Here is a 69,906-nt window from a genome sequence, read left to right as displayed (position 1 = left end):
GGGATAGTGAGAACTGAATGTCACAAATCCCTCTTAGAAATATCAGGATCAAAAGAACAACACATACAATCCACATACTTGTTTCAGATTAACGCCTCCCAATAATTGTGATGATGTGCTGGCTGACAGCAGTCTTGTGCATCATGTCACAGTGGAAACAGACAGATAGATGGATATTTCTGCCTGTGTGAAGCCATCACAGTCGTCCTACTCACAGACAACAGAGGACTGGAAGATGTGTGACAACGTCAGAAGATTTTTATTTTATCTTAGTTTGGCCTCATTAAAAGTCTCTGCCGCAGGCTAGCTCAGATGGCGAGTTCATTTTCACTTTGCTTTATACGAGGTTAAATGCCACAGAGGTTCAAATCTGAAACACCCTCCAGCACTGCAACAGACGACAATGTGTGAATAGATGATCTGAGGGAACGAGATAATGCCGAGAGAAATATACCTCTATTTTTCTTGTCTACGAATTTTGCAACAAGACACGACACATTATACTTTTCGCTTTCACTCGAGTCTCATTTCTGCTGCCTCTACGAAATGGTAACATCTTTACTCTTGAAAAAATGTCTCAAGATGTTAAACATGCTGTTTTCTGAATTCATTTGACCACGAGCTGAGCGTTGGTGGATGAGGGGCTTCAGTGGGGGAAGTGAGCTCATATTTTCATATCTAGAGGTGCGAAATGTTTTACTCACGTTTATTTCTGAGGTGTCATTTCAGTTCAGACCTCTCCACAGTGCTTTAAATTACTTTAGAGAATTCAAATCATTGGACTCTGGGCTTTTTTTACTATACAAACATGTTCAAATGCATTTCGTTCCTTTTACCCTTATTTGTATGTAAACCACTTTGGAGTAAACGCTGTGTATGATCACCTAAACTCTTAAGTAGCAGTTGTTTTGCGGTGATTTTCTCCATGTGCTGAATATTATTCTCTGTGGTGGGTTGTTAAAATAATGCAGTTTCTTCAGTGTTTCGTGGGTTTGTTTTGTTGATTTGTGAGGTGACAGGTTGTCATGTTGACTTGTAATATGAGGAGCCGCAGAGATGGTCTGTTGTTTCAATATGATGTTGTGCCGTCATATAGTGGTGTACTAGTGGTAGCTGATGGCCTCTGACAGTCTTCAATATGCAGTGCCGATACTCTGAGCGCATTTCGGCTTCTGACTCATAATCTCCATAAAAAAATCAATCAAAATCCACATTATTTCACTGCGTAATCGCTAATCTAGACTGATAAGTCTTGGTTTTAGCTCTGAGCAGAAAATACAATTTTAGGTTGTTTTTCCGCATCTGAAATATTGCCACGAAGGATTGTTTCACACTGAGGTAGATGAGCAGAGACACACGGTCGGCCCAGGGGAACTCACAATGTCCCATGAGATTACACTGCACTCATCCACACAGCGAAAGCTGTTTTACCCTCTAGCATACTGTTGTCGACCACACACTGATTCAACCTCTGTTGTTACACTTTGAAAAACAGGTAACTGTTATCCATGTTTATTCTGTGGAGAACTATGGGGACAGTCGAATTGATGTTGTATGAGCACTGTAGGCATGAACCTGTGTGAATTTGGACAACATTTATTCATAACTAGGCTATTGATGGCTGTTGATTGAAGCTTTATATAAAACTGCTAATATTTGAAACAAATCTCATTTACCTGGCTTAGTGGGATAGTTCACCCAAAAATTTAAATTTTCACCCTCACGTCATTCTAAACCTGGATGGCTTACTTTAATCTGTGGAACACAGAAGACGGCATTTTGAAAAAAAAAAAAAAAAAAAAAAATGTTTTACAACTGTCATACCAGGGGTGTCCAACCTGTTCCTAGTGGGCCAATGTCATGCACAGTTTTGCTCCAACCAGCTCAAACAGGAAGTTTCTAGTGAGTCTGAAGACCTTGGTTAGCTGGTACAGGTGTGTTTAATTGGGGTTGGAGCTAAACTCTGTAGGACAGTGGCCCTCCAGGAACAGGTTTGGACACCCCTGGTCTATACAATGAAAGTCAATGGGGTCCAAAACTTAAATTGTTTGAAAGCTCAAAAGTGAGTTGTTGTTTTTTCAAAATATCTTCATTTCGTGTTCCACAGAAGAAAGTTCCACAGATTTGAAACGACATAAGGCTTAGTAAATTATGACAGAATTTAAATTCTTTGGGTGAACTATTTCGTTAAAGGTGCTGTACTGTAATTGCTAGTGTTCCGGTATTTTGCTATTTTAAGCCACACAATCTCTGTTGAAACTTCTCAACCATGCGAAGCCACAAATGTGCAAAATGATTGACAGAGGCTAATTGGCTCAAATAGAGCAGGACACCCCCTGATTTTTATTTTTATTTTCTTTTTTTTGTGATTGTGATTTCTCAGGACACCTAGGCCTATTTCAGTGTATATCCGTCAGATTATAGTTACATTTTCAAATGTGGTATTCCCAGGTGCTTACAGCACCTTTAATGTTGTCATCAGAATGAAGAATAGTTTGAAAGCAATATATAAAATGCACACAGATTATCAGTGAAATCTCTTGACACCGGTTAAAGCCCCCATGGTATGTTAGCAGACATTTGAGCTGCATATCACACAGAGAACTTCACTTGAAACTTAATAGATGGGTTGACATGGTTTGGATTTAAATCTGAATTGTGTTGAACCGTGTTTACACACAATTGCGAGTCCAGTTCAGTAGTTCAGTGCCTATATATGTGAGGTAGTGCCTCTACTGCGATTTCTGTAATAAACTCTTTGAACATATGTGATCCTGTGTGGTTCAATGTTTCTTCCTTGACATTAAGGTGTCGTTCACATACAACGGATTCTTGCATTTAAAGGGCTGGGCATTTTGCCCCTTATTACAATATGTAAAATAAGTCTCTGATGTCCCCAGAGTGTGTGTTTGAAGTTTTAGCACAAAAGTCCCCACAGATAATTTTTTATAGCATGTTAAAATTGCCACTTTTTGAGGATGAGCAAAAACCCTTTCAAGAAGAGGGCGGAGCTTCAAGAGCTCATGCAACAAACAAACAGGACAGTCTCATGCACTGAAATGTCAGTGGTGTTCAGTTCATACCAGAGTTGGACAATGATGCCTACAGAGCCAGAGAATATATGCTGTATGGTTATAACTTATATCGTCACCTTGCTTCTATCCACTACAAGCCTGTTGTAGCGGACCCCGTCTGAATGATGGCCAAAACTTAACTAATGAGTTTTATGAAGTTTAATGTACATCACACAAAAGATTAAGCATTAATGTCTTATCCATAAACTCTCTCTCTCCCTTTCATTATCATCAACATACAACAAAAAACACCTTTCAGCTGTGCTGCCATTCTGGATTGCAGAAGAAAAGGATGCAGGACAAGAAAGTTCTTACTTCAGCATTAAAAAAAAAAAAAAAAAAATAACGTGATGTTTATCTAAAGTAATTTTTGCATATTATGGTTGTATTGGATCATCGAAGGTCTGCAGCAAATACATTGGTTAATAAAGCAAGATTAAATACATAATGTAAATTTGTGTAATGTAACATTTAATTATTGCAGGTTTGTATACTATTTTGAGCTTTCATTTCACTGTTCTTATTCATTTTGAGGAATACCAAGTCTGTTTTTGTGCAAGATGAGTAAATGCCTGCTCACATTTAGTCTAGAACTATAATATTCATCATGTTTAACTTCTACGTAATATCATCATTTTTATGGACAGAATTTCTAGGCGCAGCCAGGGGCCGGAGGGTGTCCGGTTTGGGGACCATACGATTTCGTCTCTGCTTTTTGCGGATGATGTTGTCATGTTGGCCCTATCAGACCAGGACCTTCAGCATGCACTGAGACGGTTTGCAGCCGAGTGTGAAGCGGCTGGGATGAGAGTCAGCACCTCCAAGTCAGAGGCCATGGTTCTCAGTTGGAAAAGGGTGGCTTGCCCACTTCAGGTTGGTGGAGAGTTCCTGCCTCAAGTGGAGGAGTTCAAGTATCTTGGGGTCTTGTTCACGAGTGAGGGAAGGATGGAATGGGAGATTGACAGACGGATTTACCGGTCAATCTACGTTCCTACTCTCACCTATGGTCAAGAGCTCTGGGTCATGACCGAAAGACAAGATCCCGGAAACAGGCGGCCGAAATGAGCTTTCTCCGCAGGGTGGCTGGGCGCTCCCTTAGAGATAGGGTGAGAAGCTCGGTCACTCGGGAGGAGCTCAGAGTAGAGTCGCTGCTCCTCCACATCGAGAGGGGTCAGCTGAGGTGGCTCGGGCATCTGTTCCGGATGCCTTCCTGGATGCCTTCCTGGGGAGGTGTTCCAGGCACGTCCCACCAAGAGGAGACCCCGGGGAAGACCTAGGACACGCTTGAGGGATTATGTCTCGGTATCCCCCCGGAAGAGCTGGAGGAAGTGTCTAGGGAGAGGGAAGTCTGGGCGTCTCTGCTTAAACTGCTGCCCCCATGACCCGGCCCCGGATAAGCGGAAGAAGATGGTATGGTATAGTTTAACATCTATAACATCCATACACAGCGCACACAACGCCTCTGCACTTACTCCTGATTTCCCTCAACATGGGGACAGGACAACTTGCGTTACTTATTTGAAAAAAAGTAACTCCGATATTTTGTTGTAAATTTAAAAGTAATATTACTTTACTAGTTACTTGTAATGCATTACCCCAACACTGGTCGCTAATGTGTGATGTGGCGCAAAGTCAAAAGTTTGCATAAAAAATGATTAAAAACAGGCTCAGTGTAATAAAACAAATGTGTTCTGTGTGATCTGGACCAAATGAATTGTGATTTATATTTTCTTTATTGACTGGTTTCCAAAACAAAGATAAACGAATTGCCCCAAAAAGTCACTTCCATTAATTTTTGGATGGACACAACCAGAACATCTTTAAATGTCACTATAACCTCATGGCAAGACAGAGATTAAAGATGTCTCGTTTCTCGCCTCGCCTGTTGGGGTTGATTTACGAATTTGTGGTCTGGCAGCTGTCTAAAAGACACTGATCTTTTGTTTTTCCCCACCTCATATCTTTCTTTAACATTTCAAATAATAATAATTAATTATTTTATTTTAAACAGGCTGCACTAATAATTAGATGAAGGACGTGGCCAAATAATTCATTCATTTGCATCAAAAATTAATTAACAGTAAACAGTAAAGTGTTTTAATAAGCCTTTGAATCTGTTCTCAGGTAACTGCTGATACCCTAATTAAACAGCAGCAGCCAGTACTTATCCTAATTTCTGCTTTTTAATTTCCCCGCAGTCTGTATGTGCTGTGGATCATTATTACTCATTCTGATTAAAGGAGCGAGATGTAACTTCAGAAATATTACTCTCAGTTCCCTGCTGTGTTTTTGGGTGAGGGGCTTGTGGGGGTGGGATGAGAGACAGGGAAAATATTTATTCACTGCCCTGGCAACTGGATCAGGCATTAATCTCAATTCACGGCCATGAATAACTTTCCTCTCCGTGTCTTTTTTGATTGCATAATGTTGACACCCGCGGTCAGTTCGCTGACTAATGCGGAGAGAGATGTATCATTCTGAGTTAGTGCCTGCTTTTACGTTAGTAATCGCATTAAATAAATAGCCTATGTTAAATCCTCACAAGACTATTTTGACTTTGCAGTCTTTAATCCGAGCAATTATAAATAGGCTATATTTTGTGTGTAAATCAATCAACACTAAGTATTCATTGTGTTTAAAGGAAATGGGCTAAAAAGAAAACGATCAACCAACCAATCACCGTCTGAAACTGTAGCCTTTGTAACACTGACACCCAGGGGCATCTGTTAGTATTTGTTTATTTTTGTAAAGTGGAACTATAGAAAGAACTTTGTTTAAATTTGAATTACATTTGTGCTTTCTCCTCTTGTCCATGTTAATGATTGGCAGGCTATATTTGTGTCATGAAAACTGATTTAGTGTCATATCAGATTAGACCAGTGATGAATAATGTTATATACAAATCAGCACAGCTCAGCAGTTTATTAAAACTAAAGATATTAAAATCCACGTATGACTTGTAATTAAGCACATTCATAGTGAACTCAGTGCCAATTTCTCCATCAGTCAGCCCTGATTACTGCTTCATTTGGAGTTATAATCACTTTACAGCCACTAAATCATTTTCAGATCTAAGGCATTGTAATAATACTGACAAACATTTGTCACCTGGTGAAAATATAAGTAATCCATGAGTGTAATTAATAGTAAAAGAGTTTTATAGGCTTAAACATGATTTGCATTTTTAATAACAATAAAAATGTCTCCACAATCTGATTTTGAAGATATATCGTAGTATCTTTCTACTGTGCATTCTATGAGTTGCAGTTCTGGAGCCTCCGTCTTCTTTCTTGAATGCTTCTGTTAAATACACCTTCTGTAGCTGAAAAATGAAGCGCCGTTTATTTCATTTGTATATTATATGTTGTGTAAATGTAATGTGTATCTTTGTCCTTATCTTTTAATAACAAAGAAAATAATGACAAAGATTTTTATCTTCGCCACTTTGGTCTAAATGTCTGCCATTCTTTTTTATTTTATATTTTGTTACCTTGTAAGGTTTTGTTTTTAAAATAGGGACATTAGTTTGGCTGTAATGCTCAGTCACTTGCAAAATAGTAAAACCAACATGAAAAAGAATCGTGAATCGTAATTTTCCTGAAAAAAATAGTGACACGTTTTTTTCGTGTTGGTGTGCCCATGCCGGTGTCCAGTGTCCATGCCGGAGTCCGTGCTGGTGTCCGTGTCGGTGTCCATGTCGGTGTCGTGCTGGTGTCTGTGCCGGTGTCCATGTCGGTGTTCGTGTCAGTGTGCCTATGTCCATGTCGGTGTTCGTGTCTCTGCCCGTGTCGGTGTCCGTGCCGGAGTCCATGCTGGAGTCCATGCCGGTGACCATGCTGGAGTTCGTGCCATTGTCCATGCTAGTGTCTGTGCCGTTGTCCATGCTGCTGTCCGTGCCAGCGTGCGAGTGTGCCTGTGTCCATGTCGGTGTTCGTGTCTCTGCCCATGCCGGAGTTCGTGCCGGTGTCCATGCCATTGTCCATGCTAGTGTCCATGCTGTTGTCCGTGCCAGCATGCCAGTGTGCCCATGTCCATGCCGGAGTCCGTGCCGGTGTCCGTGCTAGTGTCCGTGCCGGTATCCGTGCCATTGTCCATGCTAGTGTCTGTGCCGTTGTCCGCGCCAGGGTCCGTGCCGGTGTCTGTGTCCTTGTCAGTGCCAGTGTCCTTGTCCTTGTCCTTGTCCTTGTCCATGCTAGTGTCCGGGCCGGTGTCCATGCTGGTGTCCGTGCCAGAGTCCGAGCCCAGGTCCTTGTCTGTGCCAGTGTTCGTGCCGTTATAGAAAGCAGTTATTTAGTCCATACTGTGGTCCGTGCCAATGTCCGTGCCCATGCCGGTGTGCCTGTGTCCATGTCACATGCCGGAGTCCTTGCCAGTGACCGTGCAGGAGTCCGTGCCGGTGTCCGTGCCTGTGTCCTTGCATGTGTCCGTGCCGGTGTCCTTGCCAGTGTCCGTGCCGGTGTCCGTTTTCTCGTCCGTGCCCGTGTTCATGCCAGAGTCCAGCGACAAATAATTTGTCTGTCCATAGTAGACGCGACGCAACGCGACTGCGAGATGCGTCAAAATCAATCAAAACCCACAGCAAATCATAACAGCGTATGGGCGGGCTCTCGCGACAAGTGCACAGCACCAGAGTAATCTTGACGGCAAAAGCAAGAAAACGCTAGTTACGTATGTAACTGTGGTTCTGTGAATTCCGGATGACCGCCAGAGGCAGTGCAAAGCACTAGTGGATAATCGCTGCGCCAGCTAGATAGATCGAGAAGAATATAACAACAAAGTCACGTCATGACGCAGACCGAGACGCGAGGATATAACCCACAGCGACTCGGTGCCCAGCCTCAGAATGCTTTCTCGCGCATTCCGAGTGACGAGGTACTCATCCGGAATTCACAGAACCACAGTTACATACGTAACTAGCGTTCTGTTTCATTCCTACTGACCGCCAGAGGCAGTGCAAAGCACTAGTGGATGACGCATATCAACACAGTCATGAGGAATGCCACCCACCTGCCAATATCAGGGTTGCTCCAGAAGGACTGCAGAGCTCACATCATGGGAAGCAGCCACGTTAACCTTGTAGAACCGCGCGAAGGTACATGGAGAAGACCAGGTAGCAGCTTCGCAGACATCCGCCAAGGAAACTCCCCGTAAAGTGGCCCAAGACGAAGACACGGCCCTAGTGGAGTGACAAGTAACACCCACTGGTAAGGGTTGATGAGATCTATCATACGCCAACTTTATCGTCTCGACAATCCAGCGTGATAGTCTCTGTTTGGACAAAGATGCACCCTTGCGTACCTCACCATAACAAACAAATAACTGATCTGTCTGTCTGAAAGAAGCGGTAGACTTAACATAGCACTTTAAAGCTCGTACAGGACACAGAAGATGAGACCTCCCCCCATCTGTATCTGAGTGATTGAAAGGCGGCTGAAAAGCAGCCAGATGAATAGACTGATTCACAAATTGTGGTAACAAAACCTTAGGGAGAAAGGCTGGATTAGGCCGAAGAATGACCCCAGAATCCTCTGGTAACCAGCGTAAACACAACTCACTCACTGACAAGGCATGAAGTTCACCAACACGTCTAGTGGAAGCAACGGCCAACAAAAAAGACACTTTTAAGGACAACCACTTAATATCTGCATCATCTAACGGCTCAAATGGTGGTCTACAAAGGGACTCTAGAACAAGCGGTAAGTCCCACACAGGAAAAGGAGTAGAACGAACGGGCTTTAAACGCCTCGCTCCCTTCAGAAAACTACAAACAAGGTTATGAGACCCAAGGGAAGCACCAGCAACCGGGTCATGATAAGCAGATATGGCAGCAACATAAACTTTTAAAGTGGAGGCCGCCCTGTTGTCATCAAATAGATGCTGCAAGAAACTCAAAACTGTTGGCACAGTACAGTGAACTGGGTCAATTCCTTGATCTCCGCACCAAGAAGAAAATATCCTCCAACGAGCAGCATAAAGCTGTCGTGTCGAAGGAGCCCTAGCGTTGCCGATAGTGTTCACTACTGCCGGTTCACAATCCATTAACTGTGATCTGGACCCAAGGGCCAAATCCAGAGCTGAAGACGAGTTGGATCTGGGTGCCAAACACGGCCGTGCATCTGAGAAAGAAGGTCCCGTCTGGTGGGAAGCTGCCATGGTTCGCCTTGTAACAGACTCAGAAGGAGAGTAAACCATGGCCTGGATGGCCATCGAGGTGCCACTAAAAGCACCCTGTGCTTGTATAGGAATACACGATGTAATGTTTCCAACAGAAGTGGAAATGGAGGGAACGCATACAACAGGCAACTCGGCCACTCTTGGGCTAATGCATCCTGTCCCAGTGGGCTGGACGTTTCGGCTCTCGCGAACCACCAGCGGCAATGAGTGGTCATTTCCGATGCAAACAGGTCGACCTCTGCCTTGCCAAACCGTTGCCAAATCATCTGTACTACATCCGGGTGAAGTCTCCATTCCCCCGGGAGCAGCAGATCCCTGGACAGAGCATCCGCCACTTGATTGTCCAATCCCGGGAGATGAACTTACCTTATTGAGGCCAGCCGGCCCTGAGACCATGTGAGGATCTTGCGAGTTAGCAGTAAAGAAGCAAGAGACCTGGTGCCGCCCTGATGATTCAAATGAAAGACCGTCGACGTGTTGTCGGACCGGACAAGCACATGACGACCCATCAGGTTTGGTAAGAAGTGTTGTAGAGCTAAGTACACTGCCTTCAACTCCAGGACATTGATATGTTCTAAGGCCTCCCTGGATGACCAGTGACCACCAATTCCCCTCTGGTTCCACGTTGCCCCCCATCCTGTTAGTGAAGCATCGGTCGTGATCACTTCCCGACGGGAGGACACCACCCCTAGAGGCACACCGGCTTTCAGAAATGTTACCTTTTTCCAGGGTTTCAATGCACGGACACAGGCAGGTGAAACGACAATCATGCGATGGCGATGTCTCGCCGAATCTAGCCCTAAGCTGTTGCTCCACCTCTGAAGAGGCCTGAGGTGAAGCAAGCCCAAGGGGATCACGGATGTTGCGGCAGCTAACATCCCCATTAGTTGCAGAAGGACCCCATAAGGAAGTTTTGTCCCCTGACCGAAACGAGTCAGTAGCTGACAAATATTGTCTGTTCGTGCGTGAGACAATGTGGCAGACATTGTGATTGAATTGAGTATTATTCCTATGAAGGTTATGGTCTGTTCTGGGACCAGATGACTCTTTGTGTCGTTTACAGTAAGGCCCAACTTCTGGATATGCTCCAACACAATCCTGGTGTTGTGTAACGCATGTCGTCTTGTTGGGGCACAGAGCAGCCAATCGTCTAAGTAGGGCAGAATCCTCATGCCCTTGGACCAAAGAGGAGTCAGGGCCGCACTCATGAATCTTGTGAAAACACGAGGAGCCAGAGATAGACCGAATGGTAGAACTCTGAACTGATAGGCTTGATTCTGAAAGCTGAATCTTAGAAACTTCCTGTGGTGGGGAGCAACGGGAACATGGAAGTAAGCGTCCTTCAAGTCCACACTCACGAACCAGTCTCCTTTCGTCACAGATCGAAGAACGTCGACTGTGCGTAACATTCGGAAAGGAAGAGACTTTAAGAACACGTTTAGGCGCCTCAGGTCCAGAACTGGACGAAAACTGCCATCTTTCTTTGGAACAAGGAAGTACGTGGAGTAAAACCCGTCCCTCTGATTGATGGGAAGAACTTTTTCTATGGCTCCTTTCAGTAACAGTGAATGAATTTCTAAGGAAAGGGCCATTGAACTGGTTACGTCTTTGACAACTGTCGGAAAGATTCCTGAAAACTTGGGAGGCCGGCGTCGGAATTGCAGAGTGTATCCCCTGCTCAAAGTCGCCAGAACCCAGGGGTCGGACACTGAATTTTCCCAGTAATGTAGATGCTGCACAGTGAAACGACCGACCGCCGGCCCCATAGCTTCAGGGTTTTTGGCCTCTGCCTTTAGGACCTGTGGGGGGGCGCTGACGTGGTCTCCCCTGCTGGTGACGGTAAAAAGGGCGGCGTCCCTGGGCCTCCTCAGCCCCTCTCTGCCGCTGTGGAGCCTGAAGCTGAGAAACATTCTGCTGTCGCACTCGATGCTCCGAGCTCGGATAGCGTGGGTGAGCCGGAGTCAGAGGCATTCTAAAAGGTGGTGTTCGTGGAACCTGAGTCAGTTGTCGTGTGGCTTCTGACAACTTCATTCTCTTTTCCAATACCTCAGAAACATTGGGGCCAAAAAGATGTCCTGGTACAATTGGCAGTTCTCTCAGTGTCTTCTTACAATCTTCAGGTAACCTTGCCTGAGCAAGCCATACCTGACGCCGAGCTGTTAGAAGGGTCGCTGAAAGTGTCCCAAGTTCCCGAGTCACATGACCCATAGTCAACAGAGCAGTCTGTAAGAACTGAGATGCAGAAGCGTCAACGCTCGCTGACTCTAATGTGTTATTGCAGGCAAGAAGCAGCTGGCAGATAGTATTCTCAGCTCGAGTTATATAGGCTACCGACTCATATGCTTTCTTCAAGAGAGTGTCAGTACGTCCACATTGCGCACTCGGGCAGCGTACATTGCCTCTTAGAGCCTCATCTGGTGATACCACCAAAGCTGCAACCGGCTGTTCAATTTCAGGCGCCCGTCCTACCCCAATGGAGTCAGCCTCAGCCATTGCTGCAAGAGTGCGGGCTGTCTTTGACCTCCTCCTAGGCACATTGGGACTGGTAAGTGCACTGGAGAATTCTGTCACAAAATCCTTACACGGTGGCATTGCGAACACATTACTATCAGCAGCTTGTCTGAAGAACACATTGGTTTGAATGGGTTGGACAGGTGATTTGTCAAGACCCAAACGAGCCACCGCCATCTGCAGAACCGATAACACATCGTCTGGAGCAGATGGGCCTGCACCCGATGAATGTACAGACCCACCGCTTGAACCACCTGTAGCATATAGGTTAGAAAAAACATCGTTTGGGAGGGTGGGTTGTATGGCAGGTTCCACTGATTCTTCATCGAGAAAATGAGAATTAGACGCGCTCATGGAGAGTACGTCAAAATCTATATCATGTGGGGGTTGGAAATCACTCTCATCCACTGGTGTGTTCTCAGTATGTGGGGCCGACACTGGGGGTTGTAGAGACTGAAGAAGACGTTTCATCTCAATCATTTCTGAAGAGAGAGAAGCTACAGTCTTCGATAACAAGTGTTCTGAACTGTCTTTGTGTGGTACAGATTTCTTCTTGCTAGGCGGAGCGCCAGCAGCTGCTGACGCGCGACGCTTTTGAGCGCGTCGCGGCTGTTGTGCGAGGGTAACAGGCGAGTTAATGTCTAACTCAGCAAGGCGAAGCTGTCTCTCTGACATCGGTAGCATACTACAATGCAAACACGGATCAGTCAGGGCCTCCTTCAGATGTTGAGCGCCTAAACATGATGGGCATCGATCATGTCCGTCGTCGGGAAGAAGCGTATTCGGACACAATTTGCAACTTGAAACGGAGATGAGAGAGCTATGATCCATGACTCCGTCAATAACACGTCCTCGGTTAGCACCGTAGGCACTTAAAACTGTAATAGCACCCACTGAGCAGTTCGAAAAAAATCTTCGGATAGAACCGAAAATTCTAACATGAAACGTTCTCACCAGAAACGTAAAAGTCAAATCTGCCTTCGGATAGAACCGCGAGGCATTCAATGACTAGCACTACGGCGAGTAACTTATGCGATGAATCTAAGATGATAATATAAATATATATTTATATAAAACACATATAACGTTAGGTTTGCGGTGAACGCAACCTAAGCGCGGTCGAAACCAGCCACCGGATAGTACCGTGAAGCACAGAGTTTCGCCGACGCCACCACAAACGTATGCACTCACCTAATTAAGAAAAATAATCCAAGATATCCGTCCTGATGATAGTGTAGAACGCGCTGTCACAGCTTGGGAGGGCGAATCCTCGCAACTCAGGTAAGCTGCACGGGACAGCGTGAAAACATACGACCTATCAAAAGCGAGAAAGCGAAAGAGGCTGGGCACCGAGTCGCTGTGGGTTATATCCTCGCGTCTCGGTCTGCGTCATTACGTGACTTTGTTGTTATATTCTTCTCGATCTATCTAGCTGGTGCAGCGATTATCCACTAGTGCTTTGCACTGCCTCTGGCGGTCAGTAGGAATGAAACAGAACTACATAATCAAATTCTCAAATATTACACCATTTAAACATTATTAACAATACATAGGCTACTGAGTTACTAAAACAATATTTGTCAAAGAATACTCTTGTTTGTTCACAGTTTGAACGTTCTTGTTTCCATTTGATTAATTTCAAGATCTGAGGTGAATTATCCATTGTTGCTTTTACAGCTACAAAGCTGGGAAGCACTAAATGATATTCAAAGTCACATTGCATGCTTTTAACATTAAACAAAGCACATAAACAGTTCCTTGAGATTATCATTGCCACACTTTGTGTTTGTTGTTCCAACGCGACGTCGCAGAAAAATAGAAACCGATTCAAAAATATAATTGCCGCGTGTCGCCGTCTCGGCTGGTTAGTACAAACACTGTGCGCCATAAACATGGAAAAGATACCTTTTATCGCGCGTCGCGTGTAGTTAGGACATGCAGTTAGGACATGAAGTTAGGACATGAAGTTACATCTCGCATGTAATGCTCAGTCACTTGCAAAATAGTAAAACCAACATGAAAAGAATCGTGATAAAATCATGAATCGTGATTTTTCTGAAAAAAATCGTTATATGATATTTTTCCCATATCGCCCACCCCTAATATGTAGTGTACAAGTTCTCCATATTTGTTATTGTATTCTGAATTAATCCAATAAGATTAGTAATTATTTGTTCAATGAGTGGCCTGGATACCTCTAGGCCAGAGTAGCTTATCCTCGTGAAGTATGCAGTCAGCATTTTGGAAAAGGTCTTTAAAGTTCACCAACTGACAAAACACACACCTTGTAGCCTGTTAAACTAGCACTTGAACACAAATGACTGTCTTTGACGAGTATGTTGACATGCAGGTGCATGTTTAAACAGTAAAATGCATCAAAGCATTGTGAACATAATAAGACAGGCACTTCTCCACTACTGTATATAACGAGAATATTGAAATCATACCATCAATGTTGCATTTATATCCTTTAATATCACATATAATCTTTTTTTTAGGTTATGCACTCATATGACTACCAACATTTATGCGTAGGCTACTGATAACAAGATCAAATCCACCTTCAGGCTATCATCTCGATTCCTTCTGTCTTTTTAGAAACCATACACAGTTTGTTGTTTATGTGAGATAATAATGGGCCCATGTGCAGCATATCGTGTAAAAATAGGTTTGTGATCTATTGGATCTGGATCACCCATACCTGAAAATTAAGCCATTGGACTTCTTGTTATTGATATATTTACTTTTGAAAAGTAAAGTTTCCAAAAGGAGTTTTTTGTAGCAATGTCTAGAGGGTACATTTTTGGTTCCCCAAAGAAATTTAAAAGGAACCACATTTATTCTTAGTGTGAGGAACATTTTAATAATTTGAAGAATCTTTTTTCTCTGCAAAGAACCTTTTGTGCATGGGAAAGGTTCCATGGATGCTAAAGGTTCTTCATGGAACCAGATACCAATGAAAAACCTTTTATTTTTTGGATTTTTAGTTTTCACTGCGGTCTGAGGTGGTACGAGTCCAGACAAACTGCAGCACCCTCATGAACTAGGCCAGACTTCTCTAGATCCTATTTTTGAAAAACTATAAATAGTAAGAGCAGAGGGCAGAAGGGATTATGACTCAGATTGTCTGAATGATTCACAGGTTGGAGTTATCGAGAGATGTATACGATCGGGCAGGGGTTTCATGATCCAGGGACCCTCTCTCCCCATCCAGGTTCTCAGCCAAACAAGGGACCCTAAATGTAAAAATGCATATCATTAATGTACCACATTTATTATTTGAAATATATAGAATATACAGTCAAACCAAAAATTATTCAGACACCAGATATCATTTTTGATATTTTTTACTAGTGGGTGTAGGTTCATTTATGTCAGTGAGGATAGCAAAATAAAGTAAACTGTTACATATTATACCCCAAAATACATACAGTCTTCATACAGTGGATTAACAGTAAAATGTATAACAATTTGGGACCAAAAATTGTTCAGACTCTTTGAGCTGACCATGTTTTGCTTAAGTTTTTTTTCTTTAATTGCAGATGCGACTTTTTTACACCACAGACCATAAATGTTGGTTTGATATGCAAGACTCTATATATGGAACATTCTGTGCACTAAATGTTTATTATAGCAAAGCTCTTGATCTTGTTTCAAGCTAATTGATTCAGACATGGATTGATATGAATAATCTCTTGCCGTCATGTGATTCAAAATAATCCTAGTGCTGAATCCCAAGCCAGTAGAGCACCTTCACTGAAAGGTTGAGGTTTCTTTTACACTTTGGTCAATTTTAACTTAGTTTAACTACGTTTTTTTCTGATATTTCTAAAGGAGATATACGTTTGTGTCCTAAATCAGACATATTCAGTGTTGTATCATCATCTTGTGGGGCTTAAAGGTTTATTGGGATGTCTGAATCAGGGAGAACTCCAGGAAAGTGAAACTGCCCGATGTGATCAGCAGAGAAGCTTGTGTTTTTTATTGTCATCTTTTCGTGATGGGTCAACGACTCAGTGAGGATTCTGACGACAAAGAAATTGATGTTGCTGAACTGCAGGAGTGGTATAAAAAGTTTGTGGTGGAATGTCCGAGTGGAACCCTCTTCATGCACGAGTTCAAGAGCTTCTTCGGTGTAACTGGAAACCAGGAAGCGGCGGATTACATAGAAAACATGTTCCGTGCTTTTGATAAAAATGGGGTAAGTGATACCTTACACAAAGTAGGCATAAACACTGTAGGAGACCGTGTAGACACAAAAATAACTTAACAATTTAATATAATATATATATTATATAATATAGAGGCATATGTACGGAAGCGTATTGCATTCACTTGAGGAAAAAAAATCTACTCTGTTTTTCTGAATTAACGAGTTAATTATCTCAGAATTACCAGATAATTTTTCATGAAAAAAAGTGTTTGCTCTGTTTTTCTGAATTAACGAGTTAATTATCTCAGAATTACGAGATAATTTTTCATGAATAAAAAGTTTTTGCTCTGTTTTTCTGAATTAATGACTTAATTATCTCAAAATTATGAGATAATGTTTTCTTGAAATAAAAATATTTGCTGTTTTTCTGAATTAATGACTTAATTATCTCAGAATTATGATATAATTTTTCATTAAAAAATATTTTGTTCTGTTTTTCTGAATTAATGAATTAAATATCTCAGAATTATGAGCTAATTTTTCATTTAAAAAAAATTTGCTCTGTTTTTCTGAATTAATGACTTAATTATCTCATAATTCTGAGATAATTAACTCAATAATTCAGAAAAACAGAGCAAAAACTTTTTATTCATGAAAAATTATCTCGTAATTCTGAGATAATTAACTTGTTAATTCAGAAAAACTGAATATTTTTTTTATGAAAAATTAGCTCATAATTCTGAGATAATTAAGTAATTAATTCAGAAAAACAGAGCAAAAACTTTTTATTCATGAAAAATTATCTCGGAATTCTGAGATAATTAACTCGTTAATTCAGAAAAACAGAGCAAAAACTTTTTTTCCATGAAAAATTATCTGGTAATTCTGAGATAATTAACTCGTTAATTCAGAAAAACAGTAGATTTTTTTTCCTCAAGTGAATGCAATACGCTTCCGTACATATGTAATATGTACATGAACTTAAAATTCTCAGAGTTTTGGACAGTTCATTCCTATTTTCTCATTCACTTTTTCGTAGGACAACACTATTGATTTTCTGGAATACGTTGCAGCCTTGAATCTCGTGTTGCGAGGAAAGTTGGAGCACAAACTGAAATGGACTTTTAAAATGTATGACAAGGATGGGAGTGGCTGCATCGACAAAACAGAGCTCAAGGAGATTGTGGAGGTAATCATCCCTCGTGTCCTTTTCCCATTGTCAATCACACCGACTTAAACATTAAACAGTTGAGATTACAATTTATTTGATTTAAGAAAAAAAGAATGAAAGCCATAACCATGTATTCTGGTAGCATTTGTACTGAGATTACAATTTCACGACAAGTGAGATGTTTACATGGGATTAATCCAGATGATAGCAGGACATTTGTGTGCAGAGATGATATAACACTGTAAAGAAGACATTTATGCATTTATGATTAAAATAGGCACCTTTTACTTTACTTTTATAGTCAATCTACCGACTAAAGAAAGCCTGCCATGGTGAACTTGATGAGGAGTGTAACCTACTGACCCCAGATCAGGTGGTGGACCGAATATTTGAGCTAGTGGATGAGAACGGAGATGGTAAAACCTACTATGATTCATTATTATTCTAGACAGTCACTAAACGGCTATAGCCAATCTCTAGGCTTTTTCCTTCTTTACATATCTGTGCTTAAAGGCAGCCTTTATAAAGAAACTGATGCTGAGTTTCTGTCCTGCGTCCACAGGGGAGTTGTCTCTGGATGAGTTCATTGACGGGGCGCGACGTGACAAGTGGGTCATGAAGATGCTGCAAATGGACGTGAACCCCGGGGACTGGATCAATGAACAGAGACGCCGCAGCTCCAACTCCAACTCCAACTCCTGAACTCTACATTCACCAAAACAACCCTTAAATTAACCGACATATACATGTGCAGTTTCTCAACTACAGTTTTAGTCATGGTTCATGAAAGTGAATCTTGAGTCATCAGTTCAAATTATATATAGCCTATATCATTTTTTTTTTTTTTACCATATTTTTTGACCAACAGAATTCAGTTTATTTGGATGTACATATTCATGTTTTCTTTATTGTTTCTTTCGTTCTTGTTGCTAGGATCTGTGGATGGCTCACTTTAAATATTGATCTATTATTCTGCAGATAAGGTGCATTTGTTTAACTTTTTGCGGCATATTACTCTGTTTATAAATAACAGCCATCAGTTACAAATGGGCATATCTGATGTTTGTAAATATATGAATATTGTCTCTTGAATATAAGCCTCTTGAAGGTCTACATTGGAAAAGTATTTGCATCTGTACATTTCTCAAAAATAAAACTCATCAATCATATATTAAATATACTATCAATTAATTTGACCTTTTTCTCATTTCTTACAAGCTCACGCTAGAGAATTAGATACAATTTGGTGACATGCATTTTTGTCAGTTGTGTTACATATAATCAGTGGCAAAAAGAAAAAGTAATTCTACAGTAACTGCATTGCCAATCATATTGCAGACAACAGTTTTATTAAAACTGTGTTATAATCTGCTATATTGCTATCCCCTCACTGCAAATAACTTTTAGCCCCAGGATTGTCACTTTTTTAATATCTACAGAAACATAAAATTGTATTTTAAGTAGGCCTATTTTAAGCCTAAAAATGGCTAGACCATAAAGATAAAGCAGAACATTTATTTATTGCTATTTTCCATATTCTTAGGACACAAATAATACAATTTCATGATTTTTTTTTTTAAAAACATGACTTTTTGATTTTAATATTTGTATCCGGACACGTCGCCAGGTATAAAATCATTGAAAAAAGAAAGCTTGTTTGGCAATGCGGGTTACAACATTATAACCAAAACATTTATTCGCTCTTTACTTAAACTAAACATTCTTTGTAAAATTCTGTTGAACAATAAGCATAATGCCTATTTATGAATATATTATAGCCTACTGTATCATATTTAACCCTCTGGGGTCCTTCGTTTAACAGTCACACTCAAGACCTTTGGGTCCAAATGGACCCGGAGGGCGGGATTAATATATATAAAAAAAATCATATTTTTTTTTTTTACTTGTTTTTTATAATATTTTTTCTTTTCTTTTTTGGTGTTTTGAGATAATTTTATGATTTTAATTAATATTTATGCAATAATTATGACCCATTTTTTCCCATTGAATATAATATACATTTTTTATATATATATATATATATTTTTTTTTTTTTTTATAAAAAAAAATGTGTGTGTGTGTGTGGTTTTTTTTGTACTCTTGATGTTTTAGAGATTCACCCCTTCACTGTTGAGTCCTTTTTTTCTGCATCCTGGCTGATTTGTAGATTGTATGCACAAAAAAATTCTGTGTTTTCACATTTTTGCCAATTTCCCATTCATTTCCTATGGTGGGTCGGTTTGGACCCGAAGGTCCTGAGTGTGACAAAAAAATGTACAACCACTTAGACTATTCAAATCCTGTCCCCAATTTTTTTGGGTGTTCATATACCAAGTACCAACAAAGTCACCAAATTTCGGACCATTCCGATGAAGCTATGATTTTTTTACATTTTTTTATTTAAACGCTTCGGGTCCATTTGGACCCGAAGGACCCCAGAGGGTTAATACGCATATTTCAATGAATGTATACCCCCAAACTGGCGACATATGTGAGATACAAACATTTACAGACATATTATGAAAAATGTACAAATTAAAGGTATAGTTCACCCAAAAATGAAAATTCTGTCATCATTTACTCTCCCTCAAGTTGTTCCAAACCTGTATGACTTTCTTTCTTCTGCTGAACACAAAAGAAGATATTTTGAAGAAAGTCGGTAACCAAACGACTGATGGACCCCATTGACTTCCATAGTAGGAAAAAAAAAATACTATGGATGTCAATGGGGACCAGCAACTGATTAATTACCAACCTTCTTTAAAATATCTTCTTTTGTGTTTAGCAGAAGAAAGGAAATCATACAGGTTAGGAACAACTTGAGGGAGAGTAGCCTAACATAATTTTCATTTTTGGGTGAACTATCCCTTTAAATTCATAAAATTTCAACTCAAACATAATAAGCTAACGCTTAACAACAACTTTTTAAACATGTAAATACCCTCCAAATATAGTAAATATGTGAAATATATCAACTTTTATCAAGTATTTCCCACTACAGGTGGTCACGTTGTTTTTAAATGCTGCCCGTGAAATGTAGTTGAACAAAGTCACAAGATCTAAATATTCTCAACAAACACCCTTTCAACATGAAACCAAGAAATGAGACCTGCACTCTCAAATGTTTGTATCCCCCAGGAAACGGCGCCCATTTTAGGGTTTAAAATATGAATTCATGCTCTTGCACTCCCTGACGCTAGACGGCACTCAAGCCTTTCAAAACAACCAATTTAAACCTGAACTAGAAGCCAAAGTGAAACCAGTGTTTTCGTTGTTTGAAAGGACACAGAACACACATTCAGCTTTATGTTGAGGTAAGTTATCAAACCACCAGCTCTAACCAACACACAACGTATCTAACCAGGGAATCTCTAAGTACTTGAACATGTTATGTTTGTGCACCTTAGTTCTTCGTAAATGTTAGGTTGTTACTGTGGTTGTAACTTTAAACAATGATTAATAGCATTTTCTGTTGACCAAAAAAAAAAAAAAAAAAAAGATTTTTACGGTTTCATGATGTATTGATTGACTATGAGCCTGTGATACATTTTAGATATACATAGTTAGTGGAAAAATACCCACAGTGAAGTCCCTGCTCAAACGTCATAGATGGACAAGATCGTGCGGATGAAGGTATGGCAGATGTTTTCATAGTTTTTTTTACTTGCTGAGTCTTATTGTTTTACATTTCAAATCTGTGTAAAGATTGCCCCTGCAAAAGCATTTGGAAATGACCCTCAAAATGAAAATGAAAGCAAATTGCACTGACCTTAAAATATGTCAGTGCCATTGTTTTGTCTCAAGATGCACATCAGTAATGTGGTTTTTCTATGGCACTTTTATAAAAGCTACTTAAATGTCCTAATTAAACTAAGGTCTAATCCTGGCTTAATCTAAGCCCTGTCTGTGAAATCAGGCTTTTATGTTCTTCCTCATGTGTTGCAGCTCCCGTGCAGCTCAGGGTGGCGGCTGCTCTACATGAGAGGAGATTTGTTCACCTGTCCGTCCACCGATGCCCTGGCGCACTGCATCAGTGAAGACTGCCGCATGGGAGCAGGGATCGCCGTGCTCTTCAAGAGACGTTTTCATGGAGTTAAGGAGCTTCTGGCTCAGAGTGAGTGTGAATAATCATTATTGACAAGTGCACTTCAGATAACACTCAAATCACACACATTTGATTCTCAGTTTTCTTTGCTGCCTTCTGTTTTGCCTAGATAAGCAACCTGGGGAATGTGCAGTCCTTAAAAGATCTGATCGTTTTGTGTATTACCTGGTAAGATGGCTTTTAGCGTTTATTTCACTTTAATTCACATCTGTTCAATGTTTTTCTAAATAAATTAGGATGAGAGTAGAGTTTTCTGGACTTACAGCTTTCTTTGTTCATCAAAAATTACCTTTCCCACCTTTTTCCTGCATTAGGTCACAAAGAAAAAGTACAACCAAAAACCCACTTATGATACTCTCAGAAAGAGCCTTGTGTCTATGAGGGAACACTGCTTGGCCAATGCCGTTAACAGCATATCCATGCCTCGGTAAACTGACACGTTTAATAATAGCGCTATTTTGAATTTAAACGCAGATATTGATTTTAAATGTAATTATTTTGAATTTGAATCTACCTAAATGACTATGAAAAATAATTTCGCTCAATACTCATATATAGCATGATAATTGCATTTTTCAATATTAATTTTACGTAACTTTTCTTTTAAATGACTTTTTATTGTTCTGCTGAATAGACTGCAATAACTGAAGTCATTTTCTCTTGCTAGGATTGGCTGTGGTCTGGATAAACTGGAATGGGAAAATGTGTCTTCCATTATTACAGAAGTTTTCCAGGACACAAAAATCTCCATCACTGTGTACTCAATCTAGACCACAGCAGGTCTGAAACATTATTTCTAAACCCTTCTTAAAGAATGGTCTACGTTTTGCTTTTTGTTCCAATGGAATTTCACGACATGCTGTGAGGTGGGTGTTTATTAGTCTTGTTCTGGTTTGCATAACGCTAAAGAATGTAAAAAGACTGTTATATTTATATGTCACCACTAGAGGGTGCATGTCTGACTATTTTACTTTTCAAATCTGTCAATATTGTCCCAGATTACCTCTGCAAAAGCATTTAGAAATGATCCTCAAAGTGGGTAAAAATTATTGTTTTATTGGATTGCTTGAATCTTGAAATTGTTTAATTTTGTAAATAAAGTTCAGTGTGTCTTCAAGTTCATATTTTTCCAGTAAAATATTACTAATTAAGTGTACCACAATATAAATGCACTAGAAATGACCCATAAATAATGATTTCACCATTATTTCCAATTGATTCTTTAGTATAGCAGTTCCTGGAGACGTTCAAAAGTTGTTGCTTAATTCGAACCGCTTACTAGCATTCTACTTTTACCATGTCTTTCTATGGCAGAAATGGTAGGAGTAGTATGCAGTTCTGCAGTCATTTCAAAGGCTATGCTGTCCAAAGGTCGCATTAGTCGGCCACATGCATCATCGGAGGCTCTATCGTTTCAGTGAAGCAACCATTAGAAAAACTACAGTTATTCCTCGAGAGGCATAATTACTGTAATTTCTTTCTTACTTTGGAAACAAATGCAACCTGTGCGTGTAGCCTTTGAAATGAGACGCTACTAAAATGTGCAGTTTTGATCCACTGATTTAGTATATTATAAGCAGCATTGAAAAGCATCATACCTTTATACCGCTGTCTTTAGATTGTGCTCATGATTTCAAAATATTAGACAAAATTAGAGTATTTAACCATGATGCTTAGAGCAAAGCAAACTATATTTTGTTTTGCAAAAGAATATACTTGGAATTAACTGGAAAATAATCAATTTCATGCTTGGAATTTACATTACACCCAGATGTTTGGCATCTAAAGATTTTCCTAAAATTTGACTCTATAAATTAGGAATATTAACAACAGCTTGTTCCACTTTGTACCTCATCTACCCCTAAAAGGTGATTTTTAATACCTTAGAGTAGTAATACATACCCTTAAGGTATTACTATCAACTTTTATTGGTAAATAAGCTGCAGAGTTAAAAGACATTAAGAGACAAGCACATTTTTTGCACATTTTTTCTAAGAATGTATGATATCCTTTATATTTGAGATACCTCACTAAATACTACATGTGAGTGTGGTTTGAATTCATTAATTGGATTATAAACTTATGTAAAGTCAGCCATGTGATGTTACAAGAGAAATAGTGTTGACAGAAGAAGCAAGACTGCTAAAATGACAGGTTGATTGTAATAATTTGCTTTGAAGTACCAATTTCCTTAAAGGCAGTTCATTTGCTGTATTAAACAATCTTAATCATAGGCCAGCAGCGGCTCTTTATCCTACTTTAAAATATCACGCAACTTCTCATCATAATAATCATAGCTATCTTGACAGTCTTCCCATGGTGCAAAGTTATCTTCCTCGTTCTCAACGAAAGTAGACCAAACATATAAAAAATCCAAAGGCCTCATCATGCGTAGTTTACATCCCGCCCTAGCTAGCGCCTGAAGTCCGGCCTGTATCTCTGGTTCCTCCCACTGGAAAAGGCGGGAGCAGTGGATATTAAGGCGCAGTGACTTGCGTGCTTGCAAGATCTCGATAAGCTTAGCGGCGCAGGCTGCGCAAGGGCTCGAGGACGTGTACCAGGTCACTGTGTACTGGAGTGACTTGTCGTAATAGGCCAGCACCTGTTGAAAGAAGGCCTCTTCAGCGTGTGAACCCGTATGCTCATCCTCCAGGTAACCACGAAGGCCGTCTGCCTCTGTAGCGCCCCCTTGAATGTCTACCTGGTAGCACAGGAAGGTCTTATTGCGCCCGGAAGAATATTCCACGTTTTTAAACTGGAACTTGAAGAAGGTGGGGTTGATTCTGTCTCTGTGGGAAGAAGGAGGACATTTAGAGTCTTAAGTAATGCCTGACTTTTATAACCTTCCCTGTTTTCTGATTTCAGCAGAATTCCAGCAATTAGTGCAAACAATGCCTAAGACATAAACTCACACGTTCCATTGTGAGAAAACTGGAATACACCACACAAACCAATTTTAAAACACTAGGCATCATATACGTTTGTAAATGGTTACAGAGAAAAACTGGGCTGAGATTCACACATAGACTAGTTCTTCCGAACGCAACATACTCATGTAGAGACATGCACCTCGCTGCTAGGAGACACATGACAGATGAAAATAATTTGTGTTATAAAACATCAAACGTGTTCTCAAACACACATTCTCCGACTGATGAAATCAAGTCTGTGCCATTCATTAACTATGCAATTTTCTGTGAAATCTGTCATTTCCGACTGGCCAAAATCTGTAGACTGGCTCTTATTTTCAGCAAAATCAGGCGAATTTTTTTTTAAAAAGATGTGTGTTTAAAAAAAAGATCCATTAACTTTTGGGTGGCCACTAATAGGCCTACAGTGACTCAAAGGGAGTTAATAGGCTTGTATAGAGCTCTTTGTTTAAATATATTCTTATAAAATCTAGTTTAATTGTGATATTTGGAAGAAGAACCGATTGTCTGATAAGACAAAAACAGAACTTTTAGCCTCATGACACTACAAGACAAAGTCAATGGCCACTTAAACACCACACCTATGTGCTTGCTGAACACTGAACTTCAAAACCAGACATTAACAAACAGGTCCTAACAGCTTCTACTCTTCAGAGAAGGATTTGCACTAAGTTGGATCATGGTTGTGGAGATTTGAAGTTTTTTCACATTAGGCTCAGTAAACCTTATAGACCTCTCTTAGTGAAGTCACTGTAAATCTTTTAGGATATTGCAGATTGTCTGAATGCTTGATTTATGCTACTGTTGTTACTGTGGGTGTAGCTGAAATAGTGAAACTGGTTAATTAGGCGGTGTCCACATACTTCAGTCATTAAGTGCCAAAAGCATCATGGTTTAGGGATATGCCTACTAGTCTGTGGCAAGGACAGGAAAAATCATAAAGACAAAAAAGAGAAACTGATTGCGCTGAATAGCACACATATGAATCCTAAAGAAAAAAAAAATCACTGGGGTTTAAAGCAATGCCCTGGATTGGTCTAATTCACATTGTTGCCCAGCAGGATGGAATTTGAGATGTATCTGTTGTCAGAGGCGATCCCACCAAGTATTATTTCTAGAGTGATAAATACTCATGCATTAAGTTCTAGTCTATCATAAAGTTTTAATTTGTTAAAATGTATTTTAAGTGAAGTAATCTTAAAATCGATTGTGGTGTCATTCATGCTGTATAATAAAATGTGAAACAGTTTATCTACAATGTTGTATAGAGAAAATTCTTCTACCTTGATATTAGATGAAATGCAATTTTTTTCACACAACATTTATACCATGCTGTTGTGAATTTTGAAAAGATACTCTACCCCATAAAGGTGCATTTTAGTACCTTAAAGTAGTAAAAAAGTTCCCATTAAATCGAAATTGATGTTTTTTGGCTTTTAGTATGAAATTTAGCCTTAAGGTTATCTATAAGCTAGTGTGCTCCAAAACAACGCCAAAATTCGTGTTTAGAAGATATAACTATTCAAAACTTACAGTCACTTACTACCGCCAATATGGATCAATGATTTAAAATCGGTCACTTGTTCACACATTTACTATTTTCTACATGGTGAATGGCACATAGTGCAATATAGGGGACAGGGAGCGATTTAGACAATGTAAATATGCTTTTCATTGGGGTGAATGAAGTCTGGTTTGGCATTAGTGGCACGTAAACCGCCGCAACGTGCACACAGTCTGCTCCGGTCCAGAGAGACACGGATCATATGCGCAAACCTATCGGACACATTTGAACTCTGCACAGAATGCTATATTTTAAAATTATATGGAGGAGATTAGAGAAGAAACGGTTAGGAATCTGTGGCCTTACCGAGCTCAACGGCTCTGGCCAACATGATATAAACGAAACGCTATAGGCTATTTTTAAAAAGTCCTTTAAAAAGGCTCTTCCTGTTTCAGTGGAAATTACTAACACATTGAATAATGCTGCGTGTTTCAAGGAGCTTCCATTTAGGGGTAACTAAGGTACAAAACTGTCCCATTAAAGGAAGGCTACTGACCCAGTGAAAAGCTATTTTTGCAATAAAAAAAAAAAAATCTATGACTGTTCTCACTGAGTGATAGAAATAGGGGTTATTATGGGCTCCAGTAAGTATAAGTGAAAGATGTGTGACGTACCCTACAATGATCTCAAATGGAGGCAGCTCCATAGGCTCCAGCTCAAACTCCTCATCCTTGACGGGGCCTTTGGCTCCTTCTGCTATCTCCCCATTTCCTTGTGGCATCTCCTCATCTTTTTGCTGATTTTCTGGGTTCTTCTCCGGGTTCTTCGTCATCTTTTCATCTTTAACCTTGTTCTTTTCTTTCTCCTTTTGAGGTTTACTCTCTACTTTCTCCACTTTGTCCACTTTCTTCTCTTTCTTTTTCATCACACTGCCTTTACTGGGAGTCTTGCTGTCCTTTTTGTCCGCCATGATTTAGCTGTGCGATTAAATGAGTCTGCTAGATGGGAGCGTGTGAGGGGTGCTGTTGATTCAGTGTGTGTGAGTCAGAGAGATGACAGCCGAAATATGTTCCTAAGTCTGAGAGTTGAAGATGAAGATAAAGATAACTCACTGTCACAAACAGGAGCTGGTCAGAGAACGCACAAGGGAGGGAGACTGAAAGGGCAGCTGCTCTCTTGTTTCAATGCTATTAAAAGGCTAAAGTATAATGAAGAGGGGGTTCATGCATTCATTGTTTAAACACACCACCACCCATTTGTTCAACAAGTGCTTCAACTAGCCTTTTTTCCAGCTCAGTTTCAAATATGTAATGAGCATTGACATATAACCAGGTATATAACCAGGCATTTCCCTTCCCTTCTGATCAGGATATTATTGCTGTTCACACACCAACAACAGGCAGTTTATTAATAACTGTAGTTTGGCAGAGAGTTCAGAATGACTCAGTCTCTTCACATAGTGAATGCCATATTCCCTCACATCAAGGTCGTTTAAAGGTCAGCATTGCACTGATCAGTCCCTGAAAAACTTTTTTTGCATTCACTTATCCATTGGTAAACTGTGTCATTATAGTTTACAGATACTTGAGTTGTGTTGGAGGAACTGAGTCACTTTCTAGAAGATAACCCTTGCGGTGTGAAATACAGTGTATTTTAATGTTATATTCTTTTACAGAGTGCTGATGTCCCCACTCTACCCATTAGAGTCATTACTAGTTCCCTTCCAGCTTTTGTACACATTCTTGAACTTCTTCCAGAGCCGGGAAACCTGGGAAAGTCCAATGGTTTTGGCTATGTTTAGAATACTAGCATACTTACTGAATACTGCGCAGACTACTATTTAAAAAAAAATACTATGTGAAACAGAAGGCATTTTCCATGTTAAAAATGATCATCACGTGTTTAATTCCACAAATCTGCCCAGCATCTTTTGGCTAATATTCTGGTTCATCCATAACAATAGAACAAAGAAGAAATGGAATATCAGTGCATGGGATATGACGATTTAGTAGGCTCTGTTAGGCTACTTCACATTTTTAGCAAATGTAGTATGCCATTTGAGTCCTTAACATAATGTGCATACTTAGTATACACAATACTGCAGCAATAGTAAGAGTATAGCAGTCCCACATCTCTGACTTATAGGCTACATTGGTTATTGACCATAAAAAGCAGGTGCATTACTAGGGTATTTATTTTAAGAGTCATATTAAGTCTATTGCTATAAAGGTTGTATGAATACAGAACACATCCTAAGAGCAGAAATGTTTGATCAGTTATGAATTGTTTAAATATAGACCTGAGTAGCTGGTGTTGGATCATTTATCGTCCATTATAAAAGTGGACGTACACATTGTTTAGTAAAATACCATCTCACCTCCCCTGAGCCACAGTATTTAGCTGAAGAGCTGCTTCTCAAACAGATCTGGTCTGAATTGTACTGTTGATCCCGCTATGGGACGTTTTTCGTTCACATTAATTAATTATATCAGTATACTAGATTTATTTTATCTGCCTTTGACAGATAACGGCAAACTCTTGATAACTGAAGTGCATTATGGGTATAACCATCATTTTGTTGGTATACTGCGGTCTGATGTACTAAAATCGAAAAAGTTTTTCCTTTGGGTTTTTTGGGCACGCTCCTATAGACTCAAGTAACTGAATGTTAACTGAATGGCCAAAACGCATAAAATGTTTCCGTTTTTAGTTGTCATGTTAACGGCCCCTAAAGCAGCATAAATTTGATTTTATAAGCTCTTTGTTATGCATAACAGAGAATAGTTTTAAAATTAATTAAACACTAGCCTACATTTGTCAAATCAAATGTTCCAGTCTACTGGAATGTTATATGCATAGTTTAACTGGAATAACTTAATGAGGTCACAGTATATCTTTATTTAAAATGGATGTTGTATTCAGCCCCTGATGTATAATAACGCCCCATGCCAGTTCTAAATGTTATTTTCATAGCAAATAAAACTGACCGATTTACCACACAAACACACCTGCACATCACATTCGCAGCAAATGACTGACAGGCATCCTTTGTTGGCATAGAGATTGCAATTATAGGCAGGATGGCAATTTCTTTTGAGGTTTGGCAAGAAGGGAGCGTGACAATGAGAAAATGAAATTGCAATCGGAGCCATTGCTTCTGCTATTTCAATATGGCTTTGCCATTCCTGCACGAATGATGGAAATGAAATGTCAAATGGACTTTGCTTTTCCCATTTGAAATTTGGCAGACGTTGTAAATTACGTGTGCACAAATAGAAAATGCAACCGCAAGTACAATTTTGCCCAGAATATTATACTGTAGTATTACTGTGACTGAGTGAGAAACTGATATCAGGATTCACATTCCATATACACACTCACAAATGTTCATTATTTCTGCAGCAGTGCCAACCTGCCTTACACATAAATCTGTTTGAAATTGAGTTTATTGATTGAATGTCTCTTATTTTCTCCTCCACATGATCAGAATACAAGCACACATAAACTCCACTGTTAAGATACAGAACCTAGCATAAGTGTGCTGTACTTATTACTGTTAATGCACACACACTGACATATGTGATTGTGCTACGAAGACAGTGAAATTGCTTGACCTTTGGCATATTATTGCATGGCAAAGTATTTCACAGTTATGACAGGACAAGAAGTCAGGTTTGATAAACCACTTTTTACTGAAATGGAAAAGTCTTTTTCACACAAAATGTCTATAACACACACCAACTCTTCATGATATCCCACAGGCTTGATTTTTCTCCATTCAGCTCTGTAAGATAGGAGAGACTACAGTCCACCATCAGTGTTCTCCAATTTCCCATATTCCTGAAATGTAATTATTTTCAATTACTGAACCTGCCTGCAGCTTTCTAGAGGGTAGGTTTTGTACACAAAGAACCCCCACAAAAAGCTTGTCAGATATACTATACTCTGTTTGACCAATTCTTTCCTTAAATAAATATAAAGCTAACTAATATACATAAAAGGCTTAATAATGTTTTGCTGGAAATGTAACACTTTTTCTTACAGGTGTTCTGAGAAAGCAATTGGCTGCAAGAATTGTTTTCTGGGGTTCTATAACATGCTGATGGAAGGAGAATTATTATATAAATATTTGACAATGAATCAGGTGTGCACTGTACTTATCTGATCCTGTTGCATTTTGGGGGAGTGAAAGTTAGTACACAGAACTGCAATCTGCAGTCTGCAAAAAAGGCAACGAGCATCTGATTAGGATTAAAGATATAATAGGTTAACACTATATAATAACTTTCATTACATATATATGAACGTTTGAAAATTATTATACATTTTTACCCATAATAAGTTAATTTTATATAATTTAAGTGTAGCCTTTTGAACATGATTTAAAAAAAAGGAATTATTTGCTGACAAAAGTATGTTGCTTCCCTTTGGGTAATTCTACAGTATTTATAGTGAGATACATATCAGGCACAATCCCTGTTTTGCATTTTTGAGGTGTTTGGTTTGATATCAGTAAAAAGAAAATTCTGTAAAGCTCTCTTTGCAGTTAGGACCAAAGTATCCTATAGTTAGCCTTCAAGTAAATAAGAGTGTCCAAGTTTTTGGGCAGAAATCTGCTTTGTTCTGGTCTGAGAGTCTTGCTAACCAGGTTAAATATCTGGTCCACTGATGTGGTTGTTGCTGGCACGGTAAAAACTTTCTTGGCTACTTGTGAGAGCAATGGGAAATCGATGGACTTGCGCTTCCAGTATTGTAGTGGATCCTCATCTGTGGGTTCTTCATGGAGATATGTGGACAGCTCCTGCTCCACTGTCTTGGCTTGGGCGGTTGGCCGCTGCTTAATGAAAGAGAACAGCTTACAGCGTTTGGACGGTGACGGCTGGGCCTCTGAGTGATGTTCTAGTGGACTCAAAGGAGTATGCTTTCCAACTTCTTCCAGCAGCACCTGTTTGTGCCAGTCGCTGTCACTGCTCCAGGACAACTTGAACTGTGGGTCCAGGGTGGTGGCGGTTACGTAAAGAGGGTCCTCAAGAATGCCTGCCAGTCTGCGGTCCAGAGCTTGAGACAATCCCATCACGATCGCAGAGCACTGGTGAGTTACGACCTCAGCCAGGTGCTTGCGCAGACCCAAAACACAGGGCAGGCCTAGGCTGATGGACACGTGCTTGTCTCCTTGTACCATGTCTGAGGCTTCTTCGAAAGGCTCCAACACTTCAACCAGCTCCCGCAGCACCGCTTTTTCTAAGTTACCGAGAACTAGGTCATTTCTATCCACAATGTCTTCAAGAAAATCCATTGACTCCACCATTTGGCGCAATATCTTTAACTGATCGTTCCACTTGTCCATGGATGAGGGTCTTTGCCAATTTGTTGAGGTATTGGAGCCAAACACTTGGACAAGTTTTTCAGGAGCCACTGTAGCAATTACGTAGTTATAGAGGTGGGCTGCTTTGCTTAGAGGAAGTGATATCTGAGGGGAAGCGCAAACTCCTTCTTTAACACACTGAGCTAGTAATCGAGCAAAACAGTCTATCCTACTTCGACCAAGACAATGATCTAAAGACTTGCAGTTCTCGTTGTTACTGATGGCTTCTCCTGCTCCAGGCTTTTCATCGCTACAATCTTCCTCCCCTTCCTCATCTTCTTCACCGTTTCCAATGAGATTGAACCCAGGAAGACGAAAAGGAGATCTGTTTTCACAAGGCGAAAGGTCAGCGACGACTCTGAACACTTTTCCAGACACACCATAGGATTCAGAGATCTCATCAAATTCGCTGAGCATTTGCTGAGTGTTGCTGTGGTCTGTTAGTGGTAAGCAAGCAAAAAGAGCGGATCTAATGTGCCAGTCAGCGTTTATGAAGTGGCAAGTCACTCCAAGATACCCAGCACCCACAAAGCTGCTTCTCCACAGGTCAAGGGTCACGCTGCAGGACTCTGCTCCTTTTAGAGCCTGTTTGGCTGCTAGTTGCACTTGGGAGACATAGGCTGGCAGGAGCTGCTGCTGTATGTAATGGCATGGTACCGGTATGTATCGGGGCTCCAGGAGCTGAAGAAGCTCACGGAAGCCCTCATATTCAACTATCTGTGTCGGCTGCAGGTCTCGGATGATCATCTTGGCGATGGCTTCCGAGATGAGGGATTGCCGAGGATCACTGTAGTCAAACTTGTTCATCCCAGGACTGCTTTGAGAGATCACTCGACCACTTGGCGGGCCAGTACAATTCTGCATTGCCTCTCTTTTCACATCTTTCTTCCTCACAAACTCATCGTACATGGCCTGATGTTTGCGCTGTGGATGTGACATGATTATATACAGGTAAAATACATGTAGAACCCAATATATAAAACATTGTAAACACATAAAATATGTAAACACACACACATATATTAAGGGTTCCCACACTTTCTGGGGGACTTTTAAGAATCCTTTTTTCTTTTTCAAATTGCACAAAGCACATTTTATCAAAATACTGTATGCTATTAATTATATTTATTTACTTATTTATGACTTTTTACCAGGAAGTTTCTTCTTTTTTTTTTTTTTTTATTAATCTTTAAATTTCCATGACTGTGGGGACTCTGAATAGTGTATTAAATGTGGTCATGCATAGATGGGTAAATATCTCCTCATTTGTCTCGTTATTAGATACAAAACACTGTTACATACCAAAATTAACCCTTACCTTTAAATGTGTAACAAAGTTAGAAGTAACTGTCCGTTTAGCCTGAATCCTTGTGCCGCAAGCCTTGCAGTTAGATTCAATTTTGCCATTTTCTCCCTCACAGACGATATTGAAATAATCCAGAATGGAGACCCTAGATTTTGACGCCATCAGTGATCTTGTTATCTTCCACGATGTGAACAATACCGTAAGAATAACACCGAATAAAAATGAAAACAATTTAATATGCACTTTTGTTTTCCGAAATATCAGTCTAGCTTTGGGATTCAATAGCCTCGTCTCAGCATTGAGATAAAAGCATAGTAATCTGACCAAGATAGCGCCGTGTTCACCTGATCTGACACTGATCGCATCGTCCTATCGTTGTGAAAATGTCTTCTCGGATACACGTCTCAATAAAAACATTACACGTCCCTCAGATCTGCGGGAGAGAGCAAAATCAAATTATGTATTTTGCCCAGTGTCCGTTCCGACCGTAAACATCGCTATCCGCTAGCAGCTCTTTTGAGATGAACACCAGGAAGTAGACGGCGAATGGACAATTTATTTATTTATTTATCATTCCGCCTCTATTTGTCTGTTTTGATTCTATTCGTGAACAGGCACCCACAACTTGATAAAAGGGTAATGAAGTAACCACAATAAAGGACGGCATTTCTTATATTTTTCGTTTTGAACATAACGTTACGCCAATTGAATGCAGTGATTTAATAGCCTACTGTATAATCTTACTGTAGCTAAAACAGGCACGAAGGCGAGGACGCGCCTGATACTTCTGCTCGTGCACGTTCACAACGTCTTATGTTGTTATTGTTTTTAGGTTTCAGCAGGAATTTTTGATGACAAGAAAATGTTTCTTTGTAGGTGCTGGGTAGAGGAATTACACTTAACATGATTACTAAATGGTTTGCTGCTTGGATTCCTTTCAGGTAAGCGCAGTTTATGGCTTGCATGACACAGAAAACGTTCTCTAATAGAAACATAATGAAACTCTAATGGATTTGCCACCTTTTACAACTGTTTCCCAACTTTAAAAGGAAACAGAGGACATTTACTATGAAATTTAATTATCTGACAGGTATGATTCAGCCACATAGAAACTGCTAGAACAAATTTATTTACTGATGTAGATGTAGACTAAAATAACTGAAATTATCTGATAACAGCATACAATAAAGGCAGTTGTTATAGTTATTGCATTTTGGATGAAATGTTCGAGCAGAGCAGGTTCTAAAAACTGAGAACAAAATCAAATCTGCAGTAAATATATACATTTATAATTTTTCTGGTTTCAAATGCATTACTGCTCAAAAGCTAACATGGTTCATCAAACATTTTTATTAGGTAAACTATTTTATACAATAAGAGTGATTTCAACATTCAACATAGCAAATTGTTCTAAGAACTAAGGGTCTATATATGGTTAATACAAAAATCAATAAATAAAGATTATAGATGAACATAATTAAGGTCACTGTTATTCCTCTTTTATTTCTGGTTGAGTCTTCTCTGTCTTCTCTTGTTTCTCCTTCCCCTGGGCCTGCATCTCTTTCCTTGTAGCAAGTATTTCACTTTGTAGGGATGCAATCTCAGCTGAGAGAGTGATGACTGGGGGAAAGAAAATGTGCTTTAGTTACATAAAGTGTTAACAGTTAAATAAACCCAAAATACAAGAATTAACATTTCCCTAAAAACAACAAAATTGTGCTGAAATAATACTTCAAATTTAAGCCACACAGCAAATGTGCAGCAAAGCACAATATTTTAATATAATGCACAGGGATCAAATCCAATATAGCATAAGCAAGCCATAGTTATAGAAGACATCACAAAAGAGCTCACCCTCTTTAAAAGCAGACTGAGCTTGTTTCAGACTTTGTGGTACAAGGATCCCAAACCATTTCAAAGGTTCTCTGTGCTCTGGTGTGAATGATTCTGCCGTTGTTTTTACTTGAGGGTCTTCCTCCTCTTTAACCCCCTTTTGTTTGGTATTTATTCGCCTCCTAAGACCTGAAATATTCAATGATTTTGTCACAAATCGTACAATTCCTCATTACAGTTGTAGGTCCCTAAATGTATCATATAAATGGTATGGTAAAAAAAATCTGTGGAAAGACTCTAAATAAATAAAAAATTAATATGTTTAAGGGATAGTTCAACCAAACATAAAAATTCTGTCAGTAATTACTCACCCTCATGTTGTTCCAAACCCGCAAGACTTTCGTTCATCTTCGAAACACAAATGGAGATATTTTTTAATGAAATCTGAGCGAAGTCTGTCCCTCCATTAACAGCTAGGCAACTACCACTTTGACACTTAAAAAAGCTCAGAAAAAGGTCGTAAAACTAATCCATATGAATTGAGTGGTTTAGTCCAAATTTTCCTGAAGAGACACAATCATTTTCTATGATGAACAGATTGAATTTAGGCTTTTTTTCGCATATAAACATTGATCAGCGAACGTAAACAGAAGCTCAACCGAACCTGCTTGCCGCCACGAGAACAAACCTCTGCGTGACACACAAGAATGAACCTCATTTGTTCTTGAGGAAGCTCAAACTGTTGTGTAACACACGAGAATGAACCTTGTTGGTTCTTACAGAAGCTCAAACATGCTGCATAACACGAGAATGAACCTCAGTGGTTCTTGTTGAAGCTCAAACGTGCTGCGTAACACGAGAATGAACCTCAGTGGTTCTAGCACGTTAAAGGGTTAGTTCACCCAAAAATGAATATTCTGTCAGTAATTACTCACCCTCATGTTGTTCCAACCCCGTAAGACTTTCGTTTAACTTTCGAAACACAAATTAAGATATTTTTGATTAAATCTGAGAGCTGTCTCACTCCTCCATAGGCTTCTCTGTAATTGAAACTTGTCGGCTCAGAAAGTTAGTAAAGACAATGTGAGTCTCTGAGTGAGTTCACGTAGTGTAACATCGCAGCACTTCTGGATTGTACTTCAGAACGTAGGCTCACTATTGGCCGACGCTGGTCATGTGTGTGATGCTGGCCAATAGTGAGCCTACGTTCTGACATACAACCCAGAAGCGCTGCGCTGTTACACTACGTGAACTCACTCAGAGGCTCACACAGAAGAAAATGAATAGTTGAATAAAGTTGTTATTTTAGTTTTTTTTTGCACACAGAAAGTATTCTCATCGCTTGATAAGCTTAAGGTTGAGCCACTGTAGTCACTTGGACTATTTTAAACATTGTCTTTACTAACTTTCTGGGCCGGCAAGTTTCAATTACAGAGAAGCCTATGGAGGAGTGAGCCAGCTCTCAGATTTAATCAAAAATATCTTAATTTGTTTTCCGAAGATGAACGAAAGTCTTACAGGGTTGGAACAACATGAGGGGTGAGTAATTACTGACAGAATTTTCATTTTTGGGTGAACTAACCCTTTAAGCAATGCTTGAGCTTCCGTTTCCACAACTGACGTGTGAGTTGATGAATGTTTAGCTATATGTGAATAAAAGCCTAAATTCAATCTGTTTAGCGTATAAAGTGATCATGTCTCTTCAGAAAATTTTAAACCACTCAATTCATATGGATTAGTTTAACAATCTTTTTATGAGATTTTTGAAGCATCAAAGTGTCAGTTGCGTCGCGGTCTATGGAGGAACAGAAATTAATCAGATTTCATGAAAAAATATCTTCGTTGTGTTTCAAAGATGAACAAAAGTGTTATGGGGAACAACATGAGGGTGAGTAATTAATTACAGAATTTTCATTTTTGGGTGAGCTAACCCTTTAATTAAAGTCAGCAAGTCATGCCTACCCGTCTCTTTCGCACCAATGTCTTCTACTGTGTCATCTTTCGGTTCTTCTGTTTTTTTTGTTCTTCTCTCACATTTGAACTCAGCTGTTCCACCTTCCAACAAGCTGTTATTAAGGCAAGCACATGGATCTATATAAATAATTAAGACTTATGCACAAGCGAATATTTAAATGCATATGATATGATGACATACGGACCTGGCTTCAACGTGAACAAGCGGCTCCATCTCACTAGCGTATTGCAGAGCGGATACTTGCTTATTTCCCATTGAATAACGTGTCTTGGCAATAGAAAACCATCCCTGTGTAACAAAATTAAGGGAATTATATTCAGAATAAATACAAATGAAAATGTTTCGTGTACAACACGCAACTAAAAAGGTTTGATTCCATCCATTAAATTTGTAATCAAGTGTAATTGCACGTTTCACCTCTTCTATAAGGGAATTGAGTTTATGTCGCTTCTCCTCAAGAGCCTCGAGCTGGTCCATGAAAAGCAGCAACTGCTCGTCCAAACGAAGATGTTGATCAGCACGCATTTCTGTCATTTTATTCGACTAGACAGACAGTAGAAAACAAACGACTTAAAGAATCAGAGATGTAGCTATTCCGGTTGAACGCTATCAGAGAGATGTTTAGAACCTTTACCGGTCATGTGACAAGAAGTCACATGACATCAGTTCGATTTGTTACGTTGAGAATGCGTAGGTTAGTATGCTTTCTGTGAATACCATGGTGAAAACCATTATACTTTACAGAATTTGTATTATTTGTTTGTGCTTTCTGATAAAATCATTATTCAAGCACGTATATAATTTACACAAAATATTACCCAAACGATTGAGTTGTAATTAATATTCACCCAGTGTGTTTTGTGTGTAATCTTAATTAGCTGAATATCTCGTTTGAAAATAATATCTCGTTAGTTTTGTTTTTTATTGTTGTTTTTGTTTTGTTTTTTTGTAATCGTGCATACAATATTCACGGCAAAAAAAAAAAATATCACTTCCCATACCGGGAGTCGAACCCGGGCCGCCTGGGTGAAAACCAGGAATCCTAACCGCTAGACCATATGGGAGTTATACACATCGTTGAGAACAGGCCATTTAAAGCAACATGTATATACACAAGCTTCTAAATAAAATGTGTATTTGTCATAGTGACCGACATTCGTTTTCATTCTTTCAATATCGTATCCTGCGTTGCAAAAGCCAATGATTAAACTTAAAGCTCAATGGCAGACGTTCACATTATTTTCACTAGCCACTCTAAAGATGCAAACATGCTGCGTTGTTGTATGATGGTAAATCGTTGAGTTAGTACTTAAAATAATAGTTGGCAAAAAAGGTAGTGTTCTCATGTATCACCAAAATAAAAATTTGAAACCACTGACATAGAAAACTGAATATACAGAATAGTGCATAAGTATTGAAGCCCAATTCCTCCACACACAATCACCACCTCCGGTAGCTCGCCGTGATCGTATAGTGGTTAGTACTCTGCGTTGTGGCCGCAGCAACCCCGGTTCGAATCCGGGTCACGGCAGGGAAGAGTCCCTATCACGGCTTAGGAGTGTGAATTTTTTTCCTTCTATTGTAAGCTTCACTTTATCATGTCTCATTTTACCTAAAAATCATAAAAACAAAACGTATTCATTCACAAAATGTGCATTTCGCGAGCATACACTATTCGCAGTCAGATGTGACGACATGCATGTTCCGAGGAGATCGTCCAACTGCAAGCCTTGTAAATATCACGAGGGGTTGTTCCTCCCACAGAGGCTAATGCTGATTGGGTGGCGAAAATCACGTAGGCTTACAGTAGGATGTGACTCGGTGGCGCGATGTTTCTGCAATTTGATTATGTAGTTCCTTAGAGCAGATATTAATACGGTTCATTTCCGCGTTCTCCAGCTCCAAGAGGACACTTATATGCAACATAGAGAGCAAATTTTCAAACGCGGGAAATAATCACATTTCTAGGATATTCCACAACTCATCACAAAGTAAGTAAAGACGTATCAAGCCAAATCGATTGTATTATGTTACTGCCACGTTATCTGGTGCAAACATGTACCTTCGAGATTAGGAGTTAGTTTTTATGATGCTACTATTTATAAATTTTGTCTCATAAAGGTTTTTTTTCCCTTTCATCCACCTTTCCAGATGTTGAAGGAAGCAGAAACTCAAAATCATCCCTATTGGCCACGCAACCTGTCTATTCCCAACTATGTGGCTAATGACCGTTCAATGTCAGAGATTCTCATATTCCTGTTCTCCGTGTCTGGGATACTGCTGCTTGCCACCTGGTCATTGACTGGGCGTAAGGTGGCTGGGAGCAGGCTTAGCGGAGGGAGAAGGTTAGCTCTGTGCTGGTTCACTGTGTGTGGCTTCATCCACGGGGTCATCGAGGGATGGTTCTCTTTATACTACACTATCATTCCTGAAGACCAGAGTTTCCTTTCTCAACTGTGTGAGTGAGGTTCAAAGTCTATTTCACTTAATATATCATTAGTATGTTTTGAGATAATACTTTGAAACTTTTTCCTCAATGTCTCGTGAACATTATCATTACAAATACCTAATTCTCCATGCACAGTCCAAGAATTGTGAACATAAGCTGAGTTCAAGTCCCCTCCTGGGAAGTTCGTATTTACGAGTTGTGAAGTCCTAATGCTGTCTTTACATGCTATCGGAAATGTCCTACTTCCCACTTAAGTCAATGATTACAAGCTTGTCATGTTCAAGTGCCCTGATGTCGGAAAGATTAGGAATCATGGAGGACACCGGGTTTATTCTTGTCTGTTTCTTGGGGAAATCTTATTAAAGCCAACATTTTTTGAAGATATTTAATTCTTAATAAAATGTAGTGTCCCATTCGTTGACAGTGGTAGAAACATTCACTGCGCTTTCTACATAGCTTGACTACATTTTTGGAATTTAGGTTAAAGTCCCCGTGAACCGGAAGTTGCAAATGACTTTTCTCCAGTGTTATGACGTATTTCCCAGTGAAAAGGAATATTGAACAGAGGGCAGGGTTTTACTCAAGCGCTCCTCCTCTCCATCTCTGCTCATAGCAGACTAACGGTTTGAGGGGAGTGGTTAAGCGTTGCCCAAACCAATTCCTCAAACCTACGTCATCAGAGAAGGTCCTCCAATGCAGAGGGGAGGGGCATTTTCAGATTTTGATTAAAGATAACCATGGTAAAACAATTTTTTTTTAAATATTTTCTTGCACGGATTAATTGTTCACCACAAGACTAGTAATATGCGCTAACAAAGTAAATAGGGTCAATTTTGATTTCATGGGGACTTTAAATACAGGCTATTTTCGCTGTGTAGAAAACATACAATATGCTTCAAATGATTATATATATATATATATATATATAGTGCATATATGCACTATTTTAACGTCAATACAAGTTAATGTAGCTAAAGAATAGCAGTCACACCATCAATCTTTCTCCCCTCCCCCATGTTTAAATTCATCTAACTTGGGAACTTGGGTATCAAATTGGTCTCAGAGATTCCCAGTAGTAAATACAACTTGATTTACAAGAAAACTAGGATTTCCTTCTAGAAAACTAATTTTTACAATAGCACGTAAAGGTGACGTAATTACGACGTTAGGTGTTGGTCGGAGCAAGATGGTATAAAGCTTGTTTCCGCCACTGAATAAAAAATAAAAAAGGTAATTGCAACTTTTTTTCTCACAGTTGCGAGATATAAACTTCTGGTTTATAATTTCTGACTTCTTTTCTCATAATTGTGAATTATACGTAAACTTGCAATTGCAAGAAAAGTCAGAGTTAATATCACGCAATTCTGGCTTTATATCTCGCAATTCTGACTTTTATTGCGAGATAAAAAGTCGCAATTACTTTTTTTTTTATTCTGTGGCAAACTGAATCGTTATGTATTCTTTCGTAATTATAGAATTTATAATTATAAAAATATGTTGTATTTTGTACATAAAATTTGATAGTTTTATTGTAAATTAACAAAAAGTAATTCCACATCAAATTTACCACAGACGCTGCATATATTGCATCTAGTTTGCAGTCTCCCACTCACATTATTTATACGTTTGAATACTGAAAATGCTTTTTCACCCTATATAGGGAAAGAATATTCCAAAGGAGACAGCAGATATGCAATGTAAGTTATACACATGTTTGTATGTTTATGTATTAAAAATGAGTCTATAGATTGCATTATACCTAAACTTCTTTTATGGGATCTTCTTTTCAGAGCGGATAATTTCACCGTTAGTATGGAGACAGTGACCGCGTGCCTGTGGGGTCCTTTCAGCATATGGATTGTTCTGGCCTTCCTTAATAACCATTCTTATAGATTTGTCCTGCAGCTCATCGTATCTCTAGGTAAGACATGTGTCCTCCTACTGCATAAGGAATTTTAAATATTTATGATATAGTTATTTATTCCACATCTTGTCAACTTGAGAAACAATGTGTGTTAGAGGGAACAATTCAGTCTAACATTCAACATTACTTGCAGGTCAGCTGTATGGTGCAGTCCTCTACTTCTTCACTGAACACAGAGATGGATATATTCACAGTGAATATGGTCACCCCATCTATTTCTGGTTCTACTTTGTGTTTATGAATATTTTGTGGATTGTCATACCTCTCATTCTTATAGCAGACTCGTGGTGTCAGCTATCTACCTGTCAATCCATGTTTGATAAAGCAGCACAAAAAGGGAAGTCTAAAAGAAGCTAGACCAGTAGAAAATAGAAGGAACATGGAAAAGAAAAGAACTGAAATTCTGTACAGTTCTTGATAACATCTACAATATGTTGAGATATATTTTAATTATGTAATTTTATAATATTACAGCGATTCACTCATAGAAGAAAATTGAAAAAGCTTGAAGTGTAATGTGTCATATTCATTACATTAATGAAAATATGATGTTGATTAAATGCTCATAATTCTGTTCCACCAGGGTTGCGTCATATTTATCTCGCTTGGGTGCCTTTATGTTCTGTTGCAAATTAGTAAGCGGGTGCCTAAAATAAGGGGTACAGCTTTTTATCATTCTACAATGAACAATTTAATCTTCTTTGACTATGAAATATATTTGATTTTATTAAATATCCATCAATTAATACACAATTGCCTTGTGTTGGCTTTGTGGATATATATATATATATACAGTATATATATATATATATATATATATATATATATATATATACATAAATATATAAAACACATCATAAGAGTTTGTAGAATAATGATGAAATATCAAAATGCCGAAACCCGGGATCGAACCAGGGACCTTTAGATCTTCAGTCTAACGCTCTCCCAACTGAGCTATTTCGGCTGTGAAGACCCCTAATGGACTGAAGCCATAATTTTTTGACAGTTACTAATAGTCATTTTTAATACTATTCAGAAACACACCATTCATTCTCATTCCCAAAAGACAATTTTAGTAATGAAATCATGTATGGTATCTAATTCACATGTCCTACTCCTTTAGGAGGACTTGATCTTCAAGATAAAGACACCACAGTCATTTAAAAATATACAAAATAACACAAAGTGAAAAATAAGTGGTATTATGGGGTTATGAAAACACCAGGCAGTTACCATGGTAAATACACAATACTAACATAACATGAACTGTTAATTAAACATAGCTATTAAAGTAATATACAGCACGCTCCTCCGCATTTGCGCGAGCACAGGAGTATAACTGCTGGCAGGACAGGAAAGTTCGTTTTTCTGAAGTGAGAGACTTTTTTTTTTTTTCCGTAACATCAAGTTACGAAAATAACGTTAGAATAATGACACTGACATATAATCTCATTCTGACCGCAGATACTGAATCAGGACAACGAGTTTTCCTCAAGCATTCTTTACTTAAATGGAGACTGACATAAAAATCAAAAGCTTTCACTCAAGTAATTCAAAATAAAAATCTTGATTCAGAAAAAAAAATGTTGTTGTTTCTTTGATTGCACACTCCGCGACCCATTCAAAACGGTCTCGCGACAACAAGCAAAGAAATCTACTGGTGGTCTATCGCCCTCTACAGGAAAAGCAAGGGGCGAACTTATACATTATAGTTTTACTCAGAGCTTAACACAAGAGGTCGCTCTTTCATAACGTTTGAAGCAGCCCTCAAAAGTGAGCTGAATTGAATCATAAATTCCTATCATGAATTACAAAGGGTTTAGGTTCATTTTGTCACCTTTCCTTCTTAAGATTTTAAAAACTATAATTCTACCTGGCAAAATGAAGATTTATTTTTATTTTATTTTTTTTTAAATTGCATCAAGTAGGCTATTGGTGTATTTGTATAAATGTTTTTGACAAAGTGTAGCTTTTTTTTTTTTTGCAATCTATATAAAGTGCTGTATTTTCGCTGTAATGGGTGACGTATTTTTGAAGGTCAAAATCCAAAATTAGTTAACATTTTAGTACTTCCAGTTCCATTGCCCGTAAGTCAATGGGTTTTTGGTTAAATGCCTGAAATAAGGTATTGAAGGTATGTGAAAGATATTTTCATGTTTTATTCTACCACATAAAATACATCAGTAATATCCCCTTGTGATTTTTTAAAAAGCTTTAATTAATTGTCTTGAAAAAGGCAGTCGCTAACAAGTGGCTAAATGGGACTACATGGGTTGCCGAGGACATTAAACGTTATCACGGCGAAAAGGAAAAATTAACTAATTCACTTTCACAGTTTAAAATCGTGTTCTTGCAAACTATTCCAATTAAAAATTTCAGAGAGAATGGTTTTAAATCAAAACTGAAAGAGCTGTTGCTTTTAACTTCTGCCAATTACATTCAGGCTTTGATTTATAAAAACATTGTGCTCATTTTTATGATGAACAGATGTTTAAAAAAAAAAAAGAGAAAGATAGCTTAGTACCAACTGCAGGCCTCTCAGTTTGCATTAAAAAAATGTTAACATTTAATCTCAATTAATGCCATGTCTTATTAGGTTGTTCCTTTAGAGTGTCTATGCAACATGTACATCAATTACAAAAAATAAAGCATAAAAACAAAAGCTTTTCGTCCCTGGGTGGGCTCGAACCACCAACCTTTCGGTTAACAGCCGAACGCGCTAACCGATTGCGCCACAGAGACTAGTTGTCATGGCCACTGGTATGTTTCATTAAGAAGGAAGTTTCATTGAGAAGAAACGTTTTCTGTCTACAAAACGTAGCCTGAAACACATATAAATCACACATTATGAAGATGAATTGCACATAAAGAAATTCTGAGGTCCCAAGTCCTTCATGCTTCAACACTGTTTTGTAGTAGGTGTAGTTACACTGAACTTGACACTAGATGCCGCTCTTCAATAATGCAAGAGGAATGAAATCACCAAAATAGTGGAGTTCTACATTTGTAACATGAACTGAACTTAGATCATTTTTAACTTGCATGTCATGCCTGTCAGGTCTAAAGCATGTTTAAAATCATGACTAACTGCCCAACATACATACTATCAATTCATAACAGTGCACTATTGTACACTGTGTACTGCGAATTAAGTGTAAATGTTAATTAGGCTTTGTATTCAATGGTTTAGCCATCTGTCTTTGAGGGTAAATGTGTATAAACTAAAAATCAGTATTACTTTCAGAATCACTGATATTACCTTTTGGCTAGGATTACTAATTACTACCTGATTGCACTCATAATAATAATAATAATAATTAATTACATTTATATAGCGCTTTTCTAGGTACTCAAAGCGCTTTACATGGAAGGGGGAATCTCCTCAACCACCACCAATGTGCAGCATCCACCTGGATGATGCACGGCAGCCATATTGTGCCAGAACGCCCACCACACACCAGCTTACTGGTGGAGAGGAAACAGTGATGAAGCCAATCAGTATATGGCTTCATTAAATGTACAGAGACATCACTAGTGAACCACTACAAGGCGCAACAGTAAATTTCTGAAAAAGTGTTGTGAATAAATGTTGCTGTGTAAATACAACATTCACATTAATTACTCAAATGAAGGCATAAAAACAAAAGCTTTTCGTCCCTGGGTGGGCTCGAACCACCAACCTTTCGGTTAACAGCCGAACGCGCTAACCGATTGCGCCACAGAGACTGGTGTCTCCTTCTCGAAAGATTCCACAAGAAGAACAACCAGAAAAACCACTTGTGAAAACCTGAATTATGTAGCCTACCTTGTTTCAATACATACCACTTCAAGCCGCAGGATTGCCAGTAAAGGTAGTTCAAATAGCTTTTATCTGTAAACAAAGAGAGTGAACATTTTTTTTATTTTCCAGTCAAATAACCATAGCTCCTCATACCTCCAGAGAGCACTGTGGCCTGTTGCATAAACTGCTTGGACTAGTCTTAACATTTATGCAATCAAATTTTTTTTCCATCAAGACTGGTCCTAACTTTGTAAAGTCAGTTAACTTACATAAAAATGTAGATGGGTCTACTTTGAATTGAAAAATTAAGAATAATAACCCCTAACTACTAGTTGGTCAAACAGTCTTAAAATAGAGGCTCTCCACTAAGCACATCATCTTAAGAAGTTTTATTGCAAAAAAAAAAAAATAATAATTAACCAAACTTCATTTCAGCTCATATAACGACTTCTTCGCAGTTAATGTGAACGTGTCTTCTAGTTTGGTTTGTGTTCGTGTCAAATTATCACATCTTATTTGTATAATTTAAATACGAATAGGCCAAAACGTTGTTTGTTCGGGTGTTCTTTTATTGATGGTCTTATATACAGCGAATTAATTAAGAATATTATTAAGTACCAGTATTTGTTGAACCAAACTCTCGTAATAACTGAAACAAACAACACTGGCTCAACATGGCGTCAGTGTGGCCGTGGCGGTGAAGTACATGTTGACTGACTCTGAAGGGGGCGGCGACGGTACAGGGTTTGGAAAACGTGTTTGGAAACCGTCATTATTTTCCAATTCCCTTCAGTCATTTTCCAATTGGGGGTGGTAGTGGCGAAGAAATTATGCCGCTTTAAACACTATGAGGAAATTATTTTAACACTGCAAATAAAAAATAAAATATAAAAAAACAATAACACGAGGTGTATGCATTAATGTATTTTGTTTTATGCCGTTTACGCTTATTAAAACAGTTTATATTCGTCATTGTTGAGTATATATCCTCAGGACATGAAGAACGTTTTCTTGGCATCGGGTATTGGTTCATTTCCGACATTTTAAAGTTTACTGTCCGTGCTGGGCCGCCATTACAATCGTACATTAATACTCTATATTAATAACAACTTTCACTGACATGCTATGTCTATTACTTACTCTATTACTTGTCACATTGTAACTGAGTTTTTTTTTTTTTTTTAGTTATACAACCAGTTCTCGTCACACACGCCACCACACAGCAAAATCAAGAAACATCACTGTAACAACCGAATTAATATATTGTTGTTGTTTTATACTTAATTAGGGTACAAGAATCTTACCTCTCCAATTATCTCATGCTTTGCAGAGATCACAAACGTAGTTATTCTTCTGGTTTCATTCGTTGTCATCTGGATCTTTCTAATGTGAATGTAGCGAGGAGGCGTCGTCTGATTGGCCGCCTCCACCTGAAGAATGTGATGTCATTGGCTACGCAATTACCTCATCAAAAACGCTTTTAAATTTTATATTCGTAAGAAAAATATATTTTTAATGTTTGTATTATAATATAATTATATTATATATATTATGAAATGATCTCATTTTAAATGATTAAAAACAAAAAATTCAATGATTGCATTATCATAATATATTCATTTTGTTTGAAATGGGTAATGCTATGCCTTATGTTTGTTAATAAAAAAAACTTTTAGCAATAAAAAACATTTAATGTCATTTTTTGCAAGAATGAGTTATACTTGGCATTTTATAATTTTCTACAGCAGTTATAAATCCAGAATAAAAAAAAAAAACATTTGTTTAGAACAAAACATCAAAGCAGTATATTCCTATTTTACAAAAAAAAAAAACATTTAAGTACATTCAGTAAATGTCTTAAGTAGCCTCATGACTTTCAAGTTTATGTAGATTTAAACATTAACAAATTACAACACTGAACATTTAAGATATACTACCCATACAGTAAAGAAGTTTTAAAAACTGAAATTGGTCTGCAAGGAAGGACCAAAAACATAACTTATGGGCACTTTACAGTAATCAGTTTCACAATATAATTTTTATAATTCTGTTTTCTGTAATAGCTAACTTTCAGTTATTTCCTAGTTAAACATCTTGCTCAGCCTTTGACCAAGTTTACTGTTTAGGTCTTTTAATTGGGAGTTCACTTGTTTCAGAGCAGCGCGAGCTGATGCAGAATCCGGTTGGAGTTCCAGAATCTTTCCAAAGGCCATGCGGGATTCCTCCAGTTCACCCAGCTGCATGCAAGCTTGCCCAAGCCGGTACCAGGCCTTAGTGCTCTTTGGGTTCAGCTCGGTGGCCTTGATACTGCTGTCTCTGGATTTACCAAGCTGGCCTAACTTAAGTTGGCATAAAGAGAGATTGCAGTGAAGCTCTGCTTTTACATTTTTGTACTCCTCCTCAGTTGGAATGGAGGAATCATCAGCACTTTCTGCCAGCTCATTTTCTTTATCATAGCATGGTGTCAAAGCTGCATCATTATCATCTCCATCCACATCTTCTTCAGACGTCTCGTCTCCTGGGTTTCCTCTTGTCTGGCCGTTTAAAGTTATTGCCAGCTTTACAGCTCTGCAATAGCAGTCTGCCGCACCCCAGATATCTCCATTCCCAAACCGCTGACCACCCCTCTGCTTGTGAGACAGCACCCAAGCCCACTTCTCTCCAGGTGTCATCTGCCAAGACTCCTGCCCAGGGGTCAAAGAGTGAAGTTGAAGAGTAAAGCAGTCGGCCTGCTGTGACAATCCTTGCCCTGTTGTATTTTCAATCTGGGTATCATTAGCATCACTGCAGGCTGCTTTGGAGTTCCAGGCACTTATTGTGAACTGCAATAAAAAAAAAACATTTATAGATGAGAACATCACATTTTCCCATGATATACATAATATATTATAGTTGACATGAAACGGAAGTTGCAATAGTCTTTTCTTCACTATTGTGACGGATATCTAGAGATGCACCGGTCGACCGGCCATTGATCGGAACCGGATGTTTTTTTACTCTAAACACTCGATTTTGTTTCTTTTGAGATTTGAGATTCAGTTGATCTCTGTTCTGGGCTTGCACATAAACTGCACTGCAATAATTTCCCAAAATGTAATTTGTGTGGAAATATTATGAAATCTGTGAACTGTGAAATCTGTTAACAGAGGCCAGAGATAGAAAATGCTGAAGACGGACACAAAGAGCACAGACACGTCAGCAGAGAAAATACTGTACCAGGCACAGCAAGCTCATTGTTTGCGATGCTTAAAATATTTTGAATTGGGTGTGGAGTTCATATGAACGTATCTCTGAAGGGAACTGACTGTCTTCAGAAAAGTGTCGATTGCATTTTCTTTTCCACTACCTCAGTATAAATGCGTATTAAAGTAGTTTATAAGCACCACCCACTGTCCGAGAGTGAATTTGCATTTTCATTCAGTCTGTCTGCTGTTGTTTTGTGTAGGTATTTTTATTTAGCATCATTTCACAAATCTAAAGTCAGACCACTCTTTTTTTTTTCTTTAAATCTTGAAATTATACAATCTAATTTAAATCAAAAACAACTGGTCATGCTACATGTGTGCAGCATCTTTGTTTGGATCGTGATTAAAATGCAGTGGTTGCCTCTAATTACAAATGGATACAGTTTGGCCAAATAAACTACAAATAAATTTGCTTATTCAAAGAAAGAAAAAAAAATCAGCAACCGGTATCGGAATCGGCCTATTTGCTTGTAAAAAATCAGGAATCAGAATCGGCCATGAAAAATCATGATCGATGCATCCTTACGTATATCTGAGTGAAACGGCTTCTGGAATGAAAAGAAGAAAAAAAAAAAACTAGGGCGGCACTTGATTTCATCCTCAGGAGTTGATTGGATCGCAGGTAGTTGGGGCGTTGCTAACTATATGGACGCATTTCTGAATGCCAGTTTGCAGTTATTTGTGGAGGATAAATGGGTCATTCAATGTCAAATCAAACAAATTTTGGAAACTTTTTGTTAATATTTTTTCTGGACAAAGACAAACATAAATAGTGATGAAAGCCAAAATATTAAATGTCATGAATGTATATTAACCGAGTAATCCACTATTTTGTAGAGGGGGTCAAAATGACAATTTTCGCCTGGGATTTGGAGCCAAATTAGAGGGGGGTAAAAATGACATTAGAAAGATGGCAGCATCATTATTTTATTTTTACGCAGAGATTGGTAGGTCATTAGTTAAATCTGTTTACTTTAGCAATCTTTGTTGCATTATATGCCAATGGTGACTGTTCAAAAATTGTCTTTTGCCCCAAGTTTGTATGACTGTAACTTAAGAAGTATTAAAGCTATCTTAATTTCCTTTTTAGATTGTAGTTTTTAACAAATTTTTCTTTTGAAACTTCAAGGCCCTATCTGGTTCAATCCCATAGATATGGGGATCTCAGTGCAGCTCTATGTTCAGTTTGTTGAATTTTACCCATTTTCAATGGTCAAAAACCAAATGTGATTCACTTTGCACACAGCTGATACTTACTGTATTTAAAGAGGAATGTCTGAAGAATAAATTATGTTGAAACTAGCAATGTATCTTGTTTCCCTCTTTTAAAATAATTGCATACAACATCACACTCTGAGTGCCAAAAATCCACTGAAATGATCAAGTTGAGGCACATAAACTTGCGCCTCTAAAATGTGTAATTATAAGAATCTGTATTTGAATCAGTTTCAGGGATATTTGGAAGAATTTGGAATTTGTTCATGAAGCTACTAAGAGTTCAAATATACAGTATCATAAAAACATGTTAACACATTGACATCCCAATATCTCTGGGACTGAATCATATAGAGGCTTAAAAATTAAGATTCCAAAAGAAAAGTTTCATAGGAAAAAGATTCGACAATTATATTAAGATATCTTCTTGAGTTACAGACATGTAAACCTCAGAAAAAAATATGTTTTTTTTTTTTTTGGCACTCAGAGAGGTATGTTGATTACTCTTTAAAAGAAAACAGTATCACCTGTATGCAAAGTGACCCACATTTGGTTTTTGACCATTGAAAATGTGTAGAATTTACCAATTTACTCATGGAGCTGCATTAGGATCTCCATATCTCTGGGACTGAACCATATAGGGCATTAAAAAAGATACTAAAAGAAAAGTTTGTTAAGATCCAGAATCTAAGATGATATTAAGATATATTTAAAAACTTTTTGAGTTACAGGCATGCAAACTCACCATTGGCATATAATACAACAAAGATTGCTAAAGTAAACATTTTTAACTAATAGACCTACCAATCTCTGCGAACAACATATTTAACAATACATGTCATTTTACAGTAAAATATCTTAAAATTGTGTTTTAGTGTAAGTCCATATTTTTGATTTGCCCTTACCTCACACATCTCTCCAGCCCTCATCCCTTCCAGGCAGCCCTCAGTAATGTCACACTGTCCTTCGCCCATGCGCAACACGAACCACTCATCCAGTTGGACCTGCAGTACAGAGTCCTGCGAGCGGGGATATGAGGAGGCTTGCCCGCTAGAATCAACGCTAGCTGTTGATTCTTGCTCTTGAGAAGCGGTATGCAGTGTGTCTTCCCCTGTAACAGTCTTTCGCCGCACCTTGACCTTACATAGTGACCCCATCATAGGCGTGCTGTCCCCTCGTTGTCTTTCTCTAAGCCACCTTCGGCGCACCTCCCACAGACCACCGGGGCACGCGGAGATCCATGACGTCTCCGCGGGGACATGATCAGGCACTTGGAATGTTGTCATGACGAAGAATTCTAAAAGACCTAAAATAATTATTATTTGATGGAATAAATAACTGCAGACTAAAGGGAATGCTATCAGGAGACCTGTTAGCACTGTGATGCAAAGTATTTTGCACTTATTTTAAACCTAGCGCATCAATAGTTTCAGACATGCATGGGTATTTAAAACAGAACACGTTTATATAACACATCAGTGAACTCTTTAGTTATTAGGAAACATTAGTGTACCTACTTTAGTGATGGTTGTTGCTGTCAGACTCTCTTCTTCCACAGCAAATATCTCACAATGAATGCCTTCAATCGCCCTCTACAGGTGCGGCATGGAATGAACGTCTACTTTACACTTGCACTTTGAGTTTGACTTGTTTACACGGTTTCATTGACAAGGCTAGTCCCAGACTAAAATGCATGTTTGAGCGGTTTTAACGGAAAGCAACTTGCACTGACATATCTTAAAATATGTCAGTCTGATTGTTTTGTCTCAAGATGCACACCCGTAATTGATTTTTTTCATAAGACATGTTTTAAAAAGCATGTTTGAACGGAAAGCAACTTGCACTGACATATCTTAAAATATGTCAGTCTGATTGTTTTGTCTCAAGATGCACACCCGTAATTGATTTTTTTCATAAGACATGTTTTAAAAAGCTGCTTAAATGTCCTAATTTAACTAAGGCCTAATCCTGGCTTAATCTAAGCCCTGTCTGTGAAGCCAGACCTAGATGTCGTTCTTTGGGGCCAAAAAGGATGCAAGTTACTGCATGCAAAAGTTTGCATTAACCTGTGCTAAAAAACAAAAAAAAAAACAGGTAAAATACTAACTAACAAGATGCATATACTCTCAATATATATAAAACAAATAGACTACAGCGTAATCTATAATACCATGTGCAAAAGCTTTATTTATCTTTTATATTTAAAAGCTTTAGCTTTTTTGTTTGTTTATAGGCTATATATCCAAGTCCATATTTTATGGTGAAAAACAGTAAGTGTTCCTGTGACACATCACATTGGATTACATTTTGCTTAAAATGTCTTTGTAAACAGTTTTGTACATAACTCTCTTACATTACTAAATTTGTATCCTTTTTATTTAAGTGTGATTCTATTATTGGCATTTTAATCTGATGAAGAGCTGTGCTGCTCGAAAAGTTGCATTATAGTACTCTGGTGACGAGCAATGTTGGGTTTGACTCATAATTACTGTAATTGATTTTTTTTTCCTTGAAAATGTTAAGTAAGGGATTACTCCTTTTTTTCTGCAATTTAATTACAGTTACTTATCATGTAATTGCATTAAATATAGATTATATAACAATTCTATATAAAACATTAGTGGATTTAACATCAACATTTATTTTTATTTTTTATGTAACCTAAAAAGAAAAAGAATTTCCGAAAGGACAATAAACTTAAACTTACTTACCTCTCCCTTTAAATACTTTGGTCAGTTCAAGAGTAATTTATGCAATTTTATAATATTTTTTTGAAAGAATTAAAAGAGCAGGAATAAAAATTACTTTAGAAAGTAATTAGCAATGAGTAATGCAATACTTTATAGAGAGAGTAATTAGAACAATATTCTAATTATTCTGTTGAAGATGTAATTATAGTAATTAATTACTTTTTAGAGTAACTTACCCAACACTGCTGGTGTACTCAGTAAAATAAAATGTGAGCAACAGTGTGCTGTTACTTTTTATAAAGTTTTGGTCATGCACAGATATTGTTGAATGTGCATGCATGCTTTCAATATTTTTAGACATTGCTCATGATCTTTTTGATCAACTTTAATTCATCCTGTTCTTCTGTTTTATTACTAAGGTGGTTATCAGAGTATTTTAAGTGAATTTTAGTACCACAAGTGTGTAAGTGTATTATTAATATTATAGTATAAAATACAAGGTTATGAAGAGTAAAATATTCAGGTACCAAAATACTTAAATGCCAAAATAAATGCTTGTAATGCCTGAAACAATGTAAGGTGAATTTCTGGCAAACACATCAGCCAGTTTTTATCTATAATAAAAAAAAAATTGTTGGCACTGCTGGTGTACATTGAATATACAGTATGTTATATGCAGTCTATTGTAGAATGGAAATGCAAAAAACAAAGAAGTATAAACTAATATAGGCTACTTTTCAGTAGAAATTATGTTTGAAAGTGCAGCCTATATGTGTCTTTTGGAAGTAGAAGACTAGGGCAATGAGTTTTTTCTGTTTACCTTTAAAATTACTGGTGGTATTAGATGGTACCATGTAGACCTACTTTGATAGAGCATTCGTACTATTTACACAGAGGTGGACAGTGACAAAGTACATTTAATATACTGAACTTACACTTTTTGAGTATCTGTACTTTATTTGAGTATTATTTTTTCTGGAAACTTTTTACTTTAACTTCACTACATTTGAAAAACAAATATCGTACGTTTTACTACATTTCTGTCAAGGTCCTTATAGAAATTAGTAACGTCAGTCAGTGGATGATTTTGGTTGGAAATGAAAGTCGGTTTGACGTCAGAACCAGACGTCGGATTAACGTCATAACCCGCCCGTTGAATTTACGTCAGAACCCGACGTCGGACAGACGTTGGATTTTGATTGGAAATGAAAGTCGCTTTTTAGACTTGTGAGATTGAATAAATGCACTTATTCAATCTCACATTCAATTTCACACCTGGAACTGTGTTCTAGAAATAAATTTTGATATTGATATGAGGGTAGGTATGCAGGCATAGATTCAGAGGCATGCGGTTCTGTAAGTATTACATATAACAATGCAACAATAATAAAACAATGCATTGACATTTACTTTTTACTTTTGATACTTAAGTAGGCTACTTTTAAAAACGAGTAGCCTACTTTTGTACTTTAACTTTACAAGTGACGGTTTTTAATATTTGACCAGTAGTATCTGTACTTTCACTCAAGTAAGGAAGTTGTGTAGGCTACTTTGTCCACCTCTGTGTGCAGCGAGCCTCACTTCACTTGTTCATAACAAAAAAAGAAGAAAAGATTGGCTGTTGTGACCAGAGGGGGCGCGCTTGCTATCGAGTCTACACGCTGAGCTGTTTCCTGGGTGCACACGCAGCGTCACTGTCATGCCGTCCACACTATGTGGCAGAGCGTGTGTGTGTGCGCGTGCATGTGAGAGAGGCGGGTTGGGGTAGAGGCAGAGTTTCGGAGCACGTTCAGTTGACAGGCGTCGCCGTTGCTACTCGATTCCGATAACAACACAAGCAAAGACCCGGAGTTGTCGCGAGATACGCGCCTTTAACTGGATTAAGCCGAGAAAAGCCGTTTTGGACGGACCGAGCTCAAGGCGGATGAGCGCAGCCCGCGGGAGGGCAAGTGTGTTTCTGCGGCGGGGTCCAGGTAGCGAAAGATGAACAAAAACCACCGAGTGCCGAGCAACCGAACTCTGAACGCCGTGGAGGTGAAGAGCAAGGTGCGTAGCCAGCGGGCCAATTACTAATTAATTAGTGTTCAATCAAAGAATGATAAGTCTTTGTGTTAGGAATAGACTTAACAGTACATTTGGGTGTTAAGACACAATCACACTGTCCTGGTAACTTAAGTTTGGCCAACCTTGTGAGTTCAATCGACCGTTGCTTTAGTAGCCTACTATGAGGACACAGTATGTCCGTAGTTGTTGGGGAGAATTGGAGTGTTTTGACAGGTGCTCTTATTTCATGTTGTCAGGTGTTTATTATATTATAAATATAATGCCTCAAAGTTTTTATTTGAGTTGTTTTGTAAATGTTAACTTACACAATTCGTGCGTGTTTGACCAGTCTGTTTAGTCACAATATCTCCCAGTCTATGGCAAGCCGTTTAATAATTATTCATTTAAACTAACTAACGTTAGTTCACTATCTATTTTATGTTCCTGATACTTATTTTAAGTACTAATAAGTAATTTAATATTTATTAGCATTCAAACTAATAATCATTCATTACATATAGGCTACAAGCACTTATTCCTTTGCTTCTAGTCAAAATCCCAATAGTGACGAATAACTATTCGTGTTTGCCTATACAAGCTGCTGTTACCATTGACATCTATTGGGATCTGTGGTTCAGATATCAAGTCAGACTATGTAGTAGTTCTTGCTGGTCACCGTTCCAGTTTTACTAGAGGCTATTATTCATGAGGAACTATGCCAGTATGAGACACAAGTATCTTTCTTAGTTGCTACTAGTAACACTTCTTATCTCATTTAAAAAGATATATATATATTATTGCTTTTTATTTGTCATTTTTTAATGATGTTAAAAGTGAAGCTGTCATTAAATTATGATTATTTTGTAGTTCTATTTAAAATGTTGTTATTGCCAACTGGTATCCATGCTAATGAGTAATGACTAATAAACAGGTACTTGTGTCTATTCAAATAGTACTTGAAAAACTGGAATAGATACTAGTACTGCTATGATTAGAATAGTTACCAGTAACAAAAGAAAAGGTATCTAACTAATGCTTATTTTCTAGTAAAACCAGAATAAGTTGGAAATAAATATCAGAACCACAGATCCCAATAGAATTCAATGGAAAAACTCGTAATTTGTTTACCAGTAACAATATAATAGAGACTATTAGCAAAGACTAATTGAATAGATTCTAGTTCCTATCGGATTAAGTGCAGTTAATTTTTAAAAGTGCTAGTAACACAGGTAGCCTAGAAACTAGTATGTTTTAAGGAATAAGTGCTAAAATGCCTTGTGTAAGTAATGTATCAGTTTATCAAAAGTCTTTCTTGCTTCTAAACTTGTGTTCCCTCAGTCTCTTGGTAAACAAGCGGCTGATTCCAAACTTCACATCCACATGACAAGATCATGTTTGAGGAAATTAAATATTGACTCTTCTCAACAAAAATAAGTTTAATCAAATACCAAGCTACACATGTGATAAATAAGATAACTGTTACTTAACCAGTCTCACACAGTGAGCCTTTATCTCAACTGTGATGTGAAGGCAGTTTGAGAGGCATTATACATGCCTGAACAACAATACAGAAGATATTTATAACTTCATACCGCTGTAGTCTGATGTACAAACCAAATGTTGGTTTTGTCTCTCAAAACTAATAACATGTCTGCATACAGTACAGGGTTCTGGAAATTTGTCTAGGTAGACGGTTCAATCTCATTCATAGCTTTTTCTTGTTCATGTCCATGTTATTGTAGGTAGGGATAGTTGTTCACAATCACCGCCAGAGGAATGTATGTGCTGTTTAGTAAATGTTTATTCAGGTTTTTCTTGTGTTGATAATTATGGATGACACTGTAAACAAGAGTCTGGTCATACTCACTCCACCAACACAAAGATTTACAGGGCTACTTTATAATGGACAAGCCATGCTTGGCTAGTGATGACGTTACAGCTGACTAAGTCTCAGTCCTCCCACTTACGTTATGTTTTTTTTTAATTGCCAATCCATTTCATAACTTATTAATAGTGAAAGAATTTAAGGAGTCTAATTTTAATAATTACATTTTTGCATCAGATTTTTTGCCCATGATTTTCCTGGTTTATAAATAATTTACATGAGTAATTTTTTTGATTGCTACTCATGCTGCTGTTCTATATTTAGTTACTCTATACTAAAATCTAATGCTTTTTTCCCCTTAAAGGGATAGTTCACCCAAAAATGAAGAATCTGTTGTAACATAAGTTAGCAAAAAGGGGGTCATTTAAATTGTTCTTGTTGCTTGTATTTAATTTATAGGTTTTGGATTTTTAATGGTCTCTGCCTATTTTAAGATTTAGATCATCGTCTAAAACGAATTCCCTGGAAGAGCGCTTTCCCGTTAAGAGCGCATGTTGGAGGGAGTTGCTCTGTGACGTAATAGTTTTCAGTGTGTTTTCATTTTCTTTTCGAAACAAAGTATATACATTTTTAATATCAGACATTTATCGATTATAGATATATTTATCAATTACAATGAATGGCAACTGGAGCTTTCAAGTTTCAAAGAGGAAGCAAAAATAACATAGAATCATAACACAAGTTTATTTAGCAATATTTATCAGTGAAATTTTACATTTCCGTCGGTCTATCACTCAAATCATACTTCAGAGGACTTGGAAGTTTCTGTGGTTATACAATGAAAACTTTGTGAAATGATTGTTGTTGTACTTCTTGTTTTACCATGTCATTTGTGCGTACTGATGTCTGTTCAATGTTGTTAGTTTGGAGCAGAATTCAGGCGGTTCTCTTTGGACCGGTCCAAGCCGGGACGCTTTGATGAGTTCTATGGCTTGCTGCAGCATGTGCATCGGATCCCTAACGTCGACCTGCTTGTGGGTTACGCCGATGTTCACGGGGACCTGCTGCCAATCAACAACGATGACAACTACCATAAAGCAATGTCCGTGGCAGCGCCCCTGCTCCGTCTCTTCTTGCAGCGGAAAGGTGAGGGTAGTTTTTTTAAGTGGGTTATTGGTCAAACTTCAGCACTCACAGTTCATTTGTCCATCTGTATGATTTATATGTAGTTGAATAATATGCACAAATGTGTTTCAACTGATAATATAGGCCTATGTGGAGGCAGTAGCTGTGCTTCAGGAAGCTGTCAGACCAGAAGTGGTGCTTTTTTGTTTATATATCAGTTATATCAGATTATAATGTGACAGGTTATGTTGTCCTAAGGGAAGCGAGTATATCTGTGTGGTAACTTAGTTGCTAGCTGGGATAAGTCTCATTCCAGATAAATTCTCTTTGTCAACACAGCTGAATTTAAATATTCATTGTTTATCTTTCCTAAATGTTTATCATTGTTTATTTGATTGATATTGTATCTTAAAGTTATTTACTGTTTTACATTTAGCCTATGATATTTAAGACATTTCGCAAGGCTTATTATATTGCATAATCTTCTTTTAGGCCTATGTGTTTTTCTTAAAATAATGTAGCTGAGTGTTTCTTAATTTGGGTTAAAAGTCTTCAGACTTCTAGACTTTGAACCCTTGGCTAAGCTTATTTGAAAGGAACAATATAAAGTTAAGTAACGCAGTTCACAGTTGTTGTGTGGTTGTGGCCCCAGACTGTGGGGTGCCCCACTCTAAGCTGTGTCTGTGTGCCATATGACCTGTAGATGGTAAGCCACTTTGTCAGGTGGAGATTAGAGGGGTCACTGTGTAACATTGTGTGGCCTGCGTTTCAATTACACGGTGACGCTAGCTTCATGCTGTGACCTGTTGCTATGGCAGAATATGTCACGGAAGCACATGAGGTCCCGCCCACTTTTTAACTCTGCATAGGGAGTCTTATCTTGTCACATGTTTTAGTTCTTTGAGTGCATGCCATGCGTGTGTATGTAGGGGGTACGCAGACATTATTCCAAAGGCTAGATGTGATGTTTAGGCTGGTACCCTAAATGCAACATAGATTAATATGCACACTTGTTATAGGCTGATTAAGTAAGTCCAAATGAAATCTGAAGCCTTTTTTAATACATTTTTTGCATTTTATGTGGAAATTTAATGTATTATTTAAAATCCTAAACTTGACCGTTGGTCTTCTGTGCACAGCTACGTGACGTGCTCGTTCATGAGACTCCGCAGTTCACTCCGACTTGCCCAGAAAAAGCACACGTGTTATGAGAAATAAAGACTAATAAAAACATGACCACATCAGATCCACAGTGTTTTTTGCACTTTGTAGGGAGCCAGCACACTATTTTTGAAATCACATCAAAGTGCACACAGTAAGACTGTCAAACTAACTGAAATCTTTTGTGCAGCGTCTTGCCGTCGTTGAATGGCACACATTCAGTGATCTGGGTTAAGATAGCCTTCGTTGTGGTTGGAGTTTACGTGGGGGATGGGGGGGACTGGAGCATTCTTGAGCGGTGCGCCTCGTCTGTGGATTGTGTTTGGAATTCTGGGTTTTGTTCTGTCGTAGCCTGTTTTGCATATTCAAGTGGCTTGACTTGAGCTCAGCTTACTGGATCTTTAATGAGGATGTTTTGTAGGGTGTAAATGTACGTCTAAACACTCCAAATGAGGGTTTATGTGTTTCTATAGGTGTCCTGTCCCAACACAGACATGCATGCTTTTTCAGACAACATCAGGATTACTACAATACACCAATACCCATGCTTGTTTACCTGCTACCATGGCAGCAGTGAAGAGCCCAAGCTGATTGGGGTTAATGACGAGATTCTTGAGTGGTGATTGTAGCATGCTGGAATAGATATTAGATATTCAGGAATCAGGATTGTGGAGGACCGGACCAAATTTAATCATTTTAAGACTCAACCATTGAAAATGGTGAATCCTCTGTCTGAATACTGAGTGGGACGTCCCTCCACCCTCAATGTCTATGGTGGTTACGGCACTGTCTGTCTGTTGTGGATACACGTTTGCTGGCTTAAGGGGTGTTGCCACCTGTGTGTCTATTTGCATCATTGATTTCCTGATCAGACATCCTGCTCAGCTGCTACTGTATGTCATAATATTGGCTCTTTGCTCTATATATTCTGTGCTCTACATTGTTACCAACTGATTTCAGGAAATAATCTCTGTTACAAAACCTCCTTGGACAGTGTTTTAAGGCATCATAGGAATGCTCCTGATGTGAAATGTTCCTTCAATGTTATGCAGCCCTCTAAAATACCTCATTTTGGGCAGCATTGTTGCAGCAACCTCTTTTCTCAATAGTTCATTTAATACAGAAAGACAAAGCTTAATCTAATCAAAACTGATTACACCCAATGTGATATATTTATATGCTTATTAAGATCATGTTTATACACTAGAAAATAAGTTGTTAATGTAGTAAAAAAAAGTATTATGGGATGGCATGGCATATTTTATTGTATATAGCGCGATTAAAGCAGCTTCTCAAGGCACTTTGGTTGGTCTACTTGTAGATCTACTTGGTTTTTACTGATAACCACCATAATAATACAGGTGTTAAATGTATAACTCACTTGAAGCTAAAATTTCAAGCATGGGTTACCTTACTTGGCCTTCACATTTTACAGTTAACCAATCAACAGGTATTTTTCTGGAAAATTTACATTTTATACAGTGTAGCTTAGAAATTAGCAGGACAGAAAAGGGGTATGCAACATATGCATTGCATAAGTATCATAAACATATCCTGCTCAATCTCCACACCCACCTTCCTTTGGCATGGGGGTACCAAATCTTTCTTTGCTTTCACCCTAAAAATGGCATTGTTGCGCCCTGTTAGCAACATCCAAAGATTAAAGAGTCGAATCTCCCGAGCTCTTCACACAAGGATCATTATTTATGTGGAGTGTGGACTTGCTGCCTCTGCATAGCGTTCTAAATCTGTCACTTATGAGGTCCATTTCGGTTAGGATGCTGCCTTAGAACTTAGAAGAAAGCTCCCTATGTGGCAGCTGACAGCTCACTAGGTTTTGAGCAAAGCTTCAATTTGATCATTTACTTGATAGGTTTAACATTTAAACCAAATTACAAAATCTTGTTTTGAAGGAGGTTGTAGTTGAGTATTTCCGCTGAGATTAATATACGAGTCGGCTAATAGTATTAGCATTAATCCGTCTTTTGTTCACTAAAATTAAAACTTTCATCTGTTTCTAATAATAGCCCTGTGATTCATTTCATTGTGTCATTCATTACACATTATTTCCATTCCTTTCATAGTTTTCTTAGCATGTTTTTGGGATCCTCCCCGCTGGCCTCACCTGTCTGAGAGGTGTGGTTCTGGAAAGCAAATGGAATAGTTTCTAGAGAGTGCCGTGACTTACGTTTTAGGAATCTGCCCACTCTTTCCCTCTCTCTTTCGCTTTACCACTCCTCTTCTTTGCTGAAACCACTAATTTGTTTACTTTTCCATTCATGTCATCAGCTGAATCAGGGCACAGGAGTGGGCTTGAGTTTTATTGACACCTGTGACGTCTGCAGTTTTTATTGCCGTTTCAGTTTTAGGAGGAGCCGCTTTAATAAGAGGGAGGAATTCCAGGGTCAAGGAATGTCAGACTGATACACAGAAGCACTGGAACTCTGTTATGTCATCATGCCTGGATAGAGAGGGCCAGTGCGATCGGCCCAGTGCCTCTCTGGTGTTGTCAATGAAGCGGAGCGGGATGAAGGAGGGGTGGAGGGTGGAAGAGGTTGTACTTCTGGGGGGAAGGGGCAGTTAGCTGCAGGATTTGGGGGAGGCGGCACACTGTGTGGAATGTGGTCAGACTCTGATCACCTCTGCTGATTAGATTAGACAGGACAGGATGGCTGCACATGGGTGCGAGGAATGAAGAAGTTTGCGAACATGGAGGTTTAGAGAGGGACCAGATCAGGAAGGAGGTGATGGGAAAAGGTGGGAGTGTAAGGAGGTGATATTAGTGGGAAAACACTCTGCTATTACCTGATTGATGAAAAAAATAGTGTAGACCTGGGGTCAGTTGCATAAACATAGCCTTAGCCCTTATGTTAAGACTGATGTGCCTTAAGTACTTTGACCAACCAGCATTGAATCAAGGGGCAATCAGTCTTACTTTCGAATAACAAATTAGACCAATTTGTATAACTGACTTGTTGAAAAAAGAAAAAACAACTTTTTTGTCTTACAGAAAAAAATGTGATGAGTAGTCTTAACGGTTTATGCAATCGGCCCCTGGTCACTGATTAGTCCTGTATTGGATAAAAGGGCAAGTCATTCACAAACACAGTATTTGTTGTCAACTCTTGTTCAAATTGAGTTGTTCTTGTACTTCATAAGAGGTGTCGATATCATCTTATATTGGTACTTTTTCTCATGGTATTGTATGTATCGATACTTTAGATGCTTATTTTAATATACACTACCGTTCAAAAGCTTGGGATCAGTACGTTTTTTTAATGTATTTGAAAGTCTCTCATATTCAATAAGGCTGCATGTATTTTATAAAAAAACAACAATGTAAAAGCAGTAATATTGGGAAATATTATTATGATTTAAAAGTATTTTAGGAATCTGTGTCTTTGTGGAAAATGATAATTTTTATTTATTTATTTTTTTCATCTTTTTTTCAGGATTCTTTAATTAATAGGAAGTTCAAAAGAAAAGCAGTTATTTGAAATATAAATCTTTTATTACATTATAAATATCTTTACTGTCACCTTTGATGAATATAATGCATCCTTGTTGAATAAAAGTATTAATTTCATTTCAAAAAAAAGAAAGAAAAAAAAACAATGTGTAAAAAGTAACTTTTAGTCCAATTGAAGTAATGAAGAAGCAGGTTGTCTAAAGCAATATTTCAGTAAGAAACCATTTTTGGAGACAGTTCAATGAGGTACCGTCATGGGATGTGCATCCCTAGCGATTTTCAAAACCGACTAGTCAGTGGGCTGCCTGAATAACTGGGTTTGACCCTGATCAGAGGTGTGTCGTCTATGGATGTTCCCTTGTTCAAAAATGTCTAGATGAAGCGCAACCAAATGGAGGGTTTTAAAACACTTTTTGAAGATGTTTTAAAGTTTAAAGCAGCTAAAAATGTATTTGAAGCAAAACAACAACAACAACAGTGCTCTAAACTTTTGAATATTGAGATGCAACTTGTGGTGGTTCTTTTAAATATGATGATAATAAAGATACAGCTTTTCAGAAAGAGTTTTACCATTCAAGCACACTGTCAATCACACCACACTACAGTACACTTAAAGCACTAAATATAGATTTAAAAAAATAGATAAACTTGTCTGTTTTTGGATGAACAGTTTTGGACCAATTGAACCCATCCCTGTGCCAAACTGGACACAGTGAACCATGTGAGAGAGATTGAAACTTCAGCCTCTCTCGCAGTACACAACACAACTCTGATGTAGGATCATTTGTTCTTTATTGCCTCTGTCACAAGTCTGGAATGCTGATGACTTTAGTGTTTTATGAGGCTTCTGTGTATGATTAACCTCAGAGTCGTAAAACACCTTCCAAACTGAACTCTGACCATGTGACCTTTACAGTGCACTTCATATTCTTCACGGAGTCAAATGCAAGAGAAGATGCAGGTTATCAGACAGGTCTTTGCTGACAGGGTGTCCCAGCTACTATTGAGTGAAGGAAGTCTCTGTTCCACAATTCCATCTGCTTTTACATGGAAAAAGAGTGAAAATGTGTGTAGACTGATCAGAATTTCTATCCAAATTATTTCATAGGCATAACCAAAACAGAAAGGTATACAGTATATAGTTCTGCTCGTGTATATCTAGTTTACTCATGTACTTAAGCAGTAGCGTAGCCAGGAATCACAATGTGGGTGGGCCCAGAGAAAATCAGGTGGGCACAGCCTAAAATGCATCTGTTATCAAAATAGGCCAACACAACTACACCTGCTTGAATACACCACAGTTTAATCAGAGCACAAGCATGTAAGTCATCATAAGCAGTGTTAATAAAGAACAGAACGATAAGAACAGCATTTCCACTGCGCGCGGCCAGGCCACACCACACACACACGCGCATCTGACAGATGCGAAACAACATCATCAAATCAGCAGCAGGACAGTAGTGGACAGTGTGTAAAAACCAAAAACAATGCTTGGTCATAGTCTGGCTCAGCGGCCACATAAACCACGTTATATAAACAACATTGACTAGGCAACTACATAAACGTAGATTGGCTTACTTTTGATGACTAGCTTATAACAGGAGACGACGGGGCTGGGGGTCGCACACAGTTTTAAATTCGAACACATTATTCTCTGAGTGTACACACACCGGCGGTGTCTGTCCGCTGCGACCAGCAACGGCTCAGGACCTTGTTCAAAATCTTGCCGCGTCACAGAGCGCTATTTACATAGTTTTATATTAAATTTACATTTATTTGTCTCAAATCGTAGTTAATGAATCTGACTTCACCCTGGGCTGCAATATACGTTTAGTTTTATATTCATGTACAGAAATCAGCTGCTTGAACAATTCTCCTGAACATCTGCATTATCTTCCTCCTGTGGTGGCTGGTGGCCGTGGTATTTTTGACACAAACTTGTTGCTCTGTTTCATTTTAGTTTAACATAACGTTCCTTAGCTAAACTTCAGTGTCCCTCTGTGAAATGTGCTCGTCGTTGTGAAGGGGGAATGGGCTGTTCGCAATCATCCGAGTCTGCGCGCTACGCGGGCATTTCGTCATCACCATGACAACCAAACAAGAATCAAGAAACATTAAGATTTATTTTTATAGGTCAAAATTGTTATAATCGCAACATAATTTCCTAGGCTACCTTGTGAGGCCACTGAGTGACTAGATGGGCCTGACTGACAGGTGGGTGGGCCTGGCCCACCCGTAGCTACGCGAGTGTACTTAAGTACAAATTTGTTTCCAAGCAGACTAATTAAAGCCTGAGCACTCTGATTCCTGAAAATTGCTTAAATCCAGCCAATCATATTGGAGTTTGCAATGTTTGTGTACAGTATGCATCAGAATGATCTGAAAAAACTGTACACTCTTAACAATAAAGCTTCCAAATGAGGGTTTTTGTAGCAATGCCATGGAATAGCCATTTTTGGTTCCCCAAAGAACTTTTTTGGTAAACAGAAAAGAACCTTTTTTTCTTAGTTTGAAGAACATTTTAATAAACTAAAGAAACTGTTGTGCAATGTCATGCATGTAAAAGGTTCTTCATGGAACCATCGACGCCAATAAAAAACCTTTAGGTGGTCTGTGGGACCAGAGAGAGATAGAGAATGTGTCAGAGGGATAAAGATGATGCACTGAAGGAAAAGAGTGGGAGAGAGAAGAATGAGCAGCGTCAGCATTAATTAAACTGAAGGCAGCAGTTGTTACATGACATCAAGGAGTCATTCTACCCACACACACTCTTATTAAACACACATACTGCTCGGTCTCAAATTTGTCCATAAAGGTGTTCACAGAGCTCTAGCATTATAAAGGAACTATATGTGAAAGCAGTCCTGTGCTATGCAACATTACTTAGAATTTATTTCCTGAGGTAATCAACAACATGACACAGTTGTGTTGATAACTACAGAAAAAAATATCGACTTGCCTCAAATGTAGAAATAAAAAACAAACAAATTTCACAACATTTTAGGTCTTTCCATATTAAAGGGTTAGTTCACCCAAAAATGAAAATGATGTCATTAATGACTCACCCTCATGTCGTTCCAAGCCCGTAAGACCTTCATTCATCTTCGGAACACAGTTTAAGATATTTTAGATTTAGTCCGAGAGCTTTCTGTTCCTCCATTGAAAGTCAATGGACGGCATACTGTTCACGTCCAGAAAGGCAATACAGACATCATCAAAGTAGGCCATGTGACATCAGTGGCTCAATCTTAAGTTTATCAAGAGACGAGAATACTTTTTGTGCGCAAAAAGTAAACAAAAATAACGACTTTATTCCACTATTCATTTCCTTCTCTCTGGGCCTCGAGTGAGTTCACGTAGTGTTTTTGCGCAGCGCGTCTGTGTTGTACGTCACACGCATCACACATGACCAGCGTCGGCCAATAGTGAGCCTACGTGTGACGTACAACACAGACGCGCTACGCAAAAACACTACGTGAAATAGCTCGAGGCCCAGAGAGAAGGAAATGAATAGTGGAATAAAGTCGTTATTTTTGTTTACTTTTTGCGCACAAAAAGTATTCACGTCGCTTGATAAACTTAAGATTGAGCCACTGATGTCACATGGCCTACTTTGATGATGTCTGTATTGCCTTTCTGGACGTGAACAGTATGCCGTCCATTGACTTTCAATGGAGGAACAGAAAGCTCTCGGACTAAATCTAAAATATCTTAAACTGTGTTCCGAAGATGAACGGAGGTCTTACAGGGCTTGGAACGACTTAAAGGGTTAGTTCACCCAAAAATGAAATTGATGTCATTAATAACTCACCCTGAGTTATTAATGACATCATTTTCATTTTTGGGTGAACTAACCCTTTAAGTGGTCCAATAATTGAAAAATTAAAAATGGTCTAGCAATCTCCATTGAACCACTTGAGATGGAATAACCCTTTTACCATATCATTTCTTCAGTTTCTTTTAGACACATGCTGAAATTCAATTGAATGCTTTTGAATGAAAAACGCTGAATCTATTTCTCATTTACCTGCTCCTTAGCACATAAAAATGAAATGAATTATGGCCGCTGTACATATCATTCAGATGTTCTCTTCCTGTCTAAGTGTAAGTTGCTAAATGGATCAAATTTGTAGTGCATATAGTCAACAGTCCTGGCTCTGTGCATATAAGACTTAAAGATCTTAGTTTGATGACCTAATGCTTGACACCAGATGTTCTGCTGTCCGTACAGTTCACAGGAAATGCATGATGATGACGATGATGCGTTGGCGGCTCAAGGTTGTTTACACATAATAAGCAATTTTTGCTTAAATTAGAAACTGCTGTAATGATTCCCATGCAAGTTTCATACACAGTGCACCTTTTTTTTTCTACATGTTCTCTCTGTATCTTGTTCTCAAGGGATTTTCCCATGTTTCATTGCTCTCAGCCTTTGCTGTCTACCTCTGTTATCAGAAGAGGTCTAACTTTATCGTATAGCTGTGTCACAGAAGTATGCACTCAGCGGGCCCAGAATATAATCACCTCATAAAGTTTCTCTATTCAAAAGTTTTTTACCCATCAACCATCACTCATTCTCGTTCTCGTTCCTAATAATAAGCACTCATTATAGCCTTTTCTCCACCCGCTCTTCTCCCTTCTCCTCTATCGTGCCGTGACTGGAACGGGATGGTACACACTCCTCATGTGGGAGACGTCTGGACTTAACCTTAAAGAAGCAGAAATGTCAGCGGCTGCTCATCTGACTAATCTGGGCTCACAATTCTCTGCAAGCAGCTTTGTGGAGCGAGACTGTAAACAGAAAGTAGCACATGCAAAAAAGAAAACTGAATGAGACATTCACAAAAGTGAAACATGAGCCATCGCGGCCTTCATAAGGCCTGCTGAATATTGGATGAGATGAGTCTCTCACAGTTTGCGGTGAGCAGAGACACGGTGTGACATCTCTATTGTTTTCACGCTCCTCGTGGGATGCTGCTCACGAACGTGCCTGCAAACTTCTGAACTGACAATGAAAACTTAATGATCAATAGTCACTAATCAAATTACAAATTACATAAGTTGCACATTTCATTGTTCAATGTTCAGAGTATATTTTATGTATTTGTAATGTTTGGAAGGTGCACCAAGTATATAGGTGTAAGAACAAAGTGTGAAGGTACTTTGTTCTTACACCAATAGACATGAAAAGTAGATATGTTTAATATGATTTCCTGATGCGTGTCTCATCAGTGGCCTAGATAAAAGAATTTTATTCTATTTAAGTGATACACAATATATTGATATTGTATCGGTTATTATCGGACGATAATAAAGATTTTTCGGTATTGGCAGATACCTGGTTTTTAATTGTTCATTTGCCCTATTTTTACATTTAGTTTGCCTTTGCAATCATCTAACACACTTAAAGTTAATCTTTAAAAACACAAATAATGAACGTTAGCAAATCTTAAAATGAACAGGCCTATTATTTATAATGCGCATTGTTGCGATGCCCAAATTCACTTGTAGCATTTACTTTTAGTTTATTTAGATTAATAGTATTTTTTTTTTATTTTAATATGGACTCTTTATTAATTACTTAACCCCTTAAACCCTAAGCGTCCCGCCGGCGGGACGGCACCCCATGAAAAAAATTCATAATCAAATTACTAAGCAACCACTGAATGATATGATACAAAATAGGTATCATTTTAAAGCTTAGAATCTCAGCTTTTCAATGCACCTATACATTTTATTCAACTCCTAAAAGGTGCTGAGTTATTCCTTTAGAACGGATTATACCGCCGGAGGGCGCCCCCTAGCTATGGAAAAAATTAATTGTCATATTTTTCAAAACTACTGCATTGATCAACACAAAATAGGCATCATTTGAAAGCTTAGAGTCTAAACTTTACAATGAATGTAGCCATTATGATTATCTCCATAGTAGTGCTGAGTTATTTGCTGATAAAATGATTTTTTTTTAATACATAATTTATGAGGAAGAGGAAATTATTATGTACTGCAATGTGTCAAAAACATCATACTGGTCAGATAGTCATGTGTCATATGTCATTTGAAAGGTCTCAATGAGTAGAATACAACAAGCATAATTGTTTCAGGCTTTTACTAAACTTGAGCAAGGTTTTTGTAAAATAAGCCCCTCAAGAGACCCATGGGTAAACCATATATGGATGCTGAATTTTAGACACATTTCCGCTTGTAACTTCATGAAACATGCTCCGATTGAGGAAAATGACACATCATTATTTACAGCAGATGCTTACAATTAAAATGAGTCCAAACTCAACGTAATCCATCACTCAGAACTAAAGATATTCCTCATGGAGTTCTAATTCACAAAAAATACACAAACGCACGTAGCCAAGCGAGGTAGCTTAGACTTGGCCTTTTTACTCGTATCTTCATGAAACATACATCGATCATGAAAAATGACACATCGTTATTTACAGCAGGAGCTCATGATTAAGACGAGTCCAAACTCATCAGTCAGATCTAAAGATATTCTTCATGGCGTTCTAACACAGAAAATACCAAAGACGCACCTAGCCAAATATATACTCATGAAGCACTCGCGTTTGGTCTTTACTTATAACTTCACGAAGCATGCACATATCGTAGAAAAATGCACATCATTATTTTCAGCAGACTCTCACGATTAAAAAGAGCCCAAACTCAGCATAATCCATCACTCATATCTAAAGTTATGCCTCGTGGAGTTGTAACACAAATGCGCACATAGATCTTTATTATAGATGTAGCACTTATGTCGCGTTCTAACTCATAACTCAATGAAGCATGCATCAATTGTGGAAAATGGCACATCATTATTTACAGCAGAATGTTACGATTAAAAAGAGCCCAAACACACCATAATCCATCACTCAGGTCTAAAGATATTCCTTATAGCGTTCTGACACAAAAAAATACCAGAGGCGCACCTATGAAGTAGCAATAGCAGTGATGCTATGTTGTTTTGATGTGACGTTTCAGCTCATAACTCAATGAAACATGCATAGATTGTGAAAAATCGAACATCTTTTTTGATTCTCACGATTACAAAGAGCCCACACACAACAGAATCCATTGCTTTGATCACGAGATATTCCTCACGAAGTAGTGCATACTTGGATAAAAAACAAGTCTCTCATCCTTCCTGGGTGCAAAGTGTTTTCCAATTTTCCCGGAACCGTCCGTGCTCTTTTTCAAACGTGGAATAACACAAAATATGTATCATTTTAAAGCTTAGAATCTCAGCTTTTTAAAGAATCTAACCACTTCGATCAACTCTGAACGAGTGCTGACTAGTCTCTCTCTAAACCGGAGTGTACCGCCCGTGTGCGCCACCCATGGCGCCCCCTAGCTGCGAAAATATTCATTATCATATTTTTCAAAAATATTGCCTTGATTCAAACAAAATTGGTGTCATTTGAAACCTTAGAGTCTGAACTTTACAGTGAATGTAGCCAATTTGAAAAACTCCTAAGTATTGCTGAGTTATTTGCTGATAAAGATATAAAAAAATTCATAATCTATAAAATACTTTTTTGTACTATGTACTGCAATGTGTCAAAAACATCATACATCTCACGAAACATTCAAAAATCGTTGAAAATGGCACTTCATTTTTTACAGCATATTCATACAATTAAAATGAGCCCAAAATTAACTTTATCTATTGCTTTTATGACAAGATATTCTTCATGGTGAAACACTATAAAAAATGCCCATGAGGGGGCGTCAAGGTCTCAACAAAAAGGCTATCTTGGTTCCAAAGGCTGTAACGTTTGATTACTTTATCCAATCACCACAAAATTTTATCCAGATGCAGCTCATATGTAGAGGGACTTCCCCAAAAAAGAATTTTCCTCCTACCTTATTTCCTTCCTGAGTTATTCCATGTCAAATAAGAAAGATATGCATTATCATTATAAAAATTATATTTATTTTTTGTCTTTTATCAGCAGTTTCTCTGCAGAAGAATGTCCAAATGTAATTTAATTTATATTTTCAAAAAATGTGAAAAGTGTTCTTTCAAACGATACCTACCTTTTGACTCTCCTTGCTATAGTTTTGAAGTTATGAGTCTTTAGTTTTGTGTATGTCACTCAGAAAGCTCTTTTTTTTTTTATTGCTTTCCAAATGTGTGAGGACTAAACAAAAAGGCTACCTTTGTTCCAAATGCTGTAACTTTTGAGTACTTTATGCGATCACCACAAAATTTGATTCAGATGCAGCTCACATTTAGGGGTACTTCCTCAAAAAAGAAAATTTGTGCTACCATATTTCCTCCCCGAGTTATTGCATGTCAAACAAGAGAGATATGCAAAATCATAATAAAAATTATGGGTTTTTTTTGTATTTATCAGCAGTTTCTCGGCAGGAGAATATCCAAATGTAATGTAATTTATATTTTCAAAAAAATTGAAAAGAGTTCTATCAAACGATACCTACCTTTTGACTCTCCTTGTTATAGTTTTGAAGTTATGAGTCTTTACTTTTTTGTGTGTCACTCAGACAAAAAAACTCCAAAAATGGCTCAGGGTTTAAGGGGTTAAACGCAGAACAGTTAAGGATACACAAACGGTCACCTGACCTTGGGACTGTAAGACCCTGCGTAATGGGATACTGATCATCTAGCAAAGTTGGGGCTGCATTTCACTAAGCTCTTACACACACGCACATTACTCTCACTGGTTGACATGAAAGACTTAAAAAAGTCTTTTCTGCATTAACAATATTGTTAAGTTTAGTGAAAATAAGTTTTCATGCTGTAATCATGAACATCTGGAAAAAATTTAGCAAAATCTTGGAAATTCATGTCAACTATTTTGTTCGTGTTTTGAACTGACTGTATCCCCTGATTGTAGAGAGC

The 69,906-nt window shown here is 38.3% G+C and overlaps 9 protein-coding genes across 13 annotated transcripts in view; 5 read left to right on the top strand and 4 right to left on the bottom strand.

Moving 5' to 3' along the window:
• klhdc8b (kelch domain containing 8B) overlaps window positions 1-2,767 on the top strand; it is a 144,436-nt gene extending 141,669 nt beyond the window's left edge. For both annotated transcript variants that reach the window (XM_081386216.1, XM_081386217.1), the window contains exon 8: window positions 1-2,767. This exon is cut by the window's left edge and continues 2,446 nt beyond it. The gene's annotated coding sequence lies outside the window, so the exon portion shown is untranslated.
• Window positions 2,768-15,503: 12,736 nt separating this feature from the next.
• guca1b (guanylate cyclase activator 1B) lies at window positions 15,504-18,272 on the top strand. Its single transcript, XM_081386135.1, has 4 exons — window positions 15,504-15,960; window positions 16,952-17,101; window positions 17,385-17,499; window positions 17,646-18,272. Exons 1-4 carry the CDS (start codon window positions 15,760-15,762, stop codon window positions 17,783-17,785), a joined length of 606 nt encoding a protein of 201 aa, XP_081242261.1. The 5' UTR covers window positions 15,504-15,759; the 3' UTR covers window positions 17,786-18,272.
• A 2,003-nt stretch (window positions 18,273-20,275) lies between these two features.
• oard1 (O-acyl-ADP-ribose deacylase 1) lies at window positions 20,276-22,394 on the top strand. 2 transcript variants are annotated; one of them, XM_081385762.1, is made up of 6 exons: window positions 20,276-20,397; window positions 20,637-20,716; window positions 21,029-21,197; window positions 21,298-21,356; window positions 21,503-21,615; window positions 21,856-22,394. In XM_081385762.1, exons 2-6 carry the CDS (start codon window positions 20,693-20,695, stop codon window positions 21,956-21,958), a joined length of 468 nt encoding a protein of 155 aa, XP_081241888.1. In that variant the 5' UTR covers window positions 20,276-20,397; window positions 20,637-20,692; the 3' UTR covers window positions 21,959-22,394. The 2 variants fall into 2 exon arrangements, with proteins under 2 accessions (XP_081241888.1, XP_081241889.1); XM_081385763.1 differs by having other exon boundaries at window positions 20,345-20,716; window positions 21,856-22,391.
• Window positions 22,224-26,822, bottom strand: apobec2b (apolipoprotein B mRNA editing enzyme, catalytic polypeptide-like 2b). The gene is made up of 2 exons (XM_081385761.1): window positions 26,297-26,822; window positions 22,224-23,977 (listed from the first exon to the last, which is right to left on the bottom strand). The coding sequence occupies exons 1-2, from the start codon at window positions 26,590-26,592 to the stop codon at window positions 23,443-23,445; spliced, it is 831 nt and encodes a 276-aa protein (XP_081241887.1). The 5' UTR covers window positions 26,593-26,822; the 3' UTR covers window positions 22,224-23,442.
• Window positions 26,823-29,057: 2,235 nt separating this feature from the next.
• Window positions 29,058-33,044, bottom strand: LOC308702804 (zinc finger BED domain-containing protein 4). Its single transcript, XM_081385905.1, has 2 exons — window positions 32,306-33,044; window positions 29,058-31,911 (listed from the first exon to the last, which is right to left on the bottom strand). Exons 1-2 carry the CDS (start codon window positions 32,453-32,455, stop codon window positions 30,169-30,171), a joined length of 1,893 nt encoding a protein of 630 aa, XP_081242031.1. The 5' UTR covers window positions 32,456-33,044; the 3' UTR covers window positions 29,058-30,168.
• On the top strand, window positions 32,774-41,225 carry ebp (EBP cholestenol delta-isomerase). 2 transcript variants are annotated; one of them, XM_081385906.1, is made up of 6 exons: window positions 32,774-32,929; window positions 33,170-33,234; window positions 38,253-38,559; window positions 40,211-40,247; window positions 40,341-40,471; window positions 40,608-41,225. In XM_081385906.1, the coding sequence occupies exons 2-6, from the start codon at window positions 33,208-33,210 to the stop codon at window positions 40,829-40,831; spliced, it is 726 nt and encodes a 241-aa protein (XP_081242032.1). In that variant the 5' UTR covers window positions 32,774-32,929; window positions 33,170-33,207; the 3' UTR covers window positions 40,832-41,225. The 2 variants fall into 2 exon arrangements, with proteins under 2 accessions (XP_081242032.1, XP_081242033.1); XM_081385907.1 differs by lacking the exons at window positions 32,774-32,929; window positions 33,170-33,234 and adding an exon at window positions 37,900-38,092.
• Window positions 33,144-36,806, bottom strand: vma22 (vacuolar ATPase assembly factor VMA22). Its single transcript, XM_081385908.1, has 5 exons — window positions 36,519-36,806; window positions 36,286-36,389; window positions 36,089-36,192; window positions 34,148-34,315; window positions 33,144-33,913 (listed from the first exon to the last, which is right to left on the bottom strand). The coding sequence occupies exons 1-5, from the start codon at window positions 36,633-36,635 to the stop codon at window positions 33,783-33,785; spliced, it is 624 nt and encodes a 207-aa protein (XP_081242034.1). The 5' UTR covers window positions 36,636-36,806; the 3' UTR covers window positions 33,144-33,782.
• Window positions 41,226-45,929: 4,704 nt separating the features above from the next.
• Window positions 45,930-50,311, bottom strand: fkbpl (FKBP prolyl isomerase like). Of its 2 annotated transcripts, none has more exons than XM_081385804.1 (3): window positions 50,233-50,311; window positions 49,621-50,021; window positions 45,930-47,077 (listed from the first exon to the last, which is right to left on the bottom strand). In XM_081385804.1, the coding sequence occupies exons 2-3, from the start codon at window positions 49,999-50,001 to the stop codon at window positions 46,337-46,339; spliced, it is 1,122 nt and encodes a 373-aa protein (XP_081241930.1). In that variant the 5' UTR covers window positions 50,002-50,021; window positions 50,233-50,311; the 3' UTR covers window positions 45,930-46,336. The 2 variants fall into 2 exon arrangements, with proteins under 2 accessions (XP_081241930.1, XP_081241931.1); XM_081385805.1 differs by having other exon boundaries at window positions 49,621-50,012.
• A 2,945-nt stretch (window positions 50,312-53,256) lies between these two features.
• Window positions 53,257-57,148, top strand: pard6b (par-6 partitioning defective 6 homolog beta (C. elegans); the record flags this gene model as incomplete). The annotated part of the gene is made up of 3 exons (XM_081386512.1): window positions 53,257-53,451; window positions 56,197-56,419; window positions 57,102-57,148. Exons 1-3 carry the CDS (start codon window positions 53,389-53,391, stop codon window positions 57,146-57,148), a joined length of 333 nt encoding a protein of 110 aa, XP_081242638.1. The 5' UTR covers window positions 53,257-53,388.
• Between the last annotated feature and the right edge of the window lie 12,758 nt (window positions 57,149-69,906).

This window comes from Scardinius erythrophthalmus, assembly GCF_964197995.2.
Source record: "Scardinius erythrophthalmus genome assembly, chromosome: 15".
Lineage (NCBI taxonomy): Eukaryota > Metazoa > Chordata > Actinopteri > Cypriniformes > Leuciscidae > Scardinius > Scardinius erythrophthalmus.
The sequence above is the reverse complement of the archived record's forward strand: the minus strand, read 5'-3'. Positions and strand labels throughout refer to the sequence as shown.

What these genes read in the sequence shown, in the direction of transcription:
- guca1b (XM_081386135.1), top strand. Translation starts at nt 15,760, where the DNA reads ATGGGTCAACGACTCAGTGAGGATTCTGACGACAAAGAAATTGATGTT. An exon ending in AGCTCAAGGAGATTGTGGAG is followed by an intron (nt 17,102 to 17,384) that starts GTAATCATCCCT and finishes TTACTTTTATAG; the next exon opens with TCAATCTACCGACTAAAGAA. An exon ending in AGTGGATGAGAACGGAGATG is followed by an intron (nt 17,500 to 17,645) that starts GTAAAACCTACT and finishes CTGCGTCCACAG; the next exon opens with GGGAGTTGTCTCTGGATGAG.
- oard1 (XM_081385762.1), top strand. Translation starts at nt 20,693, where the DNA reads ATGGACAAGATCGTGCGGATGAAG. An exon ending in TAAGGAGCTTCTGGCTCAGA is followed by an intron (nt 21,198 to 21,297) that starts GTGAGTGTGAAT and finishes TGTTTTGCCTAG; the next exon opens with ATAAGCAACCTGGGGAATGT. An exon ending in ATCGTTTTGTGTATTACCTG is followed by an intron (nt 21,357 to 21,502) that starts GTAAGATGGCTT and finishes TTCCTGCATTAG; the next exon opens with GTCACAAAGAAAAAGTACAA.
- apobec2b (XM_081385761.1), bottom strand. Translation starts at nt 26,592, where the DNA reads ATGGCGGACAAAAAGGACAGCAAGACTCCCAGTAAAGGCAGTGTGATG. An exon ending in CCATTTGAGATCATTGTAGG is followed by an intron (nt 23,978 to 26,296) that starts GTACGTCACACA and finishes TTCTTCCCACAG; the next exon opens with AGACAGAATCAACCCCACCT.
- LOC308702804 (XM_081385905.1), bottom strand. Translation starts at nt 32,455, where the DNA reads ATGGCGTCAAAATCTAGGGTCTCCATTCTGGATTATTTCAATATCGTC. An exon ending in ACTTTGTTACACATTTAAAG is followed by an intron (nt 31,912 to 32,305) that starts GTAAGGGTTAAT and finishes TCACATCCACAG; the next exon opens with CGCAAACATCAGGCCATGTA.
- ebp (XM_081385906.1), top strand. Translation starts at nt 33,208, where the DNA reads ATGGTTTGCTGCTTGGATTCCTTTCAG. An exon ending in GAGTTTCCTTTCTCAACTGT is followed by an intron (nt 38,560 to 40,210) that starts GTGAGTGAGGTT and finishes CACCCTATATAG; the next exon opens with GGAAAGAATATTCCAAAGGA. An exon ending in GGAGACAGCAGATATGCAAT is followed by an intron (nt 40,248 to 40,340) that starts GTAAGTTATACA and finishes TCTTCTTTTCAG; the next exon opens with AGCGGATAATTTCACCGTTA.
- vma22 (XM_081385908.1), bottom strand. Translation starts at nt 36,635, where the DNA reads ATGACAGAAATGCGTGCTGATCAACATCTTCGTTTGGACGAGCAGTTG. An exon ending in TCAATTCCCTTATAGAAGAG is followed by an intron (nt 36,390 to 36,518) that starts GTGAAACGTGCA and finishes TTTGTTACACAG; the next exon opens with GGATGGTTTTCTATTGCCAA. An exon ending in CTTGTTCACGTTGAAGCCAG is followed by an intron (nt 36,193 to 36,285) that starts GTCCGTATGTCA and finishes CCTTAATAACAG; the next exon opens with CTTGTTGGAAGGTGGAACAG.
- fkbpl (XM_081385804.1), bottom strand. Translation starts at nt 50,001, where the DNA reads ATGACAACATTCCAAGTGCCTGATCATGTCCCCGCGGAGACGTCATGG. An exon ending in GGGCTGGAGAGATGTGTGAG is followed by an intron (nt 47,078 to 49,620) that starts GTAAGGGCAAAT and finishes TTTTTATTGCAG; the next exon opens with TTCACAATAAGTGCCTGGAA.